We start from the raw sequence: 72,089 nt of genomic DNA on the forward strand, positions 1-72,089 counted from the left end.
TATAGGGAATAGGGTACCATTTGGGACAGAACCTCTCCTATTGATCCTCTTTATTGCATTGTTTATACCTGGTCCTGATCTTGTCCACATTCTGATTGTGCCCACATTTTCAGACGTGTCTTCTGATACTATGTGTCTCTTATCCGTCCACTTTGTCTTCATTGTGACAGGATTTCTTGGTCAATACCTGTATGTCAATTATTTAAAGGATATTCTTTCAATATAGTGTACATTTCTTTATTTTAACCAATGAGAGTCTAAGCTCTGTCTAAGCAGGGAGAGGGGTTCTACTAAGCTATATGGAATTGTTTTAAGAAGGTCATACCAAGGATAATTTTGCTATTTGATTTAGAAATTTAAGACCCTTTGAGGTATCCCAAAAAATAGATATTTTAATTGTTCGATGATAAATCATTTTTGACCTTACTGCCCGTACAAACGCATTGAATAACATATTCATTACATGGAACAACAGATAGTCCCCCCTAAAAAATCTAAATGAAGTTTGTTCTGATATTTCTGTTCTATATCTGAGGGATAAGAATGATTAGGAAACTTTTTTTTTAAAAGCCCCAATTTTCACCTAAAATGACATACCCAAATCTAATTGCCTGTAGCTCAGGCCCTGAATCAAGGATATGCATATTCTTGGTACCATTTGAAAGTTAACACTTTGACGTTTATGGAAATGTGAAAGGAATGTAGTAGAATATAACACAATAGATCTGGTAAAAGATAATGCAAACAAAAAAAACAATTGTTCTTTTGTATTTTTTTAACGATCATTGAAATGCAAGAGTACGGCCATAATGTATTATTCCAGCCCAGGTGCAATTTCGATTTTTGGCCACTAGATGACATCAGTGTATGTGCAAAGTTTTAGACTGATCCAATGAACCATTGCATTTCAGTTAAAAATGTTTGTATCAAGACTGCCCAAATGTGCCTAATTTGTTTATTAATAACTTTTCACGTTCAAAATTGTGCACTCTCCTCAAACAATAGCATGGTATTCTTTCACTGTAATAGCTACTGTAAATTGGACAGTGCAGTTAGATTAACAAGAAATGAAGCTTTCTGCCAATATCAGATATGTCTATGTCCTGGGAAATGTACTTGTTACTTACAACCTCATGCTAATCGCATTAGCCTATGTTAGCTCAACCGTCCCGTGGAAGGGACACGTACCGACTTCAGATGAGTCCCAAGACATTTGTGGGGGTCGTAGAGCGAAACAGAGAACACCATCGGAAATGGAGAACACCATGTTCGTGAGAGTCTCATCTTTCCAAGTGAGTTTGTAGACCAAACTGTTCAAATGCTAATAATTTTTGTATTCTGCTAATTAGATTTCCGTGGGGGCGCAGACATTGACCTTAGGGGGTTCAAGACACATATTGATGTCATAAGTCAATGGTGCCACATATGAATGATTTTGATAGGCAGGATTATAATGATTTAAATTGTTTTACTGTTCAGATCCATCTACGTTTTTTGAGATATCCAGACACAATGTGTCCCTGACTATATCCTGATGTGGTCAGGAAGATCTGATCACAATCAGATCACAATGTCTGTCAACAAATGTCAGCACAATCAGGATGTGTACACAATAAAAAACGTTAGCACCAGGTATAAACAAGCTTGAGTTGATGTCATGATGAGGAGTCCTGTTCTGTTTGCTCATTGGTGGAATCCCTGCCTGATGAAACAGGATGGAATGTTATGTACCTCACTTACAGAACATTTTTCTGTTGTTGTTGTTGTTGTTGTTGTAGTAGGCTATTTCCATGACAGCCCAGACCCACAGCATAGTGACCTGAGCAAAGTGACCTGGTAGACCCCTGTCAAAGGTCAAAGAGTGAACAGTTGCATGATACAGACAGAGTAGATTTAACAGTATAGAAATAGACTACATAGAACAGACTGTTCATGAAATTCAGTAATTTCGCTAGCTTTTGACATTCAAGAAAAATAAAATAGGTGGACAGTATGATGCAGATTAAAAAAACTCTAACTTTTCCATCTTGCAGAACCATAGAATTAGAGCATTATATTTCTACAGAAGACAGAAGAGAGGGCGTGTCCCCATCCTCATCGACCAGCCTGGTTTCATAGAGTAGACTTAACATACTCAAATGAGTATGATATGTTACGTTTGGTATGGTTAAATAAGGTAGATTGTTACTTAAGGCAAAAATGAAAGTTAGGTGGTTGGTAGGGGTGGATGGGCGTATGACGCAAAAGTGGACAACTTTAGCATTTTAGCTGATAAGCAGCTATTTACTACTTTTTTAGCTACTTTGCAACTACTTAGCATGTTAGATAGCACCTCCCCTAACCCTAACCTTAACCCTTTTAGCAAACCCTTCCCCTAACCCTAACCCTTTAACCTAACTCCTAAATTGAACCCTAACCCCTAACCCCTAGCCTAGCTAAAGTTAGACAGCTAGCAAACGTTAGCCACCTAGCTAGAATTCGTAACATACTAAACGTTTTTCAAATTCGTAACAAAGTACATTTTGCAAATTCGTAACATATTGTACATTAAGCAAATTCATAAAATATAATACGAATTGTAATTCGTAACATATCAGACGAAAAGGGCGGACATCCACAAATTGATACATACTGTACCATACGAAACGTACCATATCATACCGAATGGAGTCTCAGATTTACATTGAATAATACGAAATACTCTGAGACCATATTGCATTGACGGGGTCGCAGTGGATAGGGTCAAAAGCTTCAAGTTCCTCTATGTGCACATCACTGAGGACCTGAAATGGTCTCGCCACACCGACAATGTGATGAAGAAGATGGTACAGCGCCTCTACAATCTCAAGCGGCTGAAGAAATTTGGAACGGCTCCTAAGACCCTCACAAACTTCTTCAGATGCACCATTGAGAGCATTCTGTCGGGCTGCATCATTGCCTGGTATGGTAACTGCTTCCCCCTCAACTGCATCACTCTCCAGAGGGGTGTGCGGGCATCCCATCCCATTACAAGGGGCATGCCCTTCAGGACATCTACATCACCCGGTGTCAATGGAAGGCCAAGTGTAGTTTTTAACACATTTTCGGGAGGAGAGCTTTAAGCTTCAGATGACACACATAATCCACAACAGGAACTTCCATATATGGTCTTGTTCTTCTGTACTGGAACGCAGCCTTAGAGCAAGAACTCCATATATGGGCACTTACATTCATATTGGAACACGGCCCTTGACACCCATAATTGTAATGCAGACGCTCGGCATGTCCATTTATGTATATATATATGGAATTCCTCTGACCATGCCAATTAGCTCACCAACATCCAATCTTCATTAGCCACTAGCTCGCCTCACTCACCTGAATCCAATTGATTCATCAACCACCCTCCTAGAATTTAAACATCATCCTTCTTCACACTTTGGCGTAACAAACAGTCGTACTGCAGTTTATGCTGAGCCAGTTATCCGCCCACCAGCAGGCTCAGGACAACCTCAGTGCACCACCGGGGGCTGATCCTGCAGGGAGACCAGCTACCAAACTAGGTCCACGACCGGGGGCTGATCCTGCAGGGAGACCAGCTACCAAACTCGGTCCACGACCTGGGGCTGATCCTGCAGGGAGACCAGCTACCAAACTCGGTCCACGACCGGGGCTGATCCTGCAGGGAGACCAGCTACCAAACTCGGTCCACGACCTGGGGCTGATCCTGCAGGGAGACCAGCTACCAAACTCGGTCCACGACCGGGGGCTGGCCTCACCATCCACTCACCCATCAAGCTTCTTGCACAATGGGGGGGGGGGGGGGACAACCACAGTTCACGACTGGGGGCTGACCCTAAAATTTTATCAAAATGTACTCGTCACATGCTTGACATACAACAGGTGTAGACTAACAGTGACATGCTTACTTACCCAACAATGCAGAGAGGAAGAAAATAGAGAAATTATGGAAAAATAATAACACAAAATAATAAATACAGAGTAAAGATAACGTGGCTATATATACACGGGGTACCAGTATCTAGTCGATGTGCAGGCGTATGAAGCAATTGAAGTAGATATGTAGATATAACTAGGACTAAAGTGACTAAGTATCAGGACAGATAATAAATAGTAGCAGCAGTGTGTGATGAGTCAAAGTTAGTGTAAAAAGGGACAATGCAGATAGTCTGGGTAGCTATTACTATTTAAGTAACTACTACACTGAACAGAAATATAAATGCAACATGCAACAATTTCCAAGATTTTACTGAGTTACAGTTCATATAAGGAAATCAGTCATTTGAAATGAATTCATTAGGCCCTAATCTATGGATTTCACATGACAGGGATTACAAAAATTGATCTGTTGGTCATGGATACCATAAAAAAGGTAGGGGCGTGGATAAAAAAACAGTCAGTATTTGGTGAGACCACTATTTGCCTCATACAGCGCGACACATCTCCTTTGCATTGAGTTGATAAGGCTTTTGGTTGTGGCCTGTGGAATGTTGTCCCACTCCTCTTCAATGGCTGTGCGAAGTTGCTGGGTATTGGCGGGAACGGGAACACACTGTCATACAAGTCGATCCAGAGCATCCCAAACATGCTCAATGGGTGACATGTCTGGCAAGTATACTGGCGATGAAAGAACTGGGACATTTTCAGCTTCCAGGAATTGTGTATAGATCGTTGCGACATGGGGCCATGCATTATCATGCTGAAACATGAGGTGATGGCGTCGGATGAATGGCAAAACAATGGGCTTCAGGATCGCCTCATGGTATCTCTGTGCATTCAAATTGACGTAGATAAAATGTAATTGTGTTCGTTGTCCGTAGTTTATGCCTTCCCATACCATAACTCCACCACCACCATGGGGCACTCTGCCATCTGCCCGGATTCATCTGTGAAGAGCACACTTCTCCAGCGTGCCAGTGGTCATCGAAGGTGAGCATTTGCCCATGGAAGCCGGTCACGACGCCAAACTGCAGTCATGTCAAGACACTGGTGAGGACAAACAAGCACGCAGATGAGCTTTCCTGAAATGGTTTTTGACAGTTTCTGCAGAAATTCTTCGGTTGTGCAAACCCCCAGTTTCATCTGCTGTCCGGGTGGCTGGTCCTGGGCTGGGATGGTTACTCATGGTCCGTGGTTGTGAGGCTGCTTGGACGTACTACCAAATTCTTTCAAACGACGTTGGAGGCTGCTTATGGTAGAGAAATTAACATTAAATATCTAGCAACAGCTCTGGTGGACGTTCCTGCAGTTAACATGCCAACTGCACGCTACCTCAAAACTTCAGATATCTGTTGCATTGTGTTGTGTGACAAAGCTGTACATTTTAGAGTGGTATTTTATTGTCCCCAGCTCACTAACAGGATGTAAACAAATTGGCACACAAAATTTGAGAGAAATAAGCTTTTTGTGCATATGGAACTTTTCTGGGATCTTATGAAACATTGGACCAACACTTTACATGTTGCGTTTATATTTTTGTTCAGTATATTTAGCGGTTTTATGGCTTGGGGGTAGAAGCTGTTCAGGATCCTGTTGGTTTCCGACTTTGTTCATTGGTACCTGCCTCCTCTGATCCACGACCGGGGGCTGGCCTCACCGACTGCCATCCATGGCAAAACCCTCATACCAAACTCTACCAACTACTACCCCTTCCAAAGTGTTTGTCAGATCTAAGTATCATAATACAAATCCCCATCAAAATCCGTCAGTTTAAGCTAGAGATATCTGTTTTTCTGCATGGGCTGCGTCTTAATTCACCATATCAGCCTATGTCGGCCTACCGCATCTGCAGTGGAAGGTGGCTGAGCTAAAGCTGCGCTTGTCAGACCGTGAGACATCCCGAAAAGTGTCATGGGACTCCTCTGAAGGTAACCCGATTCCGGTTTAAAACATGAATGGAAGTATGGATGTAGTTCCGTGCCCCCCCCCCCCCCCAAAAGGGGGTTAAATAAATAATATGTCCAAAAAAAACAAAATATTTCCTGAGCTTTCCTATATATTCTAGATATATCTTCTAGATATAGGACAAACACTTCAAAATCTTATTCCTTATGATTTCTTTTTTGACTGTCTATTTTTCCATTTATGAATGTGTAATTCAATGCGTTTCTATGGGCTATAGTTGTAAAGGCCAAATTCAATATTTTATCAAATAAAATACAAAATATAAAAATTATACCTACGGAGGTCCTAAAATTCCAAATCAAATAGCTAAAAGATCCATGGTATGACAATTTTATAACTATCACATAATATAGAAATAGTGGCAATTTGATTAATTGTTCAGCAGTCTTATGGCTTGGGGGTATAAGCTCTTTTAACTTAAGAAGCCTTTTGGAACTAGACTTGGTGCTCCTGTACCACTTGCCGTGCGGTAGCAGAGAGAACAGTCTATGACTTGGGTGACTGGATTCTTTGACAATTTTTGGGGCCTTCCTCTGACACGCCTAGTATATCGGTCCTGGATGGCAGGAAGCTTGGCCCCAGTGATGTACTGGGCCGTACACACTACCCTCTGTAGCACCTCATGGTTGGATTCCGAGCAGTTGCCATACCAGGCGGTGATGCAACCGATCAGGATGCTCTCGATGGTGCAGCTGTAGAACTTTTTGAGGATCTGAGGACCAATGCCAAATCAATTTTCAGCCTCCTGGGGGGGAAAAGTTGTTGTCGTGCCATCTTCACGACTGTCTGCTGTGTTTGGACTATGATAGTTTGTTGGTGATGTGGACACCAAGGAACTTGAAACTGTCGACCCGCTCCACTACAGCACCGTCGATGTTAATAGGGGCCTGTTCGGCCCTCCTTTTCCTGTAGTCCACGATCAGCTCCTTTTTCTTGCTCACATTGAGGGAGAGGTTGTTGTCCTAGCACCACACTGCCAGGTCTCTGACTTCCTCCCTATAGGCTGTCTTATCGTTGTCGGTGATCAGGCCTACCACTGTTGCATCGTCAGCAAGTCGTGGGTGAACAGGGAGTACAGGAGGGGACTAAGCATGCACCACTGACGGGCCCGAGTGTTGAGGATCAGCGTGACAGATGTGTTGTTGCCTACCGTTGATTTCTATGTGCAGAACTAAGTGTTTAAACAAAGCATAAGTATGCTGGTAAGAATAAATGTTGTTTAGACAGACAGACAGACAGACAGACAGACAGACAGACAGACAGACAGACAGACAGACAGACAGACAGACAGACAGACAGACAGACAGACAGACAATGCAGAACTAAGTGTGTTAACAAAGCATAAGAAGTATGCTACTAACGTTCAAACTATACTAATACCGTCAAGTCACTGTAACGACTCCGTAATGTAAAATGGATTTCAGATAGAATCCCTTTATGAAATAAACCATATTTCTTCAGATAGGTTATGCATCTCGTCACGCTCCCAGTGAAGCACCCTGAAAACCACGTTGACGGAGGTCTGAGAGTAAACTCTCGTCACGGTGTCAGTGTAGTTTCGCAGTAAGAATAACTTTGTTTATTCTAGTCTCTGTGAAGTGTGTCATAGTTGCATAAGGTAAATCTGGAAATCAAATCTACCAAGCCAGTTAACTTCCCCCCGGTGTATTATGTATGTTCTAATGAACTTTGGCAAATCAAACATAGTTCCCCTGATTCATTCATGGGATTGTGTCTAATCAAGTTGGCCAAGATGAGCCTCTAGCCTGGCTTCCTCTCTCTCTCTCTCTCTCTCTCTCTCTCTCTCTCTCTCTCTCTCTCTCTCTCTCTCTCTCTCTCTCTCTCTCTCTCTCTCTCTCTCTCTCTCTCTCTTATTAAAGCTGCTGCAGCGAAAGGGGGGTGCGAGGGAGAGAGAGCGAGAGAGAGAGAGAGAGAGAGAGAGGGGGGAGAGCACAGCAGCTACACACAGAAAGAGGAGGAAATCAAACACAATGGATGCTGGTGCATGGGAGCCTGGATTTCCTTAGTTTCCCACACACAAGTGTACAATCACACACACAAACACAGTTTGGTACAGCTAACCTTGTGGGGGGACACAATTCAGTCCTATTCAAAATCCTACTTTCCCTAACCCCTAACCCTAACCCGTACTCTTACCCTAACCCTAACCTTAACCCTAAACCTAACCCTGACGTTAACCAAAAAACCGAACCTTAATCCTAACCATAAACCTTACCCTAGCTCCTAACCCTAACACTAAAACTAACCCTTGCTCCTAACATACTTTTAACCCTAACACTCATTCTAACCTTAACCCTAAACCCCCTACAAATAGCATTTCTCTCCAGTTGGTTAAATTTGAGTTTGTTTACTATTCTTATGGGGACTTCTGCCCCCCCCCCCCCCCCCCCCCCCCCACACACACACACACACACATCCATGTTACATTTACACATTCAAGTGCGTTATCCAACATACAACAAGACAGAGGAGATTAGAGATGAACAAGTGTTACAGTAGTGATTAACAAGAGTTACATTTCTGACTAACAAGAGTTACAGTAGATATTAACACGATTTACAGTAGAGATTAAGAAGAGTTACATTTCTGACTAACAAGAGTTACAGTAGATATTAACACGATTTACAGTAGAGATTAACAAGAGTTACATTTCTGACTAACAAGAGTTACAGTAGAGATTAACAAGAGTTACAGTAGAGATTAACAAGAGTTACAGTAGATATTAACAAGAGTTACAGTTCTGACTAACAAGAGTTACAGTACAGATTATCTAAATGAAATGAAACACAACAGATCTTGAAAGTGTTCTTAAAGTGATTGTTCACCAAAATTATAAAATTACACATTGGTTTCCTTACCCTGTAAGCAGGCTATACACAAGGTATGACAACAATCCATGCTTTGGTTTAGTTTCCCTGGCATTGGCTGGCACTGTTTCCAAATGCTAAACGTTATCATTTGGAAACAGTGCCAGGGAAACTAAACCAAAACATGGATTGCTGTCAAACCTTAGACTGCTTAGAGGGTAAGGAAACCAATTTGTCATTTTATCATTTGTCTGAACTATCCCTTTAAGAAAAACACTTCCAATAATACTCTGGACCACGTTTCCCGAAAGCGATGGAATTTAGGCTTACAAACATTTTAATGATGCGTCTTTTCTACAGCAGCCAAAGATGTAATGTGTTTCCCAAAACAACACGCAGACAGAACAGTCACAAAGTGCTTATTTGAGGCATGTTGATACTGATAGGACCGAAAGAAAGACAGTGCTGCTCAACGATCAGCATTCTCTATTCAAATCTAACTTCAATGTTATAATTATTCCACAATACTTACTTTGGATCAGCTCCTGGAGAGATATTATCACGTCTTTTAATGAAATCATCTCCTTTTTCATTTGCTTGTTGGTAACAATTGCAAAGCCATTGGCAACTTTGTATTTCTGGTCAACTTCATTGTGAAGTTATCAGAGATGATTCTATATTTAGTGGAGGTCTTCTGTGTATAAAGTGATGCGGTAGGGAAAATAACTGTTCTACGAGTGGTCTGAGGCATTCGGAAAAGAACAAGCGTTTTTAGGGGCAACTTTAGTTAGGATGGTTTTGGGAAACAGCTCAGAGATTTAACGATGGTCCTACAAAGGTTATAACAAGGAATTCAGCCTTCACCTGCTTTTGGGAAACCGAGCCCAGGTTCGTTCTGGACCCAAAACAAAACACACTCTACCAGCAGTAACCTCCTTCACCGGCCTACCCGCGTGTGACTCTATATCTGTTTCAATGTTTCTCTCCCACAGCTCAACGTGCTGTGACCTGCATGTGTGTGTATGTGTCTTTGTGTGTGTTTGTGTGTGTGCGTGTGTGTGACCTGTGCAGCCAGGCTGGTTAATAGGATGGGGATTAACTGATAAAAGGAATCTTGAGAGGGGCGGAGGAGAGAGAAATAACAACTCTAGGGGCTTAGAGTCATTGAGACCACTCACATCACATTCTTTCTTATGAGCTGATTCCCATAGGAGGAGGGTGATGGTTCCATCTCAAATGCCAGCCTATTCCCTATGTGGTGCACTACTGTTGGCCAGGGCTCATAGGTCTTTATTCTAGTATTTGGGATGCAGATTCGGATCATAGCCTGATCCCAGATCTGTTTGTACAGTCTAGTGTTTATGTGTTAGATCACCTCTGTTTTCTCTTTCTGGTTGTCCTCAGTTACCCTTGCTACTACGTCACACACAAGGCAAAGTTTAGCTTAGCATAAATGGACATGTCCTTTACTTACAGGTGTGTATTTGTGTGTGTGGCTGTGTATGTGTGTGACATCAGGCCTCTTCTCTGTAGTAAACACAATCCAGTTGGATAATGTTCAATGCCACCTTAACCTTTGATTGTGATTATGTGACTACAGAGAGAAAGACCCTCAAATACCCTCTTTACAGGGGAGCTACACTAGGGTTTTAGCAAAACAGTAGGTTTTCTGTAGACTTTTTTTAGGTGTAACTTCTTGCCAGCGTGAGCCGAGCACGAGCCCTTTCATCTAGTGTTCTCAGTCACTCGCCAGGCACCTGTCAGACACACATTCAATTCTTGAAAAATAACCAGAGCGTCATTTTATGTCCAGGTTTCAAAAGTTACGTAGCAGGCCTGTTACCCCAAAACACAAACTGAAGAGGTGAGGGGGGACTGTGACTAGTCATGCTTGTATTTGAAATGTCGTGCTGTTTTTGAGGGAACTGGGTCTGTCTGCCCCTGACCTGGGATGACTTGGTTTTGTTAGGTTGTTCTTCTCTTCTGATCTGACAGCGGTAAGAGGTAAGATCTTTCCACAGCCTGTGCTCCAAATGGCACCATATTCTCTATACAGTGCACTACCTTTGTAAGGAATATGGTGACATTTGGGACGTAGATAAGGCCTGTCATTGAGGCGCAGTGGAGTGTGTTGTTCACATGCTGTGCTTGCTGTATATTAATCCCATAGTTTTATCTCCTTCTCTCTCCATCATCCAGACCTTTCCCTCTGCTGATTTCAGGCTTCATCCCAAATAGCACCCTAATCCCTTTATAGTGGACTACTTTTGACCAGTCCTATGAATACTGGTCAAAAGTGGTGCACTTTATAAGGAATAGGGTGTCATTTGGTACAAGTCCACGCAAGGCAGCGAGGATGTTCTGAGGGGGGCAACACACGGTTCGAATGGTGCTAGTTGTAATTTGGCGGTGACAGGGGTTTCCGGACCTTAGCCGGGATATTACACTATGGAGCTATGGTGTGTGTCCTAATTGGCACACCATTCTCTTTATGTTGCCGTCCAAGGGCTCTGGTCAAAAGTAGTGCACTATGTACTGTACTGTGCTTTCAGAAAGTATACACACCCCTTGACTTTTTCCTCATTTTATTGTGTTACAGCCCAAATTTAAAATTGATTAAATATAGATTTTTTTTCACTGGCCTACACACAATATCCTATAATGTCAAAGTGGAATTATGTTTTGGGAATTTCTGAGAAATTAATGAAATATAAAAAGTTGAAATATCTTGAGTCAATAAGTATTCAACCCCTTTGTTATGGCAAGCCTAAATAAGTTCAGGAGTAAAAATCTGCATAACAAGTCACATAATAAGTGGCATGGACTCTGTGTGCAATAATAGAGTTTAACATTATTTTTGAATGATTACCTCATCTCTGTACCCCACACATACAATTACCTGTAAGGTCCCTCAGTCGAGCAGTGAATTTCAAACAGATTCAACCACAAAGACAAGATAGGTTTTCCAATGCCTTGCAAAGAAGGGTACCTATTGGTAGATGGGTAAGAAAAAGCAGACATTGAAAATCCTTTTGCTCATGATCAACTTATTAATTACACTTTGGATATTGTATCAATACACCCAGTCACTACAAAGATACAGGCGTCCTTCCTAACTCAGTTGCCAGACAGGAAGTAAAACGCTCAGGGATTTCACCATGAGGCCAATGGGGACTTTAAAACAGTTACAGAGTTTAATGGCTGTGATAGGAGAAAACTGAGGATGGATCAACAACATTGTAGTTACTCCACAATAGTAACCTAATTGGCAAAGTGAAAAGACGGAAGCCTGTACAGAATAGAAATATTCCCAAACATGCATCCTGTTTGCAACAAGGCACTAAAGTAAAACTGCAAACAATTGGGGCCAATCTAATACAAAACATTACTGAGTACCACTTTCCATATTTTCAAGCTCAAGCAAAGTGGTGGCAGCATCATGTTATGGGTATGCTTGCAATCGTTAAGGACTGGGGAGTTTTTCAAGATTAAAAAAATTAGGGAATGGAGCTAAGCATAGGCAAAATCAATGTTTTCATTATGTCATTATGGGATATTGTGTTTAGATGGATGAGAATTACATTTTCCATCAATTTTGAATTCAGGCTGTAACACAACAAAATGTTGAATAAGTCAAGTAGTATGAATACTTTCTGATGGCACTGTAGGGAATAAGGTACCATTTGGGCCACAGATATGGTCTCTGGTGACAGATGATGACATATTGGCCAGGACGGTGCCAAGACGGAACTAATGGAAGTATAGCTTATATGTGAATATTCCAATAGCTCCTAATTTCAATCTCTTGAAAAACTCAAATCAACTACAAATTGTAGAAAGTCATATACACATATAGAAAGCATTTAATTAGAAAATTAAAAGTTGTCCAACATGAAAACATTGTCTCATTTACATTGTGCAATTTATTGACGGTCCCTAACTAGCCCCAGAGATAGGCTATCTAAAGTCAAACCAACTTTGCCACGGTCACACACCAGCCGGCTGAAGCTAATTGGTGAAATAATTTTGCGTAACTCTTCCCAACTGTAAACACACAAGGGTGTCACATCAACCCGAAACCAACTGACGTCTGAATTCAGTCATGGCCACAAGCATTTCTTAATTAACCAAATCTAAAACCAGGCCCAATCAGGAAGTGCAGTCACCCAGTAAACCAAGTTTGATGCAATTCTAAACATTTTGTCATAGGGCGGAGAGAAGATTTTGCAGTTTCATAACTCATTTCATGCAATTCTACTCATTTTGCAATGTGGCGGAGAGAAAATATTTCAGTTTTACAGTTCATTTCCTGCAATTCTACACATTTTGCCAAAGGGTCCAGAGAAATATTTGCTGTTTTTAAGCCAATTTCATTCAGTTCTACACATTTTGCCCCGAGTGGAGCAAGGTCTAAGGCACTGCATCTCAGTGCTAGAGGCGTCACTACAGACACCCTGGTTCGAATCCAGGCTGTATCACAACCATCCGTGATTGGGAGTCCCATAGGGCAGCGCACAATTGGTCCAGCGTAGTCCGGGTTTGACCGGTGTAGGCCGTCATTGTAAATAAGAATTTGATCTTAACTGACTTGCCTAGTTAAATTAAGGTAAAACTAATACAAATGTTAATATGATATCTGAGTGAGAGTGACTTCCAAAATCAAAGGGGGCCTCCAGGTCCGTAATCTGACCATTACTGCAACAAATTTAGATACAGTAGCTGGCTAGAATAACTTACAAATCTAAAACATGTTAGCTGACATGGGCCAATTGATTGATTGCCAGCGACTGACATAACAAGAGAAGAACTTCTGATGCACAAACAAATTTGCAACTTGTGTATTTTACTATTCTGACTCTCAACAGTAAGTAGAGATCCCGACTGAGTTCCTAAAAATTGTTATTGTTATTTAAAATGTTTTCATTTTTGGAAATTGATCCGTGGGGCTTCAAAGGGGGGCTGCCAGTTGCCCATCCCTGCTCTAGAACATTGGGTCACCTCTTGGCAACCTGGGCAACCTTGCCAACCTGGTCTGTATCCCCAATGGCCCCCTATTCCCTATATAGTGCACTACTTTTGAGCAGAGCACATAGGCAGTAGTGTGCCATTTGGGACGATAGGCTCCAATGACCATTCCTTTGGCCATTCCACATCAATGTCAGCACTTAAGCACACCTAATCTGAGGTTCGGAACCCAGAACCAAATCTCACGTGCTGTCACGAGAGACTATAGCAGCACATGCAACGCTGATTTAAACTGATCATAAAGCCCTAAACTACAATAATTTAATAAGGTGGGATAGACGTTAGAGCATGACTGGTGGAATAGAACACGTGTGTTTAATGGTTCAGGGAACCCTAGGTCACTATGGCTGTGTTTACACGGGCAGCCCAAAACGTATATTTTTTCACTAATTGGTCTTTTGACTAATCAGATCAGCTCTGAAAAAGAGCTGATGTGAAAAGATCTAATGTGATTAGTCAAAAGTAAAAATATCAGAATTGGGCTGTCTGTATAAACACAGCCTTTGGTCCACATTCTCCAGTGCATTACAGGGCAGTTTACCTATTGACTGCCAGCCAGCCCATACCATAAGGGGGCAATCTGGGATTCAAACAACAACAAAGCGGTCACACCACCACTGTTTTTTTGGTACTAAGCTAATGACCAGAGATCAATGAACAGAGGTGTAAAGTAACTAATTACAGCAACTCTTTACTGTAATTAAGTAGCTATTAAAAGTATTTTTCAAAGTTAATAATTTTACATCTAAAATGTAATTAAAGTAATAGTACTTCTACTTGAGTAGGATATATCAGTACTCTTTCTACTCTTGGTCAGTGAATGAAAGAGGGAGTTTGTGAGTGAGTGAGTGAGTGAGTGAGTGAGTGAGTGAGTGAGTGAGTGAGTGAGTGAGTGAGTGAGTGAGTGAGTGAGAAATTACATCAGTAATTTTACTTCTTCTTGAGTAAAATGTCATTACATTAGCACTGCTTCTACATGAGTAGGATATTTCAGTTCTCTTTCCACCCCTGTCAATGGCTATATATAATTCATTTTAAAGTAAAATAATGTATGTACCAATCCCAGATTGCCCTTTTAATTAATGTAGTAAAAGGAAATATAATGGGCAGATAGAATGTCAATGATTAGACACAAAGAGGCTCTTTGATTTTGAATTGTAACATGAACTTGTCAACACACTGCATAGTTTGACATATAAACCCATGAAATAAAATTATTGGCTGGAATTCAATCAGATCCTAAATTAATTTTCATTATCATTTTTTTTTAACAACATAAAAAGGAATGCAAAATCTATTCCTTTTTCTCCCTCTGCATTTGCATCAATGGTCTTCAAGATGTGCCGTAGCTATAGGCCAATGGTTCCCAAACTGTGGGTCTGCACGTGGGGCGGAACTCAGTCCGGCTTTAAACTTACTCTTGAATGTTGTAATAATACAATGCACAATGTGTAATTACGGAATTGGGTAGTGTCATGAACAGTTCTTGTGCCCATATAAATAGACGTGGCGTGTGTGTGTGCGGGGGACACGGGATGTTCCCCAATGCTGGAAAGGGGGCCCTGAGTGAAAAAAATGTGGAACCCCTGCTGTAGAGCATGCTTTCCTTCATTAAGACTTGAGTTGCCTTCCACTGGGCATACACATGTTGAATCAATGTTGTTCCCACGTCATTTCAATGAAATTACGTTGAACTAATGTGGAATAAACGTTGAAAAGACGTCTGTGCCCAGTGGGCTATTACTAGTATTGCATCATTCCAGAAGATCGTTGACTAGATCACCTCAGACTTCAACTGGTTTCAGATGTTAAAAGTCTCATTATATACAGTATTTATTCAGCTTGGGGCTATAGAAGGAATACAAACAGTAACTCAGTCGGTTACATGAGAAGTGGGTCTAATCTTAACCACTTGGTAGGAAGATGATGCACTCTTACAAGTCATTGCATGTAGCATGATGACATATTGCTTAGTGGTGACACAAGGAGAGCCCTGGTCAAAAGTAGAGCTAGTGCACTGTAAGGCTAATAGGAAGTCATTTGGGATACAGACCTTGTTTAAAAGTAGTGCGCTATAAAGGGAATAGGGTGCCATTTGGGACCCCCCTTCGTCCACCATTACAGTCATGGTTGGTATCCTCAGTTCACCCCTCTATGCATTGCTCACCATCTCTGGCCCCTGGCGGTCACCCCTGAGAACATTCCCTAGCGTGACCAATTCCTAGCTGTAATATTGGCCTCTCCACTTTCAGCCTCCTAAATGAACAACACAGTCATCCACCATTGCCAGGTCTGTTGCCCTGTAACATAGGGCTGAGTGTAACATGGTAATCTATTTCCCACTGTCCCCAGTACCCCTGTGGTGTGCCAAGAGCAGACTCTCTCTCTCTCTCTCTCTCACTAACTCTCTCACTCTCACACACACACACACACACACACACACTCTCTCACACACACACACACACACTCAAACACACACACACGCACACACACGTGCGCGCGGGACCCGGGACGTGTCTCTGGCCATGTCAGTGCAGCCTCATTCCGCACGGTCTATTATTAACACCGGAAAGGAAACGGGTAACTACAATTGTACTCCTCCGGTCAGCTCTGGCGCTGTGGAGACCAAAATGGGGCTTCCGTCAGTACCCGGGAGTGGAGGTCGCATTCCACTGTCGGCGACCCGCTGCCGTGCATCCCACTGGTTGAATCAACGAAATGACGTTGAATAACGTGGAATAGAGGTTGAATTGAAGTCTGTGCCTATTGGGGTGACTCAGAAAGCACTGTACACCGTGACCCCCATTTGCGCCGGATTATCTGCGCGGTGCATGGATGCTTTCTCAAATTCAATTAGTGCTGGACATTTACAGTAGCCTACTAGGTGCAGGCTAACCAGCTAACCGGCGTAATCAGCAGTCATTATTCGTTTTTGCTGGAAGCTGTGTAAGAAGTTTGAAAGGATATTTTTTTTAAAAACCTCATGAATAGCAGGCATTGTACCACACTGTGGTGGTGAAATAGGTCTTCACTTGTTTGCTGAACTAAACTGCTTCCGTTCAGCATCAGCCTACTAAATCAGATCAATTCATGATGGGCTATATAGACTGACAGGGATGACAGAATGTTATTCTGGCAATAGTGTGAGAATACAGAATTCCTTTTCCTCACTTGCAACACCAAACGGTGATGTCGTCACACTGTCACTGGTTGATGTTCTGCCTACAGAGAGCGCGACGTGCGAGCACAGTCTGTTCCAAAATAAATACGATATTGTGTTTTGCGTGTTGTATTCAAATGAGGTCTCTGACTGGACATATGAGGGCCAATCAGAAGCCGTCGGATCATTACACCTTCTTTTTAGAAGTCATTCATAATGCAGATGCGTCAAACATTTTACAATGACCAGGGTATAAATAAGGCTGCGCGCAAGTAGTAGTCATTTTTCCAAAATCAAAGGAAAGAAACTAAGGAACAGGAACGAACCGTGTTTTTTCTAAGTCTCCTTACCTTTGATAAACTACTATTCTTCCTTATTCCAGACTCTCCTTATACCATGAGTGGATTATTTCACAGAAATGTATTGGTGGCAGCAGCGGTATGCTGCTCTGTGCTGGTCCGGTCTGTCCTGGGGTCTCCGGTGTTAGCGCAAGAGCCGATCCGATGCGCTCCGTGCTCTCCGGAGAAGCTGAGCGAGTGTCCAGCGGTGGCGCCCGGCTGTGCGGAGGTTCTGCGGGAGCCTGGTTGTGGATGCTGCCTCGCTTGCGCCCTGAAGACGGGGGATCTGTGCGGAATCTACACGGCGCCATGCGGGTCCGGACTGAGGTGCACCCCGAGACCCGGTGACCTCCGGCCGCTGCACTCCCTCACTCGAGGCCAGGCTGTATGCACGGAGATCCCCGAGCCCGAGAGGAACCCTGTGCCCCAAAACCCCGGTATGTAACCCCTAATTACAGAATGTTTTGGCTATAGCTAGATTATAAATAGCATATATGCAATATATATATATATATATATATATAATGTCTATAGTTGACATAAGCTAGTGATAACATATATTTTTAAAAGCCTATTAGTCTAATAATATTGATAACTATATCCAAATAGTAATTAGACTGCACATTATTCATCATTTGCAAATGTACGAGTGCATAAGTGCAATCAAGATTGTGATTTCTACTGGCTTTTCCCCTTCTTGACACTCATTCCCTCTTTTCTCCAGACCAAGGAGCGGTGGACTATGCCGAGACAGAGAACGCTGCCATGGTATCAGACCCCGGCTCCAGCCTCTATCTCCACGGCCACAGCAAGCCCTTCGATCCCCGGGCCGCAGCGGACGCGCTGGAGAGCATGAAAGCCAAAGTTAACGCAATACGAAAGAAATTGGTGGAGCAGGTGAGCGCTCACGGAAAATCTACTAACCGTTTTGCAATTATAATTTAACGTTCTTAAAACTTTTGGAGAGTCAAAGGATGGTTGGGTTGTGGGTAGTTAGCGTCATACCGCAAGGGGGCGCTCGAGTGACTTTGAAGTGTGTCTGCACGTGCGTGTGGGTGCGGGGGTGTGTGTGCATTAGCCTACCTTATGACCTATCATGAAACAATTTTACAAAATACCAGTGTTTTGCCACAACAGGCCTTGACTGTGTGAGTTGATTGGATAGAACAGCTACCTTTGATGACTAGTGAGAAGGCAGTACTCTACTCTATCTAGCAGCACTACTTGATAGCATACCCTTAGATATTTCTATACAGGTAGGGTCAGGTCTCCCATGTAGCCCCTTCAGAGACGGATTTAGAAGCAAGTGAAGATGAATAAAACACTTAAAATATGCCTACACAGTACACAGAAATACACTTAAAACTCCTTATCTCTCTCTTTCCCTCTCCTCCCAGGGTCCCTGTCATGTGGAGTTACAGAGAGCTCTGGAGAAGATTGCTAAGTCACAACAGAAGCTAGGAGACAAACTGATCAGGTTTTATCTGCCAAACTGTGACAAACACGGACTCTACAAAGCGAAACAGGTAGACACACTGTGTGTGTGTGTGTGTGTGTGTGTGTGTGTGTGTGTGTGTGTGTGTGTGTGTGTGTGTGTGTGTGTGTGTCCAACCACAGCTCCAGAAAGAGTAATGTGTGTTCAGGCAGAGATTTGTACAGCACTGCTTACACCTTGGAGCACATTCAGCTAGTTTCACTCTAGTGTCATCCCCTTGGCGCGGCATGACTATACACGCGTGTGTGCCTTTCCGTGTGTGTGCCTGTACACACGTTTGTCTTGGAATGGGTGTATGTTTGCCCCATGAGGTGCGGCTGCACACAGATGAAGGTCATAGCACATCTGAACAGGTGTGTTTGGTGGAGGTGTGTTACGGCGTGTAAAAAAAACCCAGGCATTCTAATTTGTCTTTATCTCTCTCTCACCTTCTCTCTCACAGTGTGAGTCATCTCTTGATGGACAGAAAGGCAGGTGTTGGTGTGTGTCCTTCTGGAACGGAAAGAAGATTCTGGGATCCACTGATCTGGAGGGAGATGCTGAGTGCGCTTATGAGATCAACCACTGATGCAGAACACGCACGAATGCACGTGCACACACACACACACACACACACACACACTAAACCACTGATTTTCTTTCAATACCTGTTATTTATTCATTGTAAATGGTGGTGTTTGATATTCAGGTACACACTGTCATTGTTCATATTTTCATGCATTTACTTTAACTCTACAGCTTTATTTATTTCACACTATGTATCTCTTCATTTTGTTATTTTTATGTTAAGAATATTTATATAATTTTGCCTTATTGTTATTAGTATTGTTATCATTATTATTATTATATGTGTATTTTTATCAGTGTATGATGTGCACATATGTATCTATGCCCTAAGTTACTCCATATTGCCGAGTTGATCTCGCTCTGGTCTTTAGGAGTTTGTCTGCTGGTTTACTTTTTAAAACGAACCAAACAAGAACAAAAGCACTGTGTGACCAAAATGTCTTTTAGAAGGATTTGTAATTGTTATTATGTTACTTTTCATTGTTTTTCATGTTCATTGCCATGGTTTATTTGTTGTGTTTTTTTCTGATATGATTCATAGATGCTGACACTCAACTACATCAGTGAATGCAGAAAACAACTAATTTGGGCATACTTACCTTCTAAGAAACTCAATATCCTATGGTCCTGTGGGGTTTGCAGAATTGCATGATGGGTAATGCTCCTGTATTGCCCCTGTTCTGACGGGTATCTACCTTGACCTACCTCCTGGTGCTTGTTTGTCTCTGCTGACTGTCTGTCTTTATTATTTTGATACATCCTCCTGTCAAAGAGGACTTTCACTTTACAAAGAGGACTTTCATTTTACTTTACTGACTGGCATCACCGTTCTTTTTCTGACCATGAACGCATTATGACCACAAATAACAAATTGTTGTCGTTTGACTGTGTGGTTTGACCGTGTTTGATTTGTGATGTGCGTGCTCTGTCTACATGCTGCTGTTGGAGGGAGAAAGAGAGAGAGAGAAAGAGAGAGAGAAAGAAAGAGAGAGAAAGAAAGAAAGAGCGAGAAGGAAAAGAGAGAAAGTGTGAGAGAGAGCTAGAAGGAAAGAGAGAGAGAGAGAGAGAGAGAGAGAGAAAGATGTCATTTTTATTCCAAAGTGACCGACTGCTCACTCATGTGTATGGACACTTTTGTAATTGAGTTGTATTGTAAAAAAAATATATTAAAAAAAATTAAAAGTGATATATTTAATAAAAACATTTAACCTCAAAGATATTATCTTGTTCATCTTGGAAATAGCCTTTGGGCTTTACTGCATTTGTTTTATTAATAATTTCTTATGTACAGTTGAAGTCGGAAGTCTACATACACTAAGGTTGGAGTCGTTAAAACTCATTTTTCAACCACTCCACAAATGTCTTGTTTTGGCAAGTCGGTTAGGACATCTACTTTGTCCATGACACAAGTAATTATTCCAACAATTGTTTACAGACAGATTATTTCACTTATAATTCACTGTATCATAATTCCAGTGGGTCAGAAGTTTACATACAGTAAGTTGACTGTGCCTTTCAACAGCTTGGAAAATTCCAGAAAACGATGTCATGGCTTTAGAAGCTTTAGAAGTCTGGTTCATCCTTTGGAGCAGTTTCCAAATGCCTGAAGGTACCACGTTCATCTGTACAAACAATAATACGCAAGTATAAACACCATGGGACCACGCAGCCGTCATACCGCTCAGGAAGGAGACGCATTCTGTCTCCTAGAGATGAACGTACTTTGGTGTGAAAAGTGCAAATCAATCCCAGGACAACAGCAAAGGACCTTGTGAAGATGCGGAAGTAAACAGGTACAAAGTATCTATATCCACAGTAAAACGTGTCCTATATCGATATAACCTGAAAGGCCGCTCAGCAAGGAAGAAGCCACTGCTCCAAAACCGCCATAAAATAGCCAGACTACGGTTTGCAACTGCACATGGGGGACAAAGATCGTACTTTTTGGATAATGTCCTCTGGTTTGATGAAACAAAAATAAAACTGTTCGGCCATAATGACCATCGTTATGTTTGGAGGAAAAAGGGGGAGGCTTGCAAGCCAAAGAACACCATCCCAACCGTGAAGCATAGGGGTGGCAGCATCATGTTGTCGGGGTGCTTTGCTGCAGGATGGACTGGTGCACTTCAAAATAGATGGCATCATGAGGGAGGAAAATTAAGTGGATATATTGAAGCAACATCTCAAGACATCAGTCAGGAAGTTAAAGCTTGGTCGCAAATGGGTCTTCCAAATGGACAATGACCCCAAGCATACTTCCAAAGTTGTGGCAAAATGGCTTAAGGACAACAAAGTCGAGGTATTGGAGTGGCCATCACAAAGCCCTGACCTCAATCCCATAGAAAATTTGTGGGCAGAACTGAAAAAGCGTGTGCGAGCAAGGAGGCCTAAAAACCTGACTCAGTTACACCAGCTCTGTCAGGAGGAATGGGCCAGAATTCACCCAACTTATTGTGGGAAGCTTGTGGAAGGCTACCTGAAACGTTTGACCCAAGATAAACAATTTAAAGGCAATGCTACCAAATACTAATTGACTGTATGTAAACTTCTGACCCACTGGGAATGGGATGAAAGAAATAAAAGCTGAAATAAATAATTCTCTCTACTATTATTCTGACATTTCACATTCTTAAAATAAAGTGGTGATCCTAACTGACATAAGACAGGGAATTTTTACTAGGATTAAATGTCAGGAATTGTGAAAAACTGAGTTTAAATGTATTTGGCTAAGGTCTATGTAAACTTCCTACTTCAACTGTATGTATTCCGGCTGGAGCAGCCTACTCTTTTTAATGATCAAATAATTCCTGACGATAAATTAATTCTTAATGCCCTGGGCAGTGTGTGTGACTGTGTAGTCATGTGGTGAATGCCTCAGCCATATAGGAGTATGTGCATAAACAGCCCTAGCGTAAAGCTACAAACTTCGACTGCGTCTGAAATTGCACCCTATTCCCTATATAGAGCAGTACTTTTGATCAAAGCCCTATGGGGATTAGGGTGCCATTTCAGACACAGCCATTATCTGTAACACAGAGGAATGCGTTGCTAATCAAACTGTTTCCTCAATATATTGTGGAACTCCAACCAAACAACCAACCCAACCATATAAACACACATACACCTTGCTCAAACTTCATGTTGTTCTGTCTTGTTGCGCTGTAGCAGTGCCTGAGGCTCTAGGTTGTGTGTCTACAGTGTGCTGTGTTCTCTCTCTCTCGCTATCTCTTTCTTTCTCTCTCTCTCGCCTTCTCTCTCTCTTTATGTGTGTGTTTCCCTCAACCACCCCAACGTGCCCACTGCCAGCCTGCCTGGCACCACAGCTTTATTATTTTTGCCATATTCCAAGGCTGAAGAAGAGAGTGAAATAGAGAGAGCGAGAGAGGGAGGGATTTGGTATGGAGGGAGAGAGGGAGCTGGGATAGAAAGGATTTGTGATGAGAAAAACAGTACCTCTGAACCTTTTCATCAACGATCAAAATAGATTCCTCTGGTCATCTTTTTGGTTGCCAACTGCCTCCCTGTCTGCTAGAACATTTGATGTAAACAGTTTATTGAATGTAGGCCTACTTACTATAACTCTGAAGTAGGACAGTATTGAGTACTGGATGTACTTCTCAGCTCTCTGAGGTAACACAGCCTAACTCGTAAAAACACCCTCGAGCCGTTCAACAGTAAATGAAAATAGTGTTTATTTTTTATTTTAAAAAGACATTAAATACAAATTATATTTTAACAAAATAATGTTCCTTTCTCAAAGAAAATAATAGCTGTGTGATTTTCTAGTTTAGTAACATGAAAAGCTTTTTTTCTTTAAAGAATCAAACTCTTTAAACAATAAAACTTGAAAACAAAATGAAAAAATAAAGTCCAATTACCCGTGAACAAAAGAGAGATTCTTACATGACCACCAGAAAAGTGACAAAATGTTACAGAGACAGAGGTGCCCCTGGATTTGCACAGTGGACCGAGACTGAGATGGGATGGCATCGCGTGCACATTGCTGTGCACGTTTGTGTGAACGTTGGTGTGTACAGAGAGAAGTGCTGGAGCAGTGACTGATGGACTGACTGCGAGTTTCACTTGACTACAGACCCATTGTATTACACAACAGGATTGGGCTCCATTCCATTCAGTTAAATCAGAAAAGTCAGTTGAAATTCAAATTCAACATTTCCTCATGAAGAATTTCAGATTATTGTATTGACTGAATAGAAATAAAACTGACCCCAACTGTGTTACAAACCGATTACACTACAGACCAGTGACCTGAGTGCCTGACCGACTGACAGTTACCGTGGCCAACAAACCAGAGATGTATAAAGTTTACAAAAATAATTATAGAAGAAAATGTTAATAAAAAAAACGTAACATTCATTAGTGATTACATTCCCCAAAATACGCTGAATCAACTTCGAGTTTGTTGTACAATCAGTGAGTCACTGAATTGTTGGTAATAAAAAAACGTACTTTGGATCAGTTTATAGTTCTTTCTTAGATAAATAACTTCTTTATTTATTTAATTTGAAGTACCGTCCATGTGTCAGCCACATAGCCAGGAAAACATTTTGAATATAGAAAAAGACTAACAAAGAACTGGGAAGGGGCGGGGCAATAGCATAAACATAATTTAATTATCCTCCCTCGAAATCAAGTCTTCAAATAGAATGGTTTGTAGCCTCAGCAGGTTGGTTGGTTTTAAGATGTCGTTGTTGTTGTTTGTTTTAAAGTGTGTGTGCATCCAATTCCATGCTACCGAGCTACTGGGCTAGCATTCCTTGTCCTGCACACTCCACTGTTCAAGTCTGCATCTGAAATGGCATCCTATTCCCTATATAGTGCATCACTTTTGACCAGGGCCCATAGGGCATTATATACGAAATATGGTGCCATTTCAGACACAGGATATGTGAAAGCGTCATACAGGAAGCAGGGAGCCCTTCTAGGAGGACCACGCCCCCTCCCTCAGACCCCCTGTCTGCTTCTTGAATGCATATTTGGTGCTGCATCCACCTGGTGGAGTTATGTTGGCATAAGATCATACAAGCATCTCCAAGAACAATATCAACAAAAATAAAACACACTTTGCATAGAATGGAAATTCTGAGGAGGGGCGTTTGTTCTCTAGGCTGAGTAAAGTCACAGTCAGAAGTGCTTGTGTAACATTGTTTTTTTTTTTTGTTGTTGATGTTTTGTTCTACAGTGCTATAAACCTTGTTAAATGTTGCCACCAATGAAAAGGTATGACTACTACGCTACAATGAATACAAATTGTCTTTAACTGCGAGGAGCGCTGTAGGGAAGTTGGTTGGGTGCAGCTAAAGTGCTTTAAGTGGTTGTGCTTGGCCTCGAAGCTGGCACCTATGGCAGAGAAAGCAGCCCGGTCTCACTGTGCAGGCCCAGTCTAAAGGACCCCACACCAGGCCATATGCACCATAGACAGGAAGAGTACTGCAGATAGAGGGACCATGTTGACATGACAACACCACTGGCCCTATTTCCTGAATGAAGAAGTGGTAGTTTGGCTAACTATGCTAACCCAACCCGCCAGCTAGCTAACCAGACCAAGGCTGCAGGGTGGTAACGTTAAACCTGTTTATTTATTAACATTAACATTAACTTTTGCAAAAGCAGCAGCTACTCTTCCTGGGGTCCTATGAGGACTGCAGAGGGCTAACCAAGGAATATGAGAAAGGGAGGGGTAGGGGTCAGGGATGGGGGAAGAGGGGGAGAGGGGCAGTGTGGGTTTAAGGCACCGTTATTCGGCACCGTCTCCATTCCATTCCTTCCCCCTAAACCTGTAAATGTGACGCAGCACATTGGCGGGACAAGCTGGTTGCTATGGAGACAGTGGGGAAGGCCAGTGGTGTCCAACATGGCAGGGAAGAGGTCAGAGGCCGGCCTACCCATAAGCCTTCATAATGATGGACCCTGAGAAAGGGGAGAGTCTCTGCACGACAGGATAGAAGGGGGCAGGGTTTGGATGTCAAGAGGTTTTCTTACACCTCTAAACTGAGCTTATTGAAAGACAGCATTTACACACACATACACACACACAAACACTCATACATGCTCGCACTCATGCTCACACGCAGGCATACACACGTGCACGCACACACACATGCATGCATACACACACACAAACATACCCAAGCATGTTGCGTTGGGTCACAGTCACAGACAAGTCCTCTTTAAAGTGAGTGGAAAAGTCCCTCCTTCCTCTCTCTCTAAAATAATAGTGCAGATGTTTAGTTTCTCTCTCTCTTGTTTTGATACGAGGGGTAGCTAGAGGTTCCCATAGCACAGAGCAGATAGCTGCAGATGATGGACAGAAGGCTTGGCCTATTAGGCTGTGCTGTCCCAGTCTGCCCCTCCCTTCACCTCCCTCCCCCTCTCTTCCCCTCCCTCCTCCTCCCTCCCTCTCCCTCCCCCACCCGGCAGTCATGTGACCTGAGGTCAACGGTCCGGCACTCTTTCGATGGTTACGTGCAAGGCAGGAGTAAAAAAAAAGTATCTCTCTCTCTCCCATTCCTCTCTCCTTCTTGCCTCATTCTTTCTCTCCATCACTCCATCCTCTCTCTGCCTCTCATTTGCTCTCCAGGTTGTAACACTGGGCTTCTCCTCTCTCCTTTCCATCATAGCCAGGGAGAGGCTGACCGTACTTATCCACACACCAGCAGTAACCCCTCTTCCTCCCTTTGGAAGGACGGCACTGCAGAGAGAGAGAGGGGGAGAAAGAGAGAGAGAGATTGATTTAATGCAATATATTAACAACCTACAGTCTATGAAATAAAACTCTTGTCAACTTTGACTAAACTAGGAAAGGAGCTTTTTCTGTCAGACATTTACAGCCTTCAGCAAGCTGAATCCAATAGATAGTTAACACCAGCATGGGAAGGGCTAACTAACTAAGACCATTCAACTAGCCCTGGCCCATAGCCACAGCCTAGAAACACTCTCTGAGAGGGGAGACAGGGACAGACAGAAACACAGACAGGAGAGAGAATGAAGACAGGGAGGGGGAAGAGGACAGAGGGGAAAGAGGACAGAGAGGGGAAAGAGGACAGGGAGGGGAAAGAAGACAGAGAGAGGAAAGAGGACAGGGAGGGGAATAGGACAGAGAGGGGAAAGAGTACAGAGAGGGGAAAGAGGACAGAGAGGGGAAAGAAGACAGAGAGGAAAGAGGACAGGGAAGGGAATAGGACAGAGAGGGGAAAGAAGACAGTAGGGGGAAGAGGACAGAGAGGGAAAAGAAGACAGGGAGGGGAATAGGACAGAGAGGGGAAAGAAGACAGTAGGGGAAAGAGGACAGAGAGGGGAAAGAAGACAGAGAGGAAAGAGGACAGGGAAGGGAATAGGACAGAGAGGGGAAAGAAGACAGTAGGGGGAAGAGGACAGAGAGGGAAAAGAAGACAGGGAGGGGAATAGTACAGAGAGGGGAAAGAAGACAGTAGGGGAAAGAAGACAGAGAGGGGAAAGAGGACAGGGAGGGGAAAGAAGACAGAGAGAGGAAAGAGGACAGGGAGGGGAATAGGACAGTGAGGGGAAAGAGGACAGAGAGGGGAAAGAAGACAGAGAGAGGAAAGAGGACAGGGAGGGGAATAGGACAGTGAGGGGAAAGAGGACAGAGAGGGGAATAGGACTTGTAACTTTGAGATGGTAGCAGTGTCCGAATACCCATACTAGCATACTACAAACTTAAACTGCATACTATGTGCTAAACGTTGCATACTATTTAGCAAATACCGTTTAGTAAAAAGTATCCAGTATGCCACTGCCCCAACGCAGTCGCGACTCCTGACTGGCTGAGTAGGTGGAGTGGGACAGAGTGCGGGTGGATTTTTCTAAATTCAATAGACATGCATCGCATTAATCAGCCTGATAATAGTTCATTTCCAATTCAAATAATTTCTGTAAACTCTGAATTCTCTAAACTCTGAATAGGCCTACTCAGGCTGGTTACAGGCAGACTATCACATCCAACCTATACTGTAGACCATATAGCCCATCTATCCTATCTAAAAGGGACTGAAGACAGAAACAGATCATTTGGTACCTTTTCAACATATTTATTAGTGAAAACAAGGTGCTGTAACATACAGTATAGACATTAAACTAAATAGCCTAGTAAACACAACACAACTTTTCAAATGTTTAAATCAAAAGGCTATTGCACAAAAAAAACATGGACAGTCGGGTGCATCGCGAATTTAGACCCGCTGGACAGCAACATAATAAACTAAAGCACGGATCATTGGGAACGAGATGAGAAGGACTGCTAAGGCTTGATCCATGAATTCAATAATGAAATAAGTAGCCTAGCCTACAAAATTAAAACAATTCATATGTTGAAATTAAAAGGCGTGATTATCATGACATCATTTAGACAGCCACACCCCCAGTCCCGTACTATGACACATTCTATTTTCGCATACTGAGAATGTGTCATGTGTGATTGCGTTGTTTCCTGCTATTGGTTGATTCCGGTAGCACATCCCCATATCTAATGGATCAGCTGCTGTCAAAGCCCAAATGAGTGTGACATCCGGGCATTTAAAGTATACTAGATTTTAGAAATGTTGCATACTATTAAACTGAATTTTTTCACATATTTAAAAGGCCTACTATTTAGGACGCAAATATGGGTATTTGGACACGACCACAGAATGTAAACAGATTAGTGTTTCCACGGAAAGGATTTAAAATTACACTGATTTACTTTTCTAATGTAATAATAACACCTGTCCTCCACAGCCACCTGCCAGACTGTTATCTCTCATTCTCTCTCTCTCTCTCTCTCTCTCTCGCTCTCTCTCTCTCTCTCGCTCTCTCGCTCTCTCTCGCTCTCTCTCTCGCTCTCTCTCTCTCGCTCTCCTTTCTCAACTTGGATGATTATCAAAATCGTGTGCAGGTCATGCCTCAGCAGAACTCAAACATCACATCCCCGGGCAAGAATGTGTGTGTGGTTTGGTTTTACTATCCCTGTGGAGACCAGAAGTCCTCACAAGGATAGTAAAACAAGGAACATTCGGACAAGTGGGGACATTTCACTGGTCCAAGGAAAATTGGTTTTTTAGGCTTAGTGGTTAGTGTTAGGTTAGGGTTAGGGGTTAGGGAAAATAGGATTTTGAATGGAAAACAATTATTTGGTCATCACAAGGATAGTAAAACAAACATTTGTGTGTGTGAGTGGGTGTGGGTGTGGGTGTGTGAGTGAGTGTGTGAGTGCATGCATGTATGTATGTGTGTTTTCAATCTCTCTCTGAAGGGTTCTGTGATCAGGCTGGCGGGATGCTACAGTAAGTTTTTAAATCTGTGGGGTTATGCTGAGAAAAAACACCTTGTTGTTGATAGAGAGCAAGAGACAGAGAGGGAGGGAGGGAGGGAGGGATCTAAAGAGAGAAAGAGGAGAAAGAGGAGAAAGAGAAAGATCTTAAGAGAGAGAAGGCGTGAGAAGGTGAACATGGAGTTGCTATAGTATTTACCAAGGCCAGTTGGAGGGCCGCAGGGTGTTTTGTATGGTGTTTTTTCTATACAAGAGCAAGGTAATGTTGATTTGAAAGTCTTTACTTCAGCATCACTCTGTAGCATGCATACAGCTCCATTCAGTGCATAGTAAGTAATGCCTAACTTGGCTCACTAGTTCTATATAATATCACACTCAGATATACATAACAGCAGCGCTATCTATTGGCTTGGCGACATCTCATAACATCTTTCTTTACCGAACAAATGAAGATAACTCCTCCTCGACTCCTAGACAGAAGACCTGGGGTTAGACCCTTGCCAGTGAAAACAAAAACATCTAACTGTGTTCTTATTCAAGTACCTTCAATAAGCATCAACTTCAAAGTCAATAAGCAGGCTACCCTCTTCCCTCTTACAAAAAAATACCAAAAATGTATAACCTTTCAGATTAAACAACATAGTCTCTGGAGTATCTCACAGGTGGCCTGACATTTGCCCTGGTTCTGGTGTGTCTCAAAGTGATATTTTCAGGCAGTGGAGCTGCTTCCATATCAGCAGCCTGTTTTTCACAGGATGGCGGGTTCGTTCCACGGTCCCCAGTCATCCTCATCCGTGTTTGTTTGCCGATTGTTCGGGGGGATCCTGAGTTGTTGTCACTGGACGAATGTCTTTTCTGTTTGTGCAGTATTTTTTTACCATTCACTAGTACTTTATACAACCGGTCACTGAGTTGATCAAGTGCTGACTGAGTTGTTGGGGTGGAGAAGAACCCTTACTGTTTGTCCTTGGATGATGTTGGGCATGTCACAGGCATGTCTGTCATAGTGATGTTTTGCTGTCAGCCCTTTGGCTTGTTTTCTTGGAATTACATTTTTGGGGTTTGAGCAGTTTTTTCATGGTTGGTAGGATCGTGTGAGTGCGTCTGGTCATGAGTCGCTGTTGGAGTATTCCGCCATGTCAATATTGCTTTCCATGGGTCCATGGCACATTTGCTGATAAAGATCTTAACGTCCTCCGTAATCCTTGGCCAGAAAACAGCATCACGTGCCTTTCTGAGACTGGCCTCTGTGCCTGAGTGGCCAGAGTGTATTTTGTGTAGAAAGTCAGTGTGTAACATGTCAGGGATGAAGACCCTGTTTCCTTTGATTATCAGTCCATTTTCTGTGGTGAGCTCCTCTTTGTACATCCAGAAATCCTTCAGTGTGTAACTCACAGACTGTTTGGTTCCAGGCCAGCTGTTGGTGATTTGTGCGTACAGAGCCTGAAATAGTAGGTCTTGGGAACAGTGTGCTTTGATTGACTCCATTGTCTTAGTTGAGAGGTTGACATCACTGGTGTGATCCACCTGTTCCAGGTCAGTTGTGACTAGACCCATAGTGTAGACCAGGGGTCACCAACCTTTTTGAAACTGAGAGCTACTTCATGGGTACTGAGTCATACGAAGGGCTACCAGTTTGATACGCTCTTCTGAAATAACAAATTTGCTCAGTTTGCCTTTAGTTATACGTTATTAATAATGATTAATGATACTCATCTATGTGAAGACACTGATCACGTTAATAATTTCTCACAATAATTATCAACAATGACAATAAGGTGGGAAACAGATATCAATATTCAGCACTTTAATCTCAGTAATTGTTACATTTTCAGATGATCACTTACATCACTACATTTCATAGGAAAAATGTCCCATTTTCACTAGCCACTGACAAACCCTTTTAACAAATCATGAACTATGTTGCACTATGTCTCAAAAAGTTATCAATTATGTAATGTTAGAAAAATCAACTTATTTTTAAATAAATCTTGTCACATTCTGAACTAATGACCAAATCTGCTGCATTTTTTAACACACTTTTAAATTTAACACAATTCTTCAATATTTTAATTCAACTTCGCCATGGCACTGCCATGTTGCCACTGACAACATCTGGTATCTGTTTCTTTGTTAGTGGGAAGACTGGCATTGCATGCTGTTCACCAGTGTATTGTAATCTGGTGTGTAACTTGACACTGCAATTGTGAGTGAGTCTTTCAGATGTGCATCAGTGAGGCGTGTTCTGTGTTTGTTCTTGATGAAGTTCATGTCAGAAAACGCTGATTCACAGAGATAGGTTGAACCAAACAGGCTAGCAACCTTCATAGCTGCTGTGCATACTCCACTGTACTTCTCTGTGTCAACAAGGCACCAAAAGTTTGGTGCAGCCTGGTAGGCTTTGAGGTGGAGGTCATTTTGCAATGTTATGATTTCAATCTCCACCTGTCCAGCATCCAAGTTGAACGTTGCACTTAGTTGCTCAGCAAAGAATGTTGTGTCCACATTCATGAAAGGATTGGAAATGAACGACACACATGGCTCAAGCTGATGAATGTCACAAAACCTATTCTCAAACTCTTGCCCAAGTCTGTTTATGACTTCACAGTACTTTTCTGCAACTTTGTCAAATGTCTCAGATGCAGAAGCATTGTCTTTCAGCACCGACTGCACAGAGGGAAAGTGCAGCACCTTTCTTTTCTGTAAATCCACAGAGAAAATGTTCATCTTGGCTTTAAATGCATTTAAAGCACTTATCAGATCAACAACAGTCTTACCTTTGCCTTGCAGCTTGTAGTTCAAGTCATTTAGTTTCCCAGTAATGTCTGTCAAAAATGCAAGGTCAAGTGTCCACTCTGTGTCCTCTAGCAGTGAGAGGTCTTCACCTTTTGGACTGCATGAACTCTTTGATTTCATTCAAAAGTGACAAAAAACGAAGTAAAACTCGTCCTCTGCTGAGCCATCGGATTTCTGTGTGTAGCAGCAGGTCACCATATTCAGCTGACATCTCCAATAGCACCTTGAAAATCCTGTGCTGTTTTGCTTTGGAGCGGATGTTGTTTATGATTTTTACAACGGGAGTCATCACGTGCTCAAAGCCGATCACTTTTGTTTTCTTCGCTGCGCCTGCTAGCTTACTCTCCACAAGCACTGGTTTTTTCACGTGCACAATACTGACCTTTTAACTAGAGTAGGTCAGAGTTCACCTAAACTTATCTAAACTCATGTATAATGAAAATATTTTAAAGATATTGTCATTTTTAAATATATATATAAATGCAAGTGTGATTAAAAGAATAGCAACAGAATACAATTAAATTTCAGACGCAGCTCACTAGTGAGTTGTGCTATTTTTAGACCAGGCCTGCGGGCGACTCATGTGGTCCCTGGGGGCGACCTGGTGCCCGCGGGCACCGTGTTGGTGACCCCTGGTGTAGACCGTGGCTGGTGTTGGAATTTGTCTGTGCTCTGTGGTTGATTGAGCTGTTCTGGACAGGAAGTCAGCTACATGTAGTTATTTGCCTTGTTTGTATTGCACATGGAGTTGGTGTCTTTGTAGCCTTAGCAACATTCTCTGCAGTTGCTTGTGTGCTGTGAGTAGGGATTTCTTGAAGATCGTCTTAAGCGGTTTGTGGTCGCTGTGTATTGTAATGATCTCTCTGCCATGCAAATGCCGTTCAAACTTGTCACATGCAAAAACAATGGAGATACATTCTTTTTACAATCTGTGCATATCTTTGTTCTCTCTGAGTCAATGTTCTGGAGGCAAATGCAACAGGTTGTCCTTTCTGTAGAAGGGCTGCGCCCAAACTTGTCTGTCCCACTGACATCACACTGCAGTGTGACTTCATCATTCAGGTCGTAGTATTTGAGCACTGGGTGTTGTGTGACTAACTGTTTGATAGTCTCAACTGCTGCGTCATGCTGTGGTTGCCATGTCCATTCAATGTCCTTGTTAGTCAGTCTTCTGAGCGGGTCACACACATCAGATAGGCGGGGCATGAATTTTGCAAGATAGTTCACAAACCCCAACAGCCGCTGTAGTGACTTGACGTTGGTTGGTGTACCCATGTTCTGAATGGCTGTTATTTTCTCTGGGTCAGGGCGAAGGCCCTCTGTGGTGAGAAGATGACCCATGTATGTCACACTAGGTAGCTTTAAACTGAGTTTATTTTTGTTCAGCTTCAGGTTGACATCTCTTGCTCTCTGCAGGAGAGCTGTGAGGTTTCTGTCATGATCTGCCATCGCCTCTTCGTGTGTGTCACCACATCCATAGAGTAGTGATCTGCAATCACACGCACTCCTTTTAGTCCCTGTAGTGCTTCACACTGTCTGCGTTGGTATTCTTCCGCTGCTGGCTTGATTCCAAATGGCATTCTCAGCCATCTATACCTACCTACAGGTGTCCAGAAAGTTGTTAGATAGCTGCTCACTTCATCAAGTTTGACTTTCCAATATCCATCTTTGGTATTGAGAACTGAGAATACCTTTGCGTTGGATATCTCTGGTAGAATCTCTTCTATTGAGGGCATCTGGAAGTGTGATCTCAGTAAGGTCTTTCAATGACAACCATGTTGCTGATCCACAGTGTTGGCTCTGTGACTTTCGTGATGATGTCTGCATTGTCCATTGAATGTATGTCATTTGTGACCCTTTCCTTCAGTGGAATAGGTCTTGGTAGCTGCTGCAAATGCCGAGCTGCATTGTCTACTTCTAGGTGTAGCTCTCCAGGAAGGCAGCCAAGCCCATCCAATACGTCCTTGTACTTGGAGATGATCTCCTCAGTTGTCTTGATGACCACAGTGGATGTGGTGCTTGGGGTGTCGACGTGATGTAACACATGGCTGTGGTGCACATGTAGTAGGCTGAGTCTTTCACACGTGTCAGCTGACAGCAGAGGAAGTTAGGATGTCTCCATGACCTGAAATTTGATATACAAAATTTTTCCATCATGATCTGCTTTGAGATTGCATTCTCCTGTTGGCTTTAGTGTGCCGTCATATAGTATAGCTTTGCTGGGTAGGACAACTGGATTGCCGTCTTGCATGACTCGCTGTAGGTCCCCATAGCTTATGACATTCACTGTTGATCCTGTGTCTAGTTGATATTTAATTGTATGGCTGGGGTCATATGTCAATGGCTCATCACAGAGTGGAGCTAGCTTAAGGTTAATTAACAATTTTTTTTGCCTTGTCTTCCACAGAATTAACCTGTGAGATGTACCACATTGCATCTGATGTTTGGTCATCTGACTCATTAACTTCCTCTAATAGATTGAGGTTTCTGTTGTGCTTGTTTACAAACTCTGGCAAAGTGGTTTCGTTTGCCACATGCTTTAGAGGTGACACCATGTGCTGGGCATTTAGCTTTGGCATGCACTGAACCACAGTAATGACAGGGTAATTCGTTTGGCATTCAATGTTTGTTATTATCCCCTGTAAACTCTGTCTGTTTACGACCATATGTTTGGCATTTTGATTCTGAACATCGCTCACGGGAGGTATAATTTATAGTCTCTGGTTCACCTCTAACATTTTTCCTGATTTGCATTTGTGTTGTTCACTTGAACCACACGTCAATGGCTTTATTCAGAGTGAGGTTCGGTTCTCTGAGCATGCGTGCTCGCGCAGCTATATCTTTAGTGCCTATGACAAGCCTGTCACGGACTAGTCCTCTCGTAATGCACCAAATGCACGTGTCTGCTAGCTTCCTCAAATTTGAAATGTACTGCTCTGATGTTTCACATTGACTTTGTTGACAAGCATTAAACATTTACCTCTCATAGATCACGTTCCTGGATGGCTCAAAGTGTTTCACTAGCGCTTCTATCATTTTTACCGGGTCAGTTCTCTCTGCTTCAGCCATATGAAGATGCCGCTGTAAGAGATAACATTAATTTCCAATCACGGTTAGCAGAGTTGCTATGTGGACTTTTGCATTATTTTTGTCCACACCGGTAGCTATCTCATAGTTTTTCCATTGTGCTGGATAAAATGTCCAGTTGTTGTACGTATCGCCCTTCATGTCTATAGGCTCTGGTAGTGGAATTACTGGGTAAGCCATTGTTGTCGTTGTCGTTATTATAATGTTTTGTAGCTGGTTAGCAAGTTGGCTCGTCCCTTCCTACTGTGCATTTATCCGTGTGTCATTTTGATATTTTGATTCGTCAAGGATATACCTATTTGGTTCTGACTTCTGACACCATGTTTTGTATGGTGTTCATTCTATACAAGAGCAAGGTAATGTTGATTAGAAAGTCTTTACTTCAGCATCACTCTGTAGCATGCATACAGCTCCATTCAGTGCATAGTAAGTAATGCCTAACTTGGCTCACTAGTACTATATAATATCACACTCAGATATACATAACAGCAGCGCCATCTATTGGCTTGGCACATCTCGTAATACTGGGAAACCAGCGCTGCTGTTCTAGTCTGCTGACATTTTTTTTTTTGTCCATTAAAATAAGATCAAATTGATCAGAAATACAGTGTAGACATTGTTAATGTTGTAAATAACTATTTTAGCTGGAAACAGCAGATTTTTTATGGAATATCTACAAAGGCGTACAGAGGCCCATTAACAGCAACCATCACTCCTGTGTTCCAATGGCACGTTGTGTTAGCTAATACAAGTTTATAATTTTAAAAGGCTAATTGATCATTAGAAAACACTTTTGCAATTATGTTAGCAGAGTTGAAAACTGGCCTTCTTTAGACTAGTTGAGTATCTGGAGAATCAGTTTTTGTGGGTTCGATTACAGGCTCAAAATGGCTAGAAACAAAGATCTCTCTTCTGAAACTCGTCAGTCTATTCTTGTTCTGTGAAATGAAGGCTATTCCATGCAAGAAATTGCCAAGAAACTGAAGATCTAGTACAACGCTGTGTACTACTCCCTTCACAGAACAGTGCAAACTGGCTCTAACCACAATAGAAAGAGGAGTGGGAGGCACCGGTGCACAACTGAGCAAGAAGACAAATACATTAGAGTGTCTAATTTGAGAAACAGACGCCTCACAAGTCCTCAACTGGCAGCTTCTTTAAATAGTACCCGCAAAACACCAGTCTCAACGTCAACAGTGAAGAGGCGACTCCGGGATGCTGGCCTTCTAGGCAGCCTATTGCGGACAGTCTGAGCCCTGATGGAGGGATTGTGCATTCCTGGTGTAACTCAGGCAGTTGTTGTTGCCATCCTGTACCTGTCCCGCAGGTGTGATGTTCGGATGTACCGATGCTGTGCAGGTGTTGTTACATGTGTTCTGCCACTGAGAGGATGATCAGCTGTCCGTCCTGTCTCCCTGTAGCGCTGTCTTAGGCGTGTCACAGTAAGGACATTGCAATTTATTGCACTGGCCACATCTGCAGTCCACATGCCTCCTTGCAACATGCCTAAGGCACGTTCAAGCAGATGAGCAGGGACCTGGGCATCTTTCTTTTGGTGTTTTTCAGAGACAGTAGAAAGGCCTCTTTAGTGTCCTAAGTTTTCATAACTGTGACCTTAATTGCCTACCGGAGGAAAGCTGTTAGTGTCTTAATGACCGTTCCACAGGTGGATGTTCATGTTTATGGTTCATTGAACAAGCATGGGAAACAGTGTTTAAACTGTTAATTTGGATTTTTATGAATTATCTTTGAAAGACAGGTTCCTGAAAAATGTACGTTTCTTTTTTTGCTGAGTTTAAACAATAAGAAATTAGAAACTAACTAACAGTAACTCATTAGACTCACAAAGGTTTCAAAAAGATAAAGGCATTACAAATGTTATGTTATCAGCTGTGTACGGTGTTGTAACAGTATTTGAAGTACAAATGGTAGGAGAAGATAAATACTGTAAAAATACAAATATTGGTTATATTTACAATGTTGTTTGGCTGGTTGCCCTTTTCTTATGGTAACGAGCGAGTTTATTAGTAAGTGCATCGGTGATGTTGTACCCACGGTGACTATTAAAACCTTCCCCAACCAGAAACTGTGGATTGATGGCAGCATTCGCGCAAAAACTGAAAGCGAGAACCACTGCTATTTATCATGGCAAGGCGACCAGAAACATGACCGAATACAAAGAGTGTAGCTATTCCCTCCTCAAGGCAATCAAACAAGCTAAGCGTCAGTATAGAGACAAAGTAGAGTCGCAATTCAACAGCTCAGACAGGAGACGTATGTGGCAGGGTCTACAGTGAATTACAGATTACAAAAAGACAACCAGCCCCATCGTGGACACCAACGTCTTGCTCCCAGACAAACTAAACAACTTCTTTGCTCGCTTTGAGGACAATACAGTACCACTGACACGGCACGCTACCAAAACCTGCGGGCTCTCCTTCACCCAGCCAATGTGAGTAAAACATTTAAATGTGTTAACCCTCGCATCCCTAGCCGCGTCCTCAGAGCATGCGCAGACCAGCTGGCTGGTGTGTTTACGGACATATTCAATCAATCCCTATCCCAGTCTGCTGTTCCCACATGCTTCAAGAGGGCCACCATTGTTCCTGTTCCCAAGAAAGCTCAGGTAACTGAGCTAAATGACTATCCGTCATCATGAAGTGCTTTGAGAGACTAGTCAAGGATCATATCACCTCCACCCTACCTGACACCCTAGACCCACTCCAATTTGCTTACTGCCTCAATAGGTCCACAGACGACGCAATCACAATCACAATGTCCTAACCCATCTGGACAAGAGGAATACCTACGTAAGAATGCTGTTAACACCATAGTACCCTCCAAACTCGTCATTAAGCTCGAGACCCTGGGTCTCGACCCCACCCTGTGCAACTGGGTCCTGGACTTTCTTACGGGCTGCCCCCAGGTGGTGAGGGTAGGTAACAACACCTCCAGCCCGCTAATCCTCAACACTGGGGCCCCACAAGGGTGCGTTCTCAGCCCTCTCCTGTACTCCCTGTTCACCCATGACTGTATGGCCATGCACACCTCCAACTCAATAATCAAGTTGCAGACGACACAACAGTGCTAGGCTTGATTACCAACAACAACGAGACGGCCTACAGGGAAGAGGTGAGGGCCCTCGGAGTGTGGTGTCAGGAAAATAACCTCACACTCAAAGTCAACAAAACAAAGGAGATGATCGTGGACTTCAGGAAACAGCAGAGGGAGCACCCCCCTATCCACATCGACAGGACAGTAGTGGAGATGGTGGAAAGTTTTAAGTTCCTCGGCGTACACATCACGGACAAACTGAAATGGTCCACCCACACAGACAGCATGGTGAAGAAGGCGCAACAGCACCTCTTCAACCTCAGGAGGCTGGAGAAATTTGGCTTGTCACCGAAAACACTCACAAACTTTTACAGATGCACAATCGAGAGCATCCTGTCGGGCTGTTTCACCGCCTGGTACGGCAACTGCTCCGCCCACATCCGTAAGGGTCTCCAGAGGGTACTGAGGTCTGCACAACGCATCACCGGGGGCAAACTACCTGCCCTCCAGGACACCTACACCACCCTATGTTACAGGAAGGCCAAAAAGATCACCAAGGACAACAACCACCCGAGCCACTTCCTGTTCACCCTGCTATCATCCAGAATGTGAGGTCAGTACAGGTGCATCAAAGCTGGGACCGAGAGACTGAAAAACAAGGCCATCAGACTGTCAAATCTCAAGGCCATCAGACTGTTAAACAGCCATCACTAACAACATACTGACTCAAATCTCTAGCCACTTTAATAATAACAATTTTTATGTAATAAATGTATCACTAGTGACTTTAAACAATACCACTTTATATAATGTTTACATACCCTACATTACTCATCTCATATGTATATACTGTACTCTATACCATCTACTGCATCTTGCCTATGCCGTTCGGCCATCGCTCATCCATATATTTTTAGGTACATATTCTTATTAATTCCTTTACACTTGTGTGTTTAAGGTAGTTGTTGTGAAAATTGTTAGATTACTTGTTAGATACTGCACGATCGGAACTAGAAGCACAAGCATTTCGCTACACTCGCATTAACATCTGCTAACCATGTGTATGTGACCAATAAGATTTGATTTGAACGGGTCACAAATCTTGCTGCTGTGATTGCACACTGAGACATTTCGCCTAACAGTTATGGGAGTTTATCTATGTTTGATTTGTTTTCAAATTCTTTGTGGGTCTGTGTGATCTGTGGGAAATATGTGTCTCTAATATGGCCATACATTTGGCATGAGGTTAGGAAGTGCAGCTCAGTTTCCACCTCATTTTGTGGACAGTGGACACATAGCCGGTCAGTAACATTGGTCAGGTACTCTGCCACTGTGTACTCTCTGTTTAGGGCTAGATTCAGATTCCAGTTTGCTCTGTTTTTGGTTAATTCTTTCCAGTGTGTGAAATAGTTATCTTGTTGTTTTCTAATGATTTGGTTGGGTTTTATCGTGATGCTGTCCTGGGGCCCTATTGCGTCGGTTTGTGTTTGTGAAGAGAGCCAGAACCAGCTGGCAGAGAAGACTCTTCTTTTGGTTCATCTCTATGAAGGTTATGGCTTTGTGATGGAATGTTTGGGCATCGGTCCGTTTTAGGTGGTTGTAGAATTTAACAACTCTTTCCTGAGTTTTGATAATTAGCATATATAGTACTAATTCTGCTCTGCATGCATTATTTGAAGTTTTACGTTGTATGCGAAGGATATTGTTTGTCCCATTTGTGATTTCTTAGTTGGTGAGTGGACCCCAGACGTGAATCATAGAGGGCAATGGGTTCTCCAAAAGATTGAAGTATTTTTAGCCGGATTCTAATTGGGATGTTGAGTTTTATGTTTATCTTGCCTTGTCTTCAGATCGTTCACAGACTTACCTGTGGTGCTGATGTTAAGGCCGAGGTAGGTATAATTATATGTGTGCTCTAGGGCAATGGTGTCTAGATAGAATTTGTATTTGTGGTCCTGACATCTGGACCTTTTTTGGAACACCATTATTTCTGTCTTTCTGAGATTCACTGTCAAGGCCTAAGTCTGAAATAACCTGTGGCCCTCCTTGGTTGGGGACAGAAGGACCATATCATCTGCAAACAGTAGCCATTTGATTTCTGAGTCCAGTAGTGTGAGGCCCGGTGCATCAGAATGATGTAGAGCTCTTGCCAATTCATTGAGTGCGCATGGAGTGACCTGGAGTGACCTGGAGTGCGCATCAAAACAGTATAATCCACTTGGCTGGACCCTCGTTCTGAATAGCCATACTTCTTCATTTCTCTAAAGAAAAACATCAACCAATTTCTAAAGACTGTTGACATCTAATGGAAGCAATAGGAACTGCAGCCAAGTGCCACAGAAATCTAGGTTCCTATAGGAAACAAATTGAAAACAGAGTCACCTCAACAACAAAGAAATTCCTGGATGGTTTGTCCTCGGGGTTTCGCCTGCCAAATACGTTCTGTTATACTCACAAACATTATTTGAACAGTTTTAGAAACTTTAGAGTGTTTTCTATCCAAATCTGGGCCTGAGTAGCAGGCAGTTTACTTTGGGCACGCTTTCATCTGGACGTGAAAATACTGCCCCCTATCCCAAACAGGTAAAAAAATTCTGTAAACCTAATTTTGCTTTGTCATTATGGGTAATTGTATGTAGATTGATGAGGTGAAAAAACTATTCAATCAATTTCAGAATAAGTTTGTAATGTAACAAAATGTGGAAAAGGTCATGGGGTGTGAATACTCTCCGAATGTAAAGTATTCACACCGCTTTACTTTTTCCATATTTTGTTGCGTTACAGCCTGAATTTAACTAGGCCCCTTTTTTCTCCACATCCTGCCTGAATGAAGGGGAAGTAAACTGCCTGTAACTCAGGCCCTGAAGCCAGGATATGCATATAATTGGTACCATTGGAAAGAAAATACTTTGAAGTTTGTAGAAGTGTTAAAAGTAATGTAGGCGAATATAACACAATAGATATGGTATGAGAAAATCCAAAGAAAAACCAACCAGAATTTTTTTTGAGACCATCCTCTTAGTAATGCAAGAGAAACGTCATTTTGAAAATTAGCTCCCTGGGTGCTATTCCTATGGCTTCCACAGGGTGTCAGCAGTCTATGTTCAAAGTTTCAGGCTTGTAACTTCAAAAACGAATAAGAAATAACAGTTTCAGTTGAAGGACACAGTCTTGGAAATTCGTGTTTGCGCGCGCCATGAAGACATTATGCACCTGCTAAAATCAGCTTCCTATTGAACATACAATTTTAGGGTATCTGAGGAGTAGATAGAAATGTATTTTGACTTGTTGAAACAAAGTTTATGGGTAGATTTTCGGATTCCTTTCTCTGCAAGTTGAACGAGTGGATTTCCCAAAACGATGGCGCCAACTAAACTGACTTTTTGGGATTTAAAGAAGGATTTTATCTAATAAAAAGACACTACATGTTATAGCTGGGACCCTTTAGATGACAAATCAGAGGAAGATTTTCAAAAAGTAAGTGAATATTTAATCGTTATATCTGAATGTATGAAACCTGTGCCGGTGGAAAAATATTTTGATGTGGGGCGCCGTCTTCAAACAATTGCATGGCATGTTTTCGCTGGAATAGCTACTGTAAACAGTGCAGTTAGATTAATAACAATTGAAGCTTTCAGCCAATATAAGACACTTATATGTACCTAAATGTTTAAAATCCATCATATTTATATTTCTTTATTTGAATTGCGCACCCTCCAGCGGGAAACCGATCCTTAGATGATTTTGAATGACTACACCATCTCTGAACCCCACACATACAATTATCTGTAAGGTCCCTCAATCAGATTTCATCAGATTTTTGCATTTCAAGCACAGATTCAACCACAAAGACCAAGGAGGTTTTTCAATGCCTCGCAAAATCGGACACCGATTGGTAGAAGAGAAACAAGCTAGAAGCTGAATATCCCTTTGTGCATGGTGAAGTTATTAATTAAGCTTTGAATGTTGTATCAATACATCCAGTCACTACAAAGATACAGGCGTCCTTCCTTACTCAGTTGCCAGAGAGAAAGGAAACTGCTCAGGGATTTCATCATGAGCCAATGGTGATTTTAAAAACAGTTGCAGAGTTTAATGGTTGTGGTATGAGAGAACTGAGGATGGATAAACAACATTGTAGTTACTCTACCTTGCTAACCTAAATGACACAGTGAAAAGAAGGAAACACTAATATTCCAAAACATGCATCCTGTTTGTAACAAGGCAATTAAGTAAAAATTTGTCAAATACATTTACTTTTTGTCCTGAATAAAAAGCGTTATGTTTTGGAAAAATCCAACACAACACATCACTGTATTTGTATTTTCAAGCACGGTGGTGGCTGCATCATGTTATGGGTATGCTTGTCATCGGGAGTTTTTTAGGATAAAAATAAACTGAATGGAGCTAAGCACAGGCAACATCCTAAAGGAAAGCCTGATTCAGTCTGCTTTCAACAGACACTGGGAGACAAATTCAACTTTCAGCAGGACAATAATCTAAAACACAAGGGCAAATCTACACTGGAGTTGCTTACCAAGACGACATTGAATGTTTCTGAGCGGCCTAGTTACAGTTCTGACTTATATTTGTTTGAAAATCTACAGCAAGTCTTGAAAATGGCTGTCTCGCAATCATCAACAACCAACTTGACAGAGTTTGAAGAATTTAAACAGGAATAATGGGCAAATATTGTACAATTCAGGTGTGGAAAGCTCTTCGCTGCCAAAGGTGCTTCTACAAAATACTGACTCAAGGGTGTGAATAATTATGTAAATTAGATATTTATGTATTTAATTTTCAATACATTTGCAAAGATGTCTAACAACATGTTTTCACTTTGTGTGTAGATGGGTAAGAAATAATATAATTGTTTTTATCCATTTAGAATTCAGGTTGTAACACAACAAAATGTGGATTAAGTCAAGGGGTATGGGGGGGGGGCCTTCCTGGCCCACACAGGATATTGCTTTTCTACATAAAGCAGGGCTAAGTGCAGCCACTCTGAAACAAGCACAGGCATACATTCAACAGTGATAGAGACTGCTCTGCTGCCTCGTAGATGGACTGTAGCACTGTGGTTATGCATGTACAGGGAATCATTCAACAGGTAGTGTAAAAAGATAGGACCATAAGAGAAAATCAACTGTAGTGGTGGTAGAGCGAGAGATGCATAGCAACATTATATATTGAGAGATAGCAGTATGTGAGAGAAATAAAAAGGATGGATTTGAGGAGAAGAAAAAAGAGAGAGATAGTCGGGCCAAACAGACTGTAATTCATTACCCAGCAAAAAAAACTGAGGAAGAGAGAAATGGAGGTAGAAAGAGAAATGGAGGAAGAGAGAGAAGGAGGGAGAAACAGGGACAGGGAGAGACAGAATGAAAATATCTGTTTCTGTCCCTGAGGGGGTAGTCAGTTATTATAAAGCCATTGTGGCCAGCAACAGAGTATGCTTCCAGAACGCATTCTGAGCCATGCTCAATGAGTCAGACCTTATAGCCTGGTTCTGCTGGCGAGGAAGGGAGGGAGGGAGGGATTGCAGGAGGGAGGGGCACAGAGGGGAGATAGATGGATGCAGGGGAAGAGAAAGAGAGGGAGGGAGGGAGGCGGAGTGGGGAGGATAGGGGGTGTGTCCAAACACACATACCCACTGAAGCCTGTCCCTACCCTCCGTGACAAGGAGATTCCTTATCCACCCAACAAAGTTGGACCAGGTGGGAGGATGGATGGACTGAAAGGGCAAGAGAGAAGGGAGGAGGGGAGAAGGGAGGAGAGAAGGGAGGAAGATGGTGGGAAAGACCAGGTGAATGAATAGACGGGAGTGGAAGAGAAAGGAAGGTGTAGAGAGAGTGGGGGAGATGACTTGTAGAGAGAAAGAGAGAAGGGGGGGGTGAGTCAGTGAGTGGGACAGGGTAAGGCATGCTTGGCTTTCATTGGTACACTGAGCCAATTCATATAACTGCAACTAAATTTAGACTTCACTGCAGCCTTCTCAGGTATGGCTCCCCCCCTCGTCTATCTTCTGGGCTACTCACATTATACACACACACACACACACACACACACACACACACACACACACACACACACACACACACACACACACACACACACACACACACACACACACACACACACACACCACACACAGCCTCTGCAGACAGGATTATTATTTTAGTCTAGGGGACCCTTGACTTGAACAGCTTGCTTTCATGACTGTGCACATTTAATTCCGCTCTTCCCCCTCTGTCTAACCCCTCTCTTCCTCTCCATACCCTCCTTTCTGCTTAGTATTGTCACCCTAGATGGTTCACACGGTCTCCTATTCACTGTGTTTCCCGGTCATAAGTCTTCTCTGACCGCAAACATTGACCTCAAAGGGTTTACCTCAACACTCCTGGCACCCCTACCTCTATCTCAATACCACCTGCACCGCTTTAACTCTATCTCCCCCTGCACCCCTCTAACTCTATCTCCCCTGATCCCCTCTAACTCTATCTCCCCCCTGCACCCCTCTAACTCTATCTCCCCTGATCCCCTCTAACTCTATCTCCCCCCTGCACCCCTCTAACTCTATCTCCCCCTGCACCCCTCTAACTCTATCTCCCCTGCACCCCTCTAACTCTATCTCCCCTGCACCCCTCTACCTCTATCTCCCCTGATCCCCTCTAACTCTATCTCCCCTGCACCCCTCTAACTCTATCTCCCCCCTGCACCCCTCTAACTCTATCTCCCCCGTACCCCTCTAACTCTATCTCCACCTGCACCCCTCTAACTCTATCTCCCCTGCACCCCTCTAACTCTATCTCCCCTGATCCCCTCTAACTCTATCTCCCCTGCACCCCTCTAACTCTATCTCCCCCCTGCACCCCTCTAACTCTATCTCCACCTGCACCCCTCTAACTATATCTCCCCTGCACCCCTCTAACTCTATCTCCCCCCTGCACCCTCTAACTCTATCACCCCCGTACCCCTCTAACTCTATCTCCACCTGCACCCCTCTAACTCTATCTCCCCTGCACCCCTCTAACTCTATCTCCCCTGATCCCCTCTAACTCTATCTCCCCTGCACCCCTCTAACTCTATCTCCCCCCTGCACCCCTCTAACTCTATCTCCACCTGCACCCCTCTAACTATATCTCCCCTGCACCCCTCTAACTCTATCTCCCCTGCACCCCTTTAAAACCTGTTGGGGATAGGGGACAGTATTTGCACGGCCGGATAAAAAACGTACCCGATTTAATCTGGTTACTACTCCTGCCCAGTAACTAGAATATGCATATAATTGTTTGATTTGGATAGAAAACACCCTAAAGTTTCTAAAACTGTTTGAATGGTGTCTGTGAGTATAACAGAACTCATATGGCAGTCAAAACCCTGAGACAAATCCTGACAGGAAACTGAAATCTGATGTGTGGATATCACTTCAAACATTTGCCATTGAAACACACAGGGGCTTGTGAATCATTTAGCACTTCCTATGGCTTCCACTAGATGTCCCCAGTCTTTACAAAGTGGTTTGAGTCTTCTATGGTTGTAACTGAGCCAAAGAGAGGCTGTTGATATTGGTCACAGGGGATGGGCCATTACCATTGTGACGTCGGCACCCATGGGTACTCTCCCTTTTCGAAACGTTTTGAAAAACAATGCAACCGTCCCAATGGAATATTATTGAAGCCCTGGTTGAAAAAGGCCCTAAAGATTTATGTTATACAACGTTTGACATGTTTGAACGAACTTAAATATATATTTCTTGCTCATTCCTGACGACAAGTCAGACTCACACGGTACATTTTCACTAGCCTTCGGAGCGCGCTAACACTATTGGTACATAAATTATTAACTTTTTTGAACAAAACTACATTTGTTATGGACCTAGATGGCTCCAACATTTATAGCCTAGACTTTTTTTCTGTGCATACCAAGTTGTTTATTGCAAAGTGTCATTTCCCAGTAAAGTTATTTTTAAATCTGGCAAAGCGATGGCATTCAAGACATGTTAATCTATAAGTCTTTGAATGACAATATTACATTTTAACAATGTTTTCGAATAGTAATTTTGTAAATTGTAGCGCTAATTCACCGGAAGCATTCGAGGGAAAAGATTTTCTGAACGTCATGCGCCGATGTAAAATGCTGTTTTTATATATAAATATGAACTTTATCGAACAAAAAATGCATGTGTTGTGTAACATGATGTCCTAGGAGTGTCATCTGATGAAGGTTGTCAAAGGTTAGTGCTGCATTTAGCTGTGTTTTGGGTATTTGTGATGCATGCTAGTTGCTTTGAAAATGGCTGTGTGATTATTTCTGGCTGGGTACTCTGCTGACATAATCTAATGTTTTGCTTTTGCTTTAAAGCCTTTTTGAAATCGGACAACGTGGTTCGATTCAGGAGAGGTGTATCTATAAAACGGTGTAAAATAGTCATATGTTTGAGAAATTGAAGTTATAGCATTTATGAGGTTTTGCATTTAGCGTGACGCGATTCCACTGGCTGTTGATTAGGGTGGGACGCAAGCGTCCCACTGGCCCAGACAGGCTAACTCTATCTCCACCTGCACCCCTCTAACTCTATCTCCCCTGCACCCCTCTAACTCTATCTCCCCTGCACCCCTCTAACTCTATCTCCCCTGCATCCCTCTAACTCTATCTCCCCTGATCCCCTCTAACTCTATCTCCCCTGCACCCCTCTAACTCTATCTCCCTACACTGTGTGGGGCAGGAGCTGGCACAGCACATACAGGTTTATATAAACTCGCATCCAGTCGTCTGAGGGACACATGTTTCTAAGAGAACATCTTAGTAGGCCAAAGGTCACCAAATAGAAACCATGCCATAGTGCTAGTAGGCTACAGCACCAACATACACTCTCTCCAAACAAGACTCACTACCGGGTTCCAAACTGCCTCTGGAAGCAATGTCGGCACAAGAACTGTTCGTTCGGCGCTTCATGAAATGGGTTTCCAAAGCCAAGCAGCCGCACAAGCCTAGAATCACCATGTGCGGTGCCAAGAGTCAACTTGAGTGGTGTGAAGCTTGCCACTATTAGACTCTGGAGCAGTGGAAACACTTTCTCTGGAGTGATGAATCACGCTTCATCACCTGGCAGTTCAACGTACCAATCTGTGTTTGGCGGATGCCAGGAGAACACTACCTGCCCCAGTGTATAGTGCCAACTGTAAAGTTTGGTGGAGGAGGAATAATGGTCTGGGGATGTTTTTCATGGTTCAGGCCCCTTAATTTTAGTGAAGGGAAATCTTAACGGTACAGCATACAATGACATTCTAAATGATTCTGTGCTTCCAACTTTGTGGCAACAGATTGGGGAAGGTTGTTTTCTGTTTCATAATGACAATGCCCCCTGCACAAAGTGAGGTCCATACAGAAAAGGTTTGTTGAGATGGGTGTGGAAGAACTTGACTGGTCTGCACAAAGCCCTGACCTCAACCCCATAGAATACCTTTGGACTGAATTGGAACGCCGACTGTAAGCCAGGCCTAAACGCCCAACATCAGTGCTGACCTCACTAACGCTCTTGTGGTTGAATGGAAGCAAGTCCCCTCAGCAATGTTCCAACATCTAATGGAAAGCCTTCCCAGAAGAGTGGAGGCTGTTACAGCAGCAAAGGGGAGACCAACTCCATATTAATGCCCATGATTTTGGAAAGGGATGTTCGACAAGAAGGTGTCCACATACTTTTGGTCATGTAGTGCATATTCACAGATACAATTCTGAGAAATACAAAATGTCAATTAACACCACCATGACTCAGAGACCATCCTGACCCAGCACACACACACACACCACGCGCACACAGGCACGCACGCACGCACACACACACACAGAATATGTTTTACTATCCTTGTGGGGACCTAGAATTGATATCCATGGAAAATCCAATTTTCCCTCACCCCTAATCCTACACCTGACCCTTACCCTAACTCTAACCCAAAATGTAACCATAACCCAAACCTTAACCCCTAACCCTAACTCCTAACCCTAAACTTAACACCTAACCCTTAACCCTAATTCTACCTCTAACCCTAATTGCAAGCCTCTCTGGGATAGGGGGCAGTATTTTCACGTCCGGATGAAAAGTGTGCCCAAAGTAAACTGCCTGCTACTCAGGCCCAGAAGCTATGATATGCATATAATTAGTAGATGTGGATAGAAAACACACTGAAGTTTCTAAAACTGTTAAAATAATGTCTGTGATTATAACAGAACTGATTTGGCAGGTGACACCCCGAGCACAATCCATCCAGGGAAGAAGAAAAATTTGGGTCACTGTTTTCCAATGGTTTTCTATGGGAGATCTGATTTATTAGGGCCCAGATTGAAGTTCCTATGGATTCCACTAGATGTCAACAGTCTTTAAAAATTGTTTGATGTTTTTCTTTTGAGAAATTAAGAAGTTGGGCTGTTCTTTGTAGGCGTCACTCTGAAGGGCTTTAGTCTTTTGTTGTGCGTGAACTGGAGCGCGCCTCACGTTGTTTTTATCCGGTATTAGAAACAGTTTATTCCGTCTTAAATTTGATTGTTTATTTACATTTTAGGATACCTGAGGTTGGATTAGGAACGTTGTTTGAAATGTTTGGACCAAGTTTACAGGTAACTTATTAGATACTTTGTAGTCATGTTGGAACCGGTGTATTTCTGAATCAAACGTGCCAAATAAATGGATATTTTGGGGATATAAAGAAGGAATTTATCGAACAAAACAACCATTCATTGTGTCACTGAGACATTGTGTCACTGAGACATTTGAGATTGTATGCGGGGCGCTGTCCTAAGATAATCGCATGGTTTGCTTTCGCCTTAAAGCCTTTTTGAAATCTGACACAGCGGCTGAATTAACAAGAAGTTAAGTTTTATTTTGATGTATTACACTTCTATTTTCGTGAAGGTTGAATATTGATATTCATAATATTGGCGCGCTACAATTTCATTGGATGTTGTCAAATCAATCCCGCTAACGGGATTCGAGCGGGATTCGTGCTTAAGGGGTCCATAAGAGGTTATTAATCTAACACTCAAGCCTAAAAAAGCCTATGTCATCGTGGGGACCTGGGAAATGTCCCCACAATGGAGCATTTTACTTGTTTTACTATCCTTGTGGGGACTTTTGGGGATTTACGGTACCCACGAGGACAGTAATACAAGCCCCGCCCAACACACACACACTCACACACACTCACACACTCACTCACTCACTAAAAAGGCTTCGGAAAGAAATCTCGCCCAGGCCCCCCACGGCCTTCTTTGACGTTGCCTTGACAACAGCAACATCAACAACATTATCAACATCAATAATAACCTGGTATTACAGCTAACGTTACAGATAAATGCACCCTGCTGACTCACTACGAACAACAAATGGGGTTTGTTAGGTGTGCGCAAGTGCACGTGTTCTCACTTGTTTTTTCTTGTAGAAGCCCTTTTTGTCACAGTTAGGGATGCGGAAGCCTCTGGGGTTGAGCACATTGGAGATTTTAAGACTGTTCAGGATGCTTTCCATCTCTCTCCTGCATGGGCCCTGCACAGACAGCACACAACACGTCAGTAAAACATTACTAACGACTGTACTATCCCTGTACTAACCCTGTAATAACCCTGTAATAACACTGTTCTAACCCTGTACTAACCCTGTACTAACACTGTACTAACCCTGTACTAACCATGTAATAACACTGTACTAACCCTGTACTAACCCTGTAATAACACTGTACTAACCCTGTACAAACCATGTAATAACCCTGTACTAACCCTGTACTAACCCTGTAATAACACTGTACTAACCCTGTACTAACCATGTAATAACGCTGTACTAACCCTGTACTAACCCTGTAAAAACACTGTACTAACCCTGTACAAACCATGTAATAACACTGTAATAACACTGTACTAACCCTGTAATAACACTGTACTAACCCTGTACAAACCATGTAATAACACTGTACTAACCCTGTACTAACCCTGTAATAACACTGTACTAACCCTGTACTAACCTTGTAATAACACTGTACTAACCCTGTACTAACCCTGTAAAAACACTGTACTAACCCTGTACAAACCATGTAATAACACTGTACTAACTCAGTACTAACCATGTAATAACACTGTAATAACCCTGTAATAACACTGTACTAACCCTGTACTAACACTGTACTAACGCTGTACTAACCCTGTACTAACCCTGTACTAACACTGTACTAACCCTGTACTAGCCCTGTAGAAACACAGTAATGACACTTATAAAACTGTAATGACACTGTACTAACCCTGTACTAACCCTGTACTAACCCTGTACTAACACTGTACTAATCCTGTACTAACCCTGTAATAACACAGTAATAACACTAATAAAGTTGTAATGACACTGTACCAACCCTGTAACAACACTGTAATAACACTATACTAACTCTGTACTAACTCTCTAATAACACTTGTAATAAAACCATACTAACCCTGTGCTAACACTGTAATAACACTGTAATAGCCCTATAATAACCCTGTAATAACACTGTACTAACCCTATAATAACCCTGTAATAACACTGTACTAACCCTGTAATAAAACTGTACCAACCCTGTAAAACCACTGTACTAAAACTGTAATAACACTGTATTAACCCTACAATAACCCTGTAATAACACTGTAATAACACTGTAATAACACTGTTCTAACCCTGTACTAACCCTGTACTAACCCTGTACTAACCCTGTACTAACCCTGTAATAACACTGTACCTACCACGTAATAACACTGTACTAACTCTGTACTAACCATGTAATAACACTGTACTAACCCTGTAATAACACTGTACTAACCCTGTACTAACACTGTAATAACACTGTACTAACCCTGTAATAACACCATACTAACCCTGTACTAACCCTGTAATAAAACTATTAACCCTGTAATAAAACTACTAACCCTGTAATAACACTGTACTAACCCTGTAATAAAACTGTACTAACCCTAAAATAACACTGTAATAACACTGTACTAACCCTGTAATAACACTGTACTAACCCTGTACTAACACTGTAATAACACTGTACTAACACTGTACTAACCTTGTACTAACACTATACTAACCCTGTAATAACACTGTACTAACCCTGTAATAACCCTGTACTAACCCTGTAGTAACACTATGCTAACAATGTACTAACCCTGTAATAACACTGTAATAACACTATACTAACCCTGTACTAACACTGTAATAACCCTCTAATAACACTGTTATAACACTGTACTAATCCTGTAATAATGCTATACTAACCCTGTACTAACACTGTAATAACCCTCTAATAACACTGTTATAACACTGTACTAATCCTGTAATAATGCTATACTAACCCTGTACTAACACTGTAATAACCCTCTAATAACACTGTTATAACACTGTACTAACCCTGTAATAATGCTATACTAACCCTGTATTAACACTGTACTAACCCTAAAATAACACTGTAATAACACTGTACTAACTCTGTAATAACACTGTACTAACCCTGTAATAACACTGTAATAACACAGCAAAATCCTGCATTAACACTATATATATATATATATATATATATATATAGGTCAGTGTAAATGTATTAGAAATGTATTTACATCTCAATATCACTGTAATAACACTATAAATGTAAATAAATGTATGTTAACAAACACATGATGAAAATATAACAAACCACAAGATAGACATATAGTGAGTGTGAGTGTGTGTTTCAGTAAAGATGAGGGGAGGGGTGGGAACTTGTGTGCGTGTGTGTGTGTGCGTGTGTATCTGTGTTTGGTAAGGTCATTTGTACAGTATGTGAGAGATAGGTGGTGGTAGGTATTAGTTAAGTTTCTTTATCCATGGTGCTGGAAATAGTCATTACTTACATACTCGGTCTCCCTTTTGTTATCCAGGGAGAAGTTGTGCATGTCGGAGATGACTCCCCCAGACACTGACTCCACCTTGTAGCTCTGGCTCTTCTTATTCTGCTCCTTCTTGATCACGTCTAGCTTGGTGTGCAGTGGCGGTTTGGCTTCTATCGCCCCCCGATGTCCACCACCTCCGCCTTCCACACCTACCGCGCCCACCGCCACCGTTGTGGTCGTCGTCACGGTGCCGTTGGCACGCCGTTCAGCCCCTGCCCCGGCCTGCTCCCCGCTTGTGTTCTCTGTCAAAACAACAGGAAGTGATGTCATGGTTTAGAAAAGTTTTCAAATAAAGTCCAAAAAGCTTGAGGATGAGTGTGTGTTGTTAGATTGTCATAGAGGATGGTCTATGCATTGGCAAGGAGATGGAACACCATTACGTTAGCTTCAGGAACATCTTTACCAAGATTATGGTGTGTTTGGATACTGTCAGAGTTCCAGAGTTGGCGAGTCTGAAATAGTCTAAACACTATAATGACCTGAGAATGAGACTGAGACCAGTGCCTCGCAAGCTGTTCTAGGTCCCGAGAGAGAGAGAGAGAGAGAGAGAGAGAGAGAAAAGAGCTGTTAAACTCTACAACCACCTAAAAGGAAGCGATTCCCAAACCTTCCATAACAAAGCCATCACCTACAGAGAGATGAACCTGGAGAAGAGTCCCCTAAGCAAGCTGGTCCTAGGGCTCTGTTCACAAACACAAACAGACCCCACAGAGCCCCAGGACAGCAACATAATTAGACATAACCAAATCATGAGAAAACAAAAAGATAATTACTTGACACATTGGAAAGAATTAACAAAAAAATGTGCAACCTAGAATGCTATTTGGCCCTAAACAGAGAGTACACAGTGTCAGAATACCTGGCCACTGTGACTGACCCAAAATGAAGGAAAGTTTTGACTATGTACAGACTCAGTGAGCATAGCCTTGCTATTGAGAGAGGCCGCCGTAGGCAAACCTGGCTCGCAAGAGAAGACAGGCTATATGCACACTGCCCACAAAATGAGGTGGAAACTGAGCTGCACTTCCTAACCTCCTGCCAAATATATGACCATATTAGAGACACATATTTCCCTCAGATTGCACAGACCCACAAAGAATTCGAAAACAAAAATCCAAATTTGATAAACTCCCATATCTATTGGGTGAAATACCACCGTATGCAATCACAGCAGCAAGATTTGTGGCCTTTTGCCACAAGAAAAGGGTGACCAGTGAAGAACAAACACCATTGTAAATACAACATAATAAGACATTTGAAATGTCTCTATTATTTTGGAACTTGTGCGAGTGTAATGTTTACTCTTCACTCTTCATTGTATATTTCACTTTTGTTTTTCCATTTCACATTCTTTGGGAGCAGAGAGAGAGAGAGTGAGACATAGGGAGTGAGTGACAGAGACAGACAGACAGACAGACAGACAGACAGACAGACAGACAGACAGGGAGACAGGGTGACAGGGAGACAGGGAGACAGGGAGACAGGGAGAGGGGGGAGCAGAGAGAGAGAGAGAAAGAGAGAGAGACAGACAGACAAGGGGGGGAGCAGAGAGAGAGAAAGCGAGAGGAAGTCAGTCGCTCGCTCCTGATATTTATAGACCACGTAGTTGGCAAAGATTCCTGACAAATCGTTAAAGACATAGCAGAGTCCAGACCACCTGACCGGGTCAGAAGGGGAGATAGGCGATGGGAGAAGAGGGGGAGGAGGGGGATTTAAACATTGCTCCCTAATATAGGAAAGGGACGAACTATCCACCATATGATCAGGGTCAGCCAGAACTACTATTGCCTACTGCACTATTATTGACCAGAGCCACATGAGGTCGTGTGCTATGCTGGACAGTATGGTTGCATCCCGAATGGCACCCTATTCCCTATACTACTTTTGACCAGGGCCCATAAGGAATAGGCTGCCATTAGCACACAGGCCCTGTGCAGATAACCATCTGAAGGCACTCAGGGAAAGAATGTCAACACTGGGTTTGAACCTGGAATCGTGAGGCCAGCAGTGGGCTGAACACATCCAACTGGTCTTGGCAAAGACACACACACACACACACACACACAAAAACACAGACATACACTTATATGAACACACACATGCAGTTACACACACACACACACACACACACACACACAAAAACACAGACATACACTTATATGAACACACACATGCAGTTACACACACACACACACACGTTGTAAGGATTAAGTAGAAGCAGATATTGTCTTGCGGAGTGGTGGGCAGGGAGGGACGGGGTACATTATGCACACAACAACATAAACATCAATAATGTCATCATTGGCGTAAACAAGAACATAAAAAACAACAACAAAATGGCTGCAGAATAGATACAGCTTCTCCATCGTCACCCTTCACCTTGAAACCAGACAAATCACCTCAACCAACTCCTAAAAACCAGAAATAAGTAGAAAGGATCCAAGGGGAGAGAGAGCCCAGTCTACACTGCATTCGGAAAGTTTTCAGACCCCTTGACTTTTTCTATACTTTGTTACTTTAGAGCCTTATTCTAAAATGGATTAAATAGTATTTTTTTCTTCATTTATCTACACACAATACCCCATAATGACAAAGTTAAAACACTTTTTTTTTACATTTTGAAAGCGTATATAAAAACTGAAATATCACATTTACATAAGTATTCTGACCCTTTACTGAGTACTTTGTTGAAGCATCTCTGGCAGTGATTTTCAGCCTAAAGTCTTCTTGGGTATGAAACTACAATCTTGGCACACCTGTATTTGGAGAGCTTCTCCTATTCTTCTCTGCAGATGCTCTCAAGCTCTGTCAGGTTTGATGAGGAGCGTCACTGCACAGCTATTTTTAGATCTCTCCAGAGATGTTTGATCGGGATCAAATCTGGGCTCTGGCTAGGCCACTCAAGGACATTCAGAGACTTGTCCCGAAGCCACTCCTGTGTTGTCTTGGCTGTGTGCTTAGGGTCATTGTCCTGTTGGAAGGTGAACCTTCGCCTCAGTCTGAGGTCCTGAGTGCTCTGTAGCAGGTTTTCATCAATGATCTCTCTGTACTTTTCTCCGTTCATCTTACCCTTGATCCTGACTAGTCTCCCAATCCCTGCCACTGAAAAACATCCCCACAGCATGATGGTGCCACCACCATGCTTCACCATAGGGAGGTTGCCAGGTTTCCTCCAGACGTGATCCTTGGTATTCAGGACAAAGAGTTCAATCTTGGTTTCATCAGACCAGAGAATCTTGTTTCTCATGGTCTGAGAGTCTTTAGGTGCCTTTTGGCAAACTCCAAGCGGGCTGTCATGTGCCTTTTACTGAGGAGTGGCTTCCATCTGCCCACTCTACCATAAAGGCCTGATTGGTGGATGCCGCAGAGATGGTTGTCCTTCTGGAAGGTTCTCCCATCTCCACAGCTCCACAACTCTCGAGCTCTGTCAGAGTGACCATCGAGTTCTTGGTCACTTCTCTGACCAAGCCTCTTCTCCCCCGACTGCTCAGTTTGACCGGGCAGCCAGCTCTAGGAAGAGTCTTGGTGGTTCCAAACTTCTTCCATTTAAGAATGATGGAGGCCACTGTGTTCTTGGGGACCTTCAATGCTGCAGACATTGTTGGTACCGTTCCCCAGATCTGTGCTTCGACACAATCCTGTCTCGGAGCTCTACGGACAATGCCTTCGACCTCATGGCTTGGTTTTTGCTCTGACATGCACTGTCAATTGTTGGACCTTATATAGACAGGTGTGTGCCTTTCCAAATCAAGTCCAATTAATTGAATTTACCACAGGTTGACTCCAATCAAGTTGTAGAAACATCTCAAGGATGATCTGTGGAAACAGGACGTACCTGAGCTCAATTTTGAAATGAATAGCAAAGGGTCTGAACACTTATGTGAATGAGGTATTAATGTTATTTATTTTTAATACAGTTGCAATATTTCTAAAACTGTTTTTGCTTTGTCATTATGGAGTATTGTGTGTAGATTGATGAGGATTTGTTTTATTTAATCCATTTTAGATTAAGGCTGTAACATAACAAAATGTGGAAAAAGGCAAGTGGTCTGAATACTTTCCGAAAGGCACTGCATAAGGATGCCTGAAAAACATCAATGTTTATATGCAAAAACCTCTCCTATTACTTTTTCTGATAAACATCTTATGAAATCTGTTTGTCTAATGGCAGCGGGGTAAACAACTTAGTGGCGAGAGTGCGAGAGAGAGAGAGTGCGAGAGAGAGTGAGAGAGAGAGTGATAGAGAGAGAGAGCGAGACCCCACAGAGCCCCAGGACAGAAACACAATTAGACCCAATCAAATCATGAGACAACAAAAATATAATTACTTGCCACATTGGAAAGAATCAACAAAGAAACTAGAATGCTATTTGTCCCTAACCAGATAGTACACAGTGGCAGAACACATGACCACTCTGACTGACCCAAATTTAAGGAAAGCTTTGACTATGTACAGACTCAGTGAGCATAGCCTTGCTATTGAGAAAGGCTAACCTGGTGCTCAAGCGAAGACAGGCTATGTGCACACCGCCCACAAAATGAGGTGGAAACTGAGCTGCACTTCCTAACCTCATGGCAAATGTATGGCCATATTAGAGACACATATTTCCCACAGATCACACAGATCCACAAAGAATTTGAAAACAAATAAAACATAGATAAACTCCCATAACTATTAGGCGAAATGTCTCAGTGTGCCATCACAGCAGCAAGATGTGTGACCTGTTGCCAAAAGAAAAGGGCAACCAGTGGCAACCAGTATTTACAATACACCATTGTAAATACAACCCATATTTATGTTTATTTATTTTCCCTTTTGTACTTTAACTATTTGCACATAATATGACATTTGAAATGTCTTCATTCTTTTGGAACTTTTGTGAGTGTAATGTTTACTCTAAAACATTTTATTATCTATTTCACTTGCTTTGTCAATGTAAACGTATGTTTCCCATGCCAATAAAGCCCTTAAATGGAAATGTAATTGAATTGAAAGAAAGAGAGAGAGAGAAAGACAGAGAGACATACAGAGAGGGAGAGAGAAAGAGAGAGGAGAGGCCTTGTTAAATTCTTGGAATGCCTCCCAAATGGCAACCTTTTACCAATATAGTTCATTACTTTTGAGCAGGGCCCAAAGGGCATCTCAGTAACTCTAATCACAGTGCACAACAATGTGATAAAGACCGGTACGGTTGCCTAGAGGCTGTTTTAGGGTCAGTTTGGTCTGGAATTGTTAAGGACAATGGCCTATAGCTAGCAGTCAACACTGGACAGCACTGTGGGATTGGCAACTAGCAACGTTTTCAAACACTTCTGACTAATTGGATTGAGAGACATCAAGGTCTAAACTGAACCAACCAAACAAGGTGTGTACAATATTTATATGATTTACAAAATGAATGGTAAAGTATATTACATTGTAATAGGAAAACTGTGATTTATATCGTAAATGTGTACATTTATCAACAATAAAATACAGTAATGCATTATACTGCAGCATGCTGTAAATTATGGTGCATTGTGGGAAAATGTTGTATTTTTCGGGCACCACAAACCTTTTGACCACTAGTGGGTGCACAGTATTCTTGTTTCTGACTCATTTACATATTTTGAGTCATGCCTTGTATGTGAGTATGTGTTGTAGTAGTGCCACATCATTTAAATGTGTACAGAGGACAGATTGGAGTGGCAGCTAGTCACAGACCTTTAATGGTTGAGCATTTGCCATGTCCTTGGTCTGTTTTGCCCTGTAGTTGCTGTCAAGGCCTCTAGAAGTCCAAGTGATATAAAATACCAAAATGTGGAATTTAATATCACTTGTACTTCTAGAGGTCTTGACAAAGGCTTCCAAACTGGCATTCATTGATATGATGTCATATGTAAACACATTGCTTGCACCAATCCCATGCAATATACGGTAAAATACTGTAAAATACAATCCCCATCTCCCTCAATGAACTTCATTCCTTCATTCATCCATTCATTCATACATTACAATTACCATAAAAGGATTACAGTAACTCGCTGTACTGTTATTTCACGGCAACTTACAGGCAGACAGTTTCCTGTGAGTTACCATAAGAACAATAGTAAAATTATTACAGGAAAAGTATTGGATACCGTAAAATATGTTACGGTAACATATTGTACCTTTTGATAACTTACAGGAGACTGGCTGCCTCTAAGTTACCTTAGAAAAGCACAGGAAATGTTTTACAGTGAATATAGTGCACTATTTTTGGCAGGCCAGACTGCTGTTTAAAAGTGACAGACCTTGCTAACAATAGCCTTTGTGTGTGACAATGTGACAGTGGACTGCTTCACCACACACCACTGTGGCAAAGCCAAATTACTAGGAGGAGAAAACACACACCAACGCCTGGTGGGCTGACACAACCTCCACTAAACACACAACAACACCACAGGGGGCAGAGTGAAACAGTGCCTTCCCCTCTTTCCTCGTAATAATGCAAGGTGGAGGAAGTATGGCTTCACATGGATGTGATATGTGTGCCAGGTCCATATTAGTTTGTGTGTGTGTGTGTGTGTGTGTGTGTGTGTGTGTGTGTGTGTGTGTGTGTGTGTGTGTGTGTGTGTGTGTGTGTGTGTGTGTGTGTGTGTGTGTGTGTCAGGCGTATTTGCATGTCCCGATGTCAAAGCTGTGCGTTTGGGAAAGGAGAGTAGGCCTATGGACATAACAAATTCGTCATTCACAAAACGCTAATCTTTGCTCATCTACTTCAGCTAAAGATACACATATGTGGCATTCACTAACGATTGGGTTGGGGCAGCCAGATGTGTGTGTGTGTGTGTGTGTGTGTGTGTGTGTGTGTGTGTGTGTGCGTGCGTGCGTGCGTGCGTGCGTGTGTGTGCAGAGCGCGAGATAGCACACAGTATATGGTATTGAGAGTCAGCATGTCGTCCTCAAAAGAACAACGACTACTATCTGGCATATGGTGGCGCGCGCCTTAGCGAGCCGAGTGGCTGAATGGAGTGAATGCCACGGGCTAAAATAGTTGCGCAGGTTCCATTCAAACCCAACGGTGCATTTCACACCCAATAACAGAGTATATAAATTGTTCAACTAAAGAAAGCTCACAACATTATGAATTTCAATGCGTTTTTCTATTGTTTAATTACTATATGGCCCATATATACTGTGCGCCATGGATATGTTGGCAATAGGTTACGATGCGCAAAACGTATTGACATATTGGCTATATACTTAAACCTCACACTGCAAATAAAAAAACACTGATTCGATACTAATAGCATTAATGTACAATACCCAACATTTTATTAACCCCTTATGTGCACTGTAATGCACATAATCTTATTAAGCGTCAATCCTCTCTGAACCGCCGCAGGGCCACTGTTGCTATTTGTAGCGGGCACCGGACACTTAGAGGGAGGCATACCGTCCGGCACTCATGGAGAGCCGGCCACAAGGCAGCCACAGTCCGCCGAGTGTCTTATTATTGCCGATTGCCACAAATTAACCCACATCGATATTTAATGAGTAAGCCTAAGTAACCCATGACGTGCGCAAATGTTGGCATGAGTCACACCAACATCAACCCGCAGCCTATAGCCCTAAGACTACAGTGGTTCTCTAACAGAAACAGACCAACCCAGCTCAGAACCTTCATAGAAAGAGCGACATTTAGAACTGTGAGGCGCTTACCTTGTTTCTGCGCGGGGAGCAGAAAGGTGTTGAGTTTTTTGGACGCGGCGCTGGAGCACGCTCCCCTTCCCTCTAGCAAGGCTTGCAGTGGTCGGGTCTCCCCGGGTTGGAACTGACAAATCAGCCCGGAGCCACAGCGCCCGGTGTACACTCCACACGCCTGACCCTCAGCAAGGGCGCACGACAGACAGCACCCGCAGCCGGGCTCCCGCACCCTCTCTGCGCAGTCTTTTGGCAGCGGCTTGCACTCCATAAGAGCCCCGGCGTCACACGGCTCGCATCGGACCACTGGTCCCACGGTCTCCGCGAACCGGGTGAATGCAGCGAGCACCGCAGTGAGACAAAGCACGCATAGACCGGGCATTCTGCCGATAAGCTGGTCACAAAGGGACAGTATGCGAGTTGTCACGTAAGCTTAAGGGGACTCTCTGTGTCACAGCGAACCGGCTAGACTTCTCCATCTGTATTTTCTTTTAAGCGAACTTGTCGTTTTATACAGGCGGGAAAAAGAGCCAACAAGTCACACCCTCCGTATGAATAATGTAAACGGAGAGCCCCGATCCAGAGGAACCGCAGACGTTGACGACACAGGCTCGCGAATGACATTAATAACGGTTTAGAACCGATTCACAGGTGGATTAGGCCTATTCGATGAATTTACAGTATTTATTGTGTAACTATCACTTTGTACACAATGTTTAGTATATAGGCCTACTATTTTGTTGTATTTTAATTGATTAAGGCAGGTAATAATCTTATTTAATTTAGAGTTAGGAGCCAAGTAAAATGTGAAACATATAGGACTAGTTTCCCTGACACAGATTATGCCTAATCCTGGGCCAAAACGTATGCTACATTCATAATTGAAAGTGTTTTTAGTCCAGGACTAAAGTTAATATAGGTTGGGACACCGGTCCCATAGGGTTAGAGTTTTTCACATAAACAGAACACTAGATATGGTCTGAATCAGTTTCCCTTTGCTGTACCAGTGGTTTTCCTGCTGGCTATACCAGTGGTTTTCCTGCTGGCTATACCAGTGGTTTTCCTGCTGGCTATACCAGTGGTTTTCCTGCTGGCCTATACCAGTGGTTTTCCTGCTGGCTGTACCAGTGGTTTTCCTGCTGGCTATACCAGTGGTTTTCCTGCTGGCCTATACCAGTGGTTTTCCTGCTGGCTATACCAGTGGTTTTCCTGCTGGCTATACCAGTGGTTTTCCTGCTGGCTGTACCAGTGGTTTTCCTGCTGGCTATACCAGTGGTTTTCCTGCTGGCTGTACCAGTGGTTTTCCTGCTGGCTGTACCAGTGGTTTTCCTGCTGGCTATACCAGTGGTTTTCCTGCTGGCTGTACCAGTGGTTTTCCTGCTGGCTATACCAGTGGTTTTCCTGCTGGCTATACCAGTGGTTTTCCTGCTGGCTATACCAGTGGTTTTCCTGCTGGCTATACCAGTGGTTTTCCTGCTGGCTGTACCAGTGGTTTTCCTGCTGGCTATACCAGTGGTTTTCCTGCTGGCTGTACCAGTGGTTTTCCTGCTGGCTATACCAGTGGTTTTCCTGCTGGCTATACCAGTGGTTTTCCTGCTGGCTGTACCAGTGGTTTCCTGCTGGCTATACCAGTGGTTTTCCTGCTGGCTGTACCAGTGGTTTTCCTGCTGGCTATACCAGTGGTTTTCCTGCTGGCTGTACCAGTGGTTTTCCTGCTGGCTATACCAGTGGTTTTCCTGCTGGCTATACCAGTGGTTTTCCTGCTGGCTATACCAGTGGTTTTCCTGCTGGCTATACCAGTGGTTTTCCTGCTGGCTATACCAGTGGTTTTCCTGCTGGCTATACCAGTGGTTTTCCTGCTGGCCATTTTAAACAGTTTCCTATATGTGTCCCAAATGGCACGCTATGTTCTATATTGTGCACTACTTTTGACCCCTATTTGCTATATTGTGCAGTACTTTTGACCTGGGCCCATAAGGCTCTGGGCCTCGTTTACCAGTTGCAATGTAACTCAAGCATTACGATGATCATTCCAGATGCATCGTTATTTATGAGCCAACTTGTTAAGTGTGTTTCCCAAACAAGCACGTAGAGTGAACCTGTAAGTGCGACAGCTAACAGCGTCGTTGGGGAGTGTTGGTTTTTTCACATGATCCCGTTGTGGGAGCGGTCCAGTTCCCTGATGCTGAAATCGATTCCGCTAATAGCCCACATTCATGACCTATGCATTTCGCATACTAGTTTTTATGAATGAAAATAAATAACACCATAATCTACAAACTAACCATTTTCGTCATGTAATGTTCATTGATTTCAAGATTTGAACACCAGCTGTCTTCTTTCTTCCGCAGTGCTCTAACACACTGCACCACAATATGATTACCTCAGATAGTTTCATTATAGCCCACATATATATACAGTATAGTATAGCCTCAGATAGTTTCATTATAGCCCACATATATATACAGTATAGTATAGCCTCAGATAGTTTCATTATAGCCCACATATATATACAGTATAGTATAGCCTCAGATAGTTTCATTATAGCCCACATATATATACAGTATAGTATAGCCTCAGATAGTTTCATTATAGCCCACATATATATACAGTATAGTATAGCCTCAGATAGTTTCATTATAGCCCACATATATATACAGTATAGTATAGCCTCAGATAGTTTCATTATAGCCCACATATATATACAGTATAGTATAGCCTCAGATAGTTTCATTATAGGCCACATATATATACAGTATAGTATAGCCTCAGATAGTTTCATTATAGCCCACATATATATACAGTATAGTATAGCCTCAGATAGTTTCATTATAGCCCACATATATATACAGTATAGTATAGCCTCAGATAGTTTCATTATAGCCCACATATATATACAGTATAGTATAGCCTCAGATAGTTTCATTATAGCCCACATATATATACAGTATAGTATAGCCTCAGATAGTTTCATTATAGCCCACATATATATACAGTATAGTATAGCCTCAGATAGTTTCATTATAGCCCACATATATATACAGTATAGTATAGCCTCAGATAGTTTCATTATAGCCCACATATATATACAGTATAGTATAGCCTCAGATAGTTTCATTATAGCCCACATATATATACAGTATAGTATAGCCTCAGATAGTTTCATTATAGCCCACATATATATACAGTATAGTATAGCCTCAGATAGTTTCATTATAGCCCACATATATATACAGTATAGTATAGCCTCAGATAGTTTCATTATAGCCCACATATATATACAGTATAGTATAGCCTCAGATAGTTTCATTATAGCCCACATATATATACAGTATAGTATAGCCTCAGATAGTTTCATTATAGCCCACATATATATACAGTATAGTATAGCCTCAGATAGTTTCATTATAGCCCACATATATATACAGTATAGTATAGCCTCAGATAGTTTCATTATAGCCCACATATATATACAGTATAGTATAGCCTCAGATAGTTTCATTATAGCCCACATATATATACAGTATAGTATAGCCTCAGATAGTTTCATTATAGCCCACATATATATACAGTATAGTATAGCCTCAGATAGTTTCATTATAGCCCACATATATATACAGTATAGTATAGCCTCAGATAGTTTCATTATAGCCCACATATATATACAGTATAGTATAGCCTCAGATAGTTTCATTATAGCCCACATATATATACAGTATAGTATAGCCTCAGATAGTTTCATTATAGCCCACATATATATACAGTATAGTATAGCCTCAGATAGTTTCATTATAGCCCACATATATATACAGTATAGTATAGCCTCAGATAGTTTCATTATAGCCCACATATATATACAGTATAGTATAGCCTCAGATAGTTTCATTATAGCCCACATATATATACAGTATAGTATAGCCTCAGATAGTTTCATTATAGCCCACATATATATACAGTATAGTATAGCCTCAGATAGTTTCATTATAGCCCACATATATACAGTATAGTATAGCCTCAGATAGTTTCATTATAGCCCACATATATATACAGTATAGTATAGCCTCAGATAGTTTCATTATAGCCCACATATATATACAGTATAGTATAGCCTCAGATAGTTTCATTATAGCCCACATATATATACAGTATAGTATAGCCTCAGATAGTTTCATTATAGCCCACATATATATACAGTATAGTATAGCCTCAGATAGTTTCATTATAGCCCACATATATATACAGTATAGTATAGCCTCAGATAGTTTCATTATAGCCCACATATATATACAGTATAGTATAGCCTCAGATAGTTTCATTATAGCCCACATATATATACAGTATAGTATAGCCTCAGATAGTTTCATTATAGCCCACATATATATACAGTATAGTATAGCCTCAGATAGTTTCATTATAGCCCACATATATATACAGTATAGTATAGCCTCAGATAGTTTCATTATAGCCCACATATATATACAGTATAGTATAGCCTCAGATAGTTTCATTATAGCCCACATATATATACAGTAACCAACCCTTTACAGCACATATTTCGTTTTGTTATTTAAAAAAACATTATGAGGCGGTGTCCATCCATAAGGACCTCGAGGAACTCCCGACTGCGTAAAAGTGAAAGGCTGTTAGAAGCTGCACCTCAGCACTCAGCTCAAAGTTTCATCTGGTTGGACGGCTGATTAAGGGAGACAAAAGGTCGTGCAGTCTGAGTATCTTCTCGTGGGAGCCTGTAGTTTTGAAAGATAGCCCCGTCATTGTGAGTCTGTAACTCGGCTCAGGTTATTGCAAATAATATGCATTAATAATATTCACCAATTTTCACCAACAATATTCACTGCGCGGCAGGCGCCGCCGGTTATGTTAGAGAGCAAAAATTCACTAAATAGCAGCCATGCTGTATTATTGTTGTTCTGCTGACCTCTGACAATGGTTGACTTTTATTATGTTCCAGGTGTTTCCAATTTGTACGATAAGCTTCAGCTTGGGATAAAACCTGGATTTGTTTTACAAATACATATTCCAAATATTACATTAGATCCTATACATTACACAAATTAAATATTTATCATCATATAATTATACCCATTCAAACAAAACACTTCTAAATTGTTTTATAATGATATATTGTGAAGTAAGGCTGAAAAGAAGCCTAACGGCTGCTCTACGAGTGGTCTGAATCACTCGTAGATGTCCAAAGGTTTTTAAGAGCCACGTTACTTACGAAGGCTCTGGGAAACATCTCGGCTACTAAAGATGGTTTTAACGATTATCTTAACGCTACGAAGGCTCTGGGAAACGAGGCCTTGGTCAGATGCAGTGCACTATAGGGAATAGGGTGCAATTTGGGACACAACCCTAACTTCTCCACCACAGGGATAGCCACTTCGCCATGGTCCACAGCACAGCACTCCATGGGAGGTGCCCCCCACACACTAAAGACACCGCCCATGTCTACATTCTTTTGGGCAGGTGTGTAGGTGGATTCATTCCTCAACACACTTAAACATAGTCATTTGTGTGTGTGTGTGTGTGTGTGTGTGTGTGTGTGTGTGAGCCGTGGGGGGTGCAGCCACAGAGGGAGGTATTGTTTTACTGTTCTGGGTTGTGGAACCTGCTGAGTTCTGGAACATAGAATGTATCTCCACTGTTCCATGTCTCTGCCTCCATCCCTCTCAGCATGTCAAGCACAAACCAGTACACAGATAGACCACAGAGAGAGTGCACCTCCCTGAGCACGTGGAGGGCAGACTGCACAGTATACACACACACACACACACACACACACACACACACACACACACACACACACACACACACACACACACACACACACACACACACACACAGGATTTCAAATTATTAGACAGAAATGGTGGGATTGTGCCATCTAAGCAGCTTCCCTGGTCCTGCATACCCTCCTGTCCTACAATAACAAACGCGAGAGGCGTAAAACCCTGAAAAAATAAAGCAATCAGTATTGACCATTGTCCGATTTCCACCAGAGAAACAGAAAAAGTGTTGAGACTGCATTATGAAAAACAAGCACAGGGTAAGAAAACACCCCCAGAATAGCAAGAAAACATATGCAGCTAAGATTAGTTTTCTTATTACTTAGCATATTCCTTTTTTCTTTTCTTTTCGTCAGTATTTTTTGTGCTTTCACTCTGTCTGTCTGTCTGTCTGTCTGTCTGTCTGTCTGTCTGTCTGTCTGTCTGTCTGTCTGTCTGTCTGCCTGTCTGCCTGCCTGCCTGCCTGCCTGCCTGCCTGCCTGCCTGCCTGCCTGCCTGCCTGCCTGCCTGCCTGTCTTTCTGTCTGTCTGTCTGTCTGTCTTTGCATACGTGTGCAGCTCATTGTCATGTAGGTACCATTTGGTGCCATTGTCATGTAGGTTGCTATCCTGAGGCCTGTATGGGTGGCTGTCCTGTCCATTTGTGTTAGTCCAGCTGTGAATACATACAGCCTCTAGATTACATGCTGCCTGGTCTGGCTGCTCATACAGAGATGTTTATGGAGCACATGGCCAAGACCGTGTTGCGTCCCAAATGGCACCCTATTCCCTATATAGTGCACTACTTCTCACCCTATTCCCTATATAGTGCACTTCTTCTCACCCTATTCCCTATATAGTGCACTACTTCTGACCAGGGCCCAGAGGTCCCAGTCTCTCTCACTTTGTGTCAGTGTTTCTGTCTCTCTTTCTCTCTCCCTCTATCTCAATATATCTCTGTTGGTCTGTATTTTCCTCCCTGTCTCTGTCTCTGTCTTAGTTTCTCTCTGTCACTGTATCGTTCTGTCTGTCTCAGTCTGTCTCAAGCTGTCTGTCTCTGTCTGAGTTTGACTCATTGTCTCAGACTGTCTCAATTTGTCTCAATCTCAGTCTCTCCCTAATCTCTGTCTCTCTCAGTTTCTCCCTCTCACTCTCTCTTCTCTTAGTCTCTCCATCTCTCTGTCTCTCTCTCTCTCTCTCTCTCTCTCTCTCTCTCTCTCTCTCTGGTTCTCTCTCTGTCTCTCTCTGTGTCGGTCTCAGCCTGGCAGTCTCTCACTCTCTTTGTCTCTCTCAGTCTCTCCCTCTCTCAGTCTCTCCCTCTCCCTGTCTCTCTCAATCTCCCTCTCATTCTTTCTCAGTCTCACCTTCTCTCAGTCTATCTCTGTCTGTCTCAGTTTCTCTCTGTGTCAGCCGTACCGCTATAAATTCCTCGGAAACAAGATCTCTATCTCTCTCTCTCATCTCAAGGGGTTTAATCCTGTCATAAAAATGTCAAATAAATATATAAATAAATAATTCTCAGCATTCCGCTGTCGACCATTCTCACGAAGCAGCAATATTCTATTTCTGATTCTGATCATAAATCAATAATTGGAAACATAAAACAACCAAACAACGTTGTGGATGCTTTTCAAATGGCACCTTATTCCCTTTATAGTGCACTTGTCACGGTTGTCTTCGTCCTCTGACGATATAACGAAATCGTCATCGGAAAATGTGGACCAATACGCAGCAGGTACGTGTATGCTCATTTTTAGATTTATTAACTTTCAAAATAACACTCCAAAACAACAAAACACGAAAGCGAACGAACAACATAACAGTCTGGCAAAGCCTAGGGCTGAACACAGAACAATCACCCACCAATCACAAACACAAACACACCCTTATATATGGGACTCTCAATCAAAGGCAGATAGACAACACCTGCCTTCAACTGAGAGTCCCAACCCCAATTAACCAACATAGAAACACACTCACCAGACTAGACATAGAAATACATACACATAGACTATAAACCAAAACCCCGGAAATACTAAATCAAACACCCTTAAACCAAACACTTCACCCTGAACCACATAAAACAAATACCCTCTGTCACGCCCTGACCAAACTACAAAACAATTAACCATATATACTGGCCAGGACGTGACAGCACTACTTCTATACAGTATAGGGAATAAGATACCATTTGGGACATGTTGTTTCTTTTCCCTCCCTTGCTCTCTGTTCCGTTGCTCCTATGGTGACAGCGTCCTCAATGACACAGGCATCACACACTTCATCATTTGAGGTTTGTGGAGAGCGAAGATTGGAGATGTATCTTAATTCCTTCTTCCTCTCAGCTCCGAGTGTTTCATTCAGCACATCGTCCTTGTCACATTCCTCTTCGTCAGAAGATATGTTGAAATCGCTGTCGGAAAAAGTGGACCAATATGCAGCGGATTGCGTGCTCATCATCTTTTATTTTAAATGAGAACACGAGGAAAAAAACAATAAACAAAACTCACGACAGGAACAGTGTAGCAGGCTAAACAAAAGCAGTGCTAACATACAACTACCCACAAGTGACAAACAAAACACACACCTACTTATAGGACTCCCAATCAGAGGCAACTAGAAACACCTGCCTCCAATTGAGAGTCCAGCAACCAAATCTGCACATAGAAAACTTAACCTAGAACCTACTCATACTAAAACATACACCACAAAACCCCGGAACACATAAATAACACACCCCTCTAAGCTATACACAAAAAAAACACCATACAAAACAAACATACCTCTGCCACGCCCTGACCAAATAATACAAATAATCCTCTATACTGGTCAGGACGTGACAGTCCTGCTGTCAAAACACAGAAATGGCACCCTTTTCCCTATATAGTGCACGGCGGTCAAAAGTAATGCATTATATTATATGGAAAAGAGAAATGGCACCCTTTCACCTATAATATAGTGCATTACTTTTGACCTTAGTACACTATATATGGAATAGGGTGCCATTTTGGACACAACCACACACTCCTCACACAAGCTATACACAACACAACCACATGCTTTATTTCCCAAAACATAATGCACAATATGTAGAAGTGTTACAGTGGTTAACCGTGGCATACAATACAAACACCACATACATGTTACATGGTCTGAATCTCACACTATAGACCCCTCAAACTCAACTCTGGACCTTGAAGCCAGTTCCACTGCGTTTTCTCATTGTTCCCTTCTAATCAGGGAATGATTTAGACCTGGACCATCAAGTGTCTGCAATTAATTATCAGTTAGAACAGAAAACCAGCAGGCTCAGGACCTTGTGGTGTAAGAGTTGAATACCCCTGCCATAGACCATACATCATCTTGACAGGCCTATTCTTCATAACTATGGTCAGATAAGTTCAGTGTACTGCTACACCTAGTTCCATGACATTAGATAGGTTCCTAATGAAAGCACAACATGGCTCAGATGATGAGGGATCATCTTGCCAGTTTTAGGGTAGTCAATAGTTAACACAGCCATAAAGTCATAGTTATGAAAAATGTTTTTTACATTTTTTACAAATGAATTAAAAATGAAAAGCTGAAAAGTCAATAAGTATTCAACACCTATGTTATGGCAAGCCTAAATACGTAAGTTCAAGAGTAAAAATCTGCTTAACAAGTCACATAATAAGTTGAATGGACTCTATCTCTGTGCACAATAATTGTGTTTAACATGATTTTTTAATGACTACCTCATCTCTGCACCCAACACGTGCAATTTTCTGTATGGTCCCTCAGTCGAATAGTGAATTTCAAATAGTGAATTTCAAACACAGATTCAATCACAAAGACGAGGGAGGTTTTCCAATGCCTTGCAAAGAAGGGCACCTATTGGTAGATGGCAAACATTCAATATCCATTTGAAGATAGTGAAGTCATTAATTACAGTATGGATGGTGTATCAGTACACCCAGTCACTGCAAAGATACAGCCGTCCTTCCTAAATCAGTTGCCAGAGAGAAAGGAAACCACTCAGGGATTTCACCATGAGGCCAATGGGGACTTTAAAACAGTTACAGAGTTTAATGGCTGAGATAGGAGAAAACTGAGGATGGATCAACAACATTGTAGTTACTGTACAATACTAACCTACATGACAGAATGAAAAGAAAGAAGCCTGTACCGAACAAAAGATATTCCAACACGTCACAAGGATCTGTACACAATTCCTGGAAGCTGAAAATTCCCCAATTCTTCCATGGCCTGCATACTCACCCATCGACGTGTGCGACAGCGTGTTCTAGTTCTCGACAATATCCAGCAACTTTGCACCCAATGAAGAGAAGTGGGACAACATTCCACAGGCCACAATCAACAGCCTGATCAACTATATAAGAAGGAGATATGTCGAGCTGCATGAGGCAAATGGTGGTCACACCAGATACTGACTGCTTTTCTGATCCACGGCCCTACTTTTAAAAAAAGGTATCTGTGACCAACATATGCATATCTGTATTCCCATTCATAAGAAATCAATAGATTAGGACCTAATGAATTTACATAAATTGACTGATTTCCTTATGTGAACTGTAACTGAGTAAAATCTTTGAAATTGTTGTATGTTGCATTGATATTTTTGTTCAGTACATATGTATATGTATGGAAATAAATTATTGATCAATTATTAATTATTATTTGGCTGTATGGATTCATTAACTTTTTTGGATGCCTTTTTTGTCAACAATGTGGCCTCATTAACCTGGGCACAAGTGGCCACGTAAAAAGAAACCCCCCTCCCCATTTCCTAGCAACTTTGAAGCTTGTTGCCGCTGAAGCAACCTGCTGAACCAACCTTATGAAGCAAGACAGAATGAAAACAAAACACTGTCTATTCTTTCAGACTGTTTGTATTGTCTTAATGCATTTGTTGCTTCGTTTGTTGTATATGGCCCATGAAACAACACAAATGCATTCAAATTATTCATTCATTTTAATTACTTTCGTGTTTATCACAAATCGTCAGCTTATTGGCCTGCGTTCCCCATCCCACCAGGGGAATGTCTGAGATGTGATTTTGGCGTAAATAAATCCTCCCATGACAGGCATACTCATCTGCTGCCAGCTGTTTGGTTTTAAAGGAAATCACGTGCAGCTCCTTAACTCAGCCTGGGTGCTGACAGTGCAGACAGACACAGTTACTCATGTCAGGGACGATGCCTGGGTCTGCTTTGACTCAGTGACTTAGTGAAACCTCATCACGGCACTGTTAGAAAAAAGGTTTCAAAAATGTTATTCGGCTGTCCCCATAGGAGCTCTTTTTGGTTCCATGTAAAACCCTCTGTGGACAGGGTTCTTCATGGAACCCAAAAGGGTTCTACCTGGAACCAAACATTGTTCTTCAAAGGGTTCTCCTATGGGAAGAGCCGAAGAACCGTTTTAAGTCCTAGATAGCACCTTTAGTAGCACTGCAGATGTCACATCTTCTCCTGCTCCTGGTTCAGCTGGTTCAACTCGGGACGGCCATGGAAGAGGTTCTCGGCAGTCTACCACGTCTCGAACACCCCCGAGAGACATTGCAGTCCAGCAGTGGAGGATACTCTATAGCCAGTCTACTCAGCGAGCCAGCACAACAGCCCATTCAGCAACCTGCTCAGGTTAGCGATGCCCGCCTGTCCCTCCCGGAGAAATACGAAGGCACACCATCCAAATGCCGTGGCTTCCTCCTAAAGTGTTCCCTCTATTTTTCACACCAGTTGGGAGCCCCCACCACCAAGAGGTCTAAGGTTGGCATGGTTATTTCTCTGCTGACCGGGTAGGCATCGGAATGGGCTACAGCCATCTGGGAGAGAGGAGGAGCTAGATTCTTATGAGTGGTTCATGGCTCTGTTTAAATGTATTTTTTATCATCCGCGGAGGGCAGAGAGAGGTGAGCGTCTGCTTCAGCTACAGTAGGGGAATCAGATGGCTGCTGAGTATGCGCTCACCGTCCGGTCAGTAGGAACTTCCAGTGGATGGAATGAGCCGGCACTTCGCACCCTATTTAGAAGAGGTCTGCACGAGGAGGTCCAGACGAAATTGGCCTGTCGTGATGACAACCTTACCCTGGACGCACTCATTGCGATGGCCATCCGTCTGGATAACCTTCTCCGGGAGTGTCGGCATTCTCATCGCTTCTCTCCCTCCTTCGGCGAACACTTGGAATCAGAGCCTTAACCCATGGAGGTAGGGATTACACGCATTTCTGCAGCAGAACGACGCAGATAGATACAGCTGGGGCTATGTCTGTACTGTGGGCAAGGAGGGCACAAGCTCCAGCGGTGTCCGGTACAGCGGTGTCCGGTACAACGGTGTCCGGTACTCCATCGGTGTCCAGAATCCGGGATCCACTAGAGCAGAGGGATGGTCACATGATGTTCCATCCCCTGGACCAGGAGTGAGTATTCTAGATTCAGCTCTTCCTGCTATACTCTTTTTGGTGTCCATCACTCTGGCTGACGGTCCCTCATGTACTGTGTCTACAGCTTTAGTGGATTCCTGCGCCACGGGGAACTTTATGGATCAGACCCTTGCTTTCTCCCTCAACATTACCATCTACCCGCTCTCCTCGCCTTTCCTGGTTAAAGTTTTTGACTGTCGGCCATTAGGATCTGGAACCATCACACATCACTCAACCACTCACCCTCACTGTGGAGTCCAATCACCAGGAGAACATCCCCTTCTTCGTCACCAGTGCACCAGTTCACAAAATCATACTCTGCCTCCCTTGGCGCCAATGCCATACCCTCTGTCTATGGCTGAGACCCAGGCCATGGAGGATTACATTCAAGAGGCGCTCCAACAGGGTTTCATCTGCACATCCACGTCTCCTGCATCGGCTGGTTTCTTCTTCGTGGCCAAGAAGGAGGAAGGATTACGCCCATGTATCGATTACTGAGGATTACTGAGGAGCCCAGTTCTTCACCAAACTGGAAATGTGGAGCGCCTATAATCTCATCTGCATCCGGGAGGGGGATGAGTGGAAGACGATGTTCAGCACAATGTCTGGTCACTATGAGTACTTGGTTATGCTCTGTCAGTGTTCCAGGCATTCGTCAACGAGGTGTTCAGGGACATGCTCGGACGTCAGGTGATTGTATACATTGATGACATCCTGATCTTCTTGACCAACC

The 72,089-nt window shown here is 42.6% G+C and overlaps 2 protein-coding genes across 2 annotated transcripts; one reads left to right on the plus strand and one right to left on the minus strand.

The window, feature by feature from the left end:
- Nucleotides 1-17,148: 17,148 nt before the first annotated feature.
- Nucleotides 17,149-20,326, plus strand: igfbp1a (insulin-like growth factor binding protein 1a). The gene is made up of 4 exons (XM_029707842.1): nucleotides 17,149-17,692; nucleotides 17,980-18,152; nucleotides 18,653-18,781; nucleotides 19,193-20,326. The coding sequence occupies exons 1-4, from the start codon at nucleotides 17,314-17,316 to the stop codon at nucleotides 19,316-19,318; spliced, it is 807 nt and encodes a 268-aa protein (XP_029563702.1). The 5' UTR covers nucleotides 17,149-17,313; the 3' UTR covers nucleotides 19,319-20,326.
- Nucleotides 20,327-25,897: 5,571 nt separating this feature from the next.
- On the minus strand, nucleotides 25,898-59,646 carry igfbp3 (insulin-like growth factor binding protein 3). The gene is made up of 4 exons (XM_029707843.1): nucleotides 59,169-59,646; nucleotides 51,446-51,726; nucleotides 48,963-49,082; nucleotides 25,898-26,029 (listed from the first exon to the last, which is right to left on the minus strand). The coding sequence occupies exons 1-4, from the start codon at nucleotides 59,530-59,532 to the stop codon at nucleotides 25,904-25,906; spliced, it is 891 nt and encodes a 296-aa protein (XP_029563703.1). The 5' UTR covers nucleotides 59,533-59,646; the 3' UTR covers nucleotides 25,898-25,903.
- Between the last annotated feature and the right edge of the window lie 12,443 nt (nucleotides 59,647-72,089).

Source organism: Salmo trutta, chromosome 22, assembly GCF_901001165.1.
Source record: "Salmo trutta chromosome 22, fSalTru1.1, whole genome shotgun sequence".
In the NCBI taxonomy this organism is placed as follows: domain Eukaryota; kingdom Metazoa; phylum Chordata; class Actinopteri; order Salmoniformes; family Salmonidae; genus Salmo; species Salmo trutta.

Bases quoted from the DNA above. Each gene is read 5' to 3' on its own strand.
- igfbp3 (XM_029707843.1), bottom strand. From the start codon at position 59,532: ATGCCCGGTCTATGCGTGCTTTGTCTCACTGCGGTGCTCGCTGCATTC. The intron at 49,083-51,445 runs GTAAGTAATGAC...CTGTCTGTGCAG, and splicing joins ACAAAAGGGAGACCGAGTAT to GGCCCATGCAGGAGAGAGAT. The intron at 26,030-48,962 runs GTGAGAACACGT...CTCTCTCTGCAG, and splicing joins GCTTCTACAAGAAAAAACAA to TGCCGTCCTTCCAAAGGGAG.
- igfbp1a (XM_029707842.1), top strand. From the start codon at position 17,314: ATGAGTGGATTATTTCACAGAAATGTATTGGTGGCAGCAGCGGTATGC. The intron at 18,153-18,652 runs GTGAGCGCTCAC...CTCTCCTCCCAG, and splicing joins GAAAGAAATTGGTGGAGCAG to GGTCCCTGTCATGTGGAGTT. The intron at 18,782-19,192 runs GTAGACACACTG...TCTCTCTCACAG, and splicing joins GACTCTACAAAGCGAAACAG to TGTGAGTCATCTCTTGATGG.